The 71,604-nt window shown below is 43.5% G+C and overlaps 5 protein-coding genes and 1 long non-coding RNA gene across 7 annotated transcripts; 4 read left to right on the forward strand and 2 right to left on the reverse strand.

Annotated features, from left to right (window-relative positions):
• Positions 1–4,182: 4,182 nt before the first annotated feature.
• Positions 4,183–5,648, reverse strand: LOC134186148 (uncharacterized). Its single transcript, XR_009970910.1, has 3 exons — positions 5,502–5,648; positions 4,797–5,435; positions 4,183–4,731 (listed from the first exon to the last, which is right to left on the reverse strand). It is a non-coding gene; the product is annotated as an uncharacterized LOC134186148 (long non-coding RNA).
• A 1,052-nt stretch (positions 5,649–6,700) lies between these two features.
• On the forward strand, positions 6,701–8,139 carry LOC134186170 (uncharacterized). The gene is made up of 3 exons (XM_062654089.1): positions 6,701–6,808; positions 7,604–7,946; positions 8,019–8,139. Exons 2-3 carry the CDS (start codon positions 7,613–7,615, stop codon positions 8,090–8,092), a joined length of 408 nt encoding a protein of 135 aa, XP_062510073.1. The 5' UTR covers positions 6,701–6,808; positions 7,604–7,612; the 3' UTR covers positions 8,093–8,139.
• A 15,806-nt stretch (positions 8,140–23,945) lies between these two features.
• LOC134185667 (uncharacterized) lies at positions 23,946–28,009 on the forward strand. The gene is made up of 3 exons (XM_062653509.1): positions 23,946–26,213; positions 26,277–26,552; positions 27,375–28,009. The coding sequence occupies exons 1-3, from the start codon at positions 24,125–24,127 to the stop codon at positions 27,740–27,742; spliced, it is 2,733 nt and encodes a 910-aa protein (XP_062509493.1). The 5' UTR covers positions 23,946–24,124; the 3' UTR covers positions 27,743–28,009.
• A 5,202-nt stretch (positions 28,010–33,211) lies between these two features.
• Positions 33,212–42,620, forward strand: LOC134186136 (uncharacterized). The gene is made up of 4 exons (XM_062654054.1): positions 33,212–33,250; positions 34,029–34,155; positions 34,224–34,283; positions 41,996–42,620. The coding sequence occupies exons 2-4, from the start codon at positions 34,047–34,049 to the stop codon at positions 42,322–42,324; spliced, it is 498 nt and encodes a 165-aa protein (XP_062510038.1). The 5' UTR covers positions 33,212–33,250; positions 34,029–34,046; the 3' UTR covers positions 42,325–42,620.
• A 10,436-nt stretch (positions 42,621–53,056) lies between these two features.
• On the forward strand, positions 53,057–54,815 carry LOC134185946 (uncharacterized). 2 transcript variants are annotated; one of them, XM_062653836.1, is made up of 3 exons: positions 53,057–54,003; positions 54,071–54,545; positions 54,614–54,815. In XM_062653836.1, the coding sequence occupies exons 2-3, from the start codon at positions 54,230–54,232 to the stop codon at positions 54,706–54,708; spliced, it is 411 nt and encodes a 136-aa protein (XP_062509820.1). In that variant the 5' UTR covers positions 53,057–54,003; positions 54,071–54,229; the 3' UTR covers positions 54,709–54,815. The 2 variants fall into 2 exon arrangements, with proteins under 2 accessions (XP_062509820.1, XP_062509822.1); XM_062653838.1 differs by having other exon boundaries at positions 53,057–53,997.
• Positions 54,816–63,199: 8,384 nt separating this feature from the next.
• LOC134186226 (uncharacterized) lies at positions 63,200–63,690 on the reverse strand. Its single transcript, XM_062654141.1, has one exon. The coding sequence runs from the start codon at positions 63,680–63,682 to the stop codon at positions 63,200–63,202; it is 483 nt and encodes a 160-aa protein (XP_062510125.1). The 5' UTR covers positions 63,683–63,690.
• Between the last annotated feature and the right edge of the window lie 7,914 nt (positions 63,691–71,604).

A 71,604-nucleotide genomic window follows, 5' to 3' on the forward strand; every position in this document is an offset into this window, starting at 1 on the left:
GTAACAGCGTAAATATTGCCGTACAATTCAATCGAGGCAACGTGCATAGCTATATGCACCCAAAAAAGACTTTACAAATAATAAAAAATGTTTAATCGCAATTCATAGTAATTTAGAAATCACTTTACCTGCCGTCCAATCTATTTGAAGTCGATTTGTACAGAGGAAACAACGTTCAGCAGACGATGTTCAAAACTGGGCCCCCCTTTGAATAAACGGTGCAGGGTACTGTTCGAGAGATGCAAAAAAACGCAGCACTTCGTTTATGTCAAAATCACGGTTGTAACATGTCCATTGACTACCAAGAATCAAAGGTCGCGCCGCAAGCCTCGTACTACCAGCGCACTGTTCGTTCCAGCCGCTAAGTCGAAAGGGTGTCCAAAAAAAAATTCGCACGGCCCGGATTAACCACCGCACAAGCATGGTGAAGACTGGCGATCAGACACAAGATTTCCCTCTTGGTCCTTTCCCGACAATTCAGCCAAATCAACAGTACGTCCTGCAAGGGCGCCAGCTACTCTGATACGAGACGAAGCTGCATGTGCACGGTATCAATTTCAATGCCTAAGACCATCAATACTGTACTCGAGCCCTGACGCTTATGTTCTGCTACGGGCACACCCAGCTCCCGACACGTTGTGAGGGCAGATGCCAGGTTTTGTGCGCACTTCCCGGAACCGGCTGCCCCGCAAAAGAGAAAATTGTCCAGACAATGTACATGTATGGCGGACGACACGCCCCTACGGAACATAACCCACAGAAGTACATCTGCCACCGTTGAGAAAATCTTGGGAACCGACCGAAGCCAGAGTTGGAGGGCTGCATCTAGGCTCGCCGACTCCCGCCAGCGCATCCCAAGCAGATGGTAGTTGTCCGTGTGTATATGAATTAGCCGGTAGCGCTCTGGACGTTCACCTTTGCCAGTAGTGTTCCTGGCCCCAACGTTAAGATTGGCGTCGCCGCATCGTCGACCCGTGAGTACGGCAACGAACAGAGACGTGGATCTATACCGTCGTTGACACTGTGATCGTAAGGAGAAGAAAGGTCCAAGATTAGTCTTATTTACCTGGTAGAGTGGTTTGGGAATCACCCCAAACGGACTAAGGTGAGCTCTCCTTCCGCTAAAGAGTGGATCAATTACATGGTGCTGCGCGCTCTCCTCTTGCAAGTAGTTAGTCACGGCATCAGTCTGATCTCTGCCTCACCTCATGTTCTTACTCGCAGCGCGGCATGGGTGTGCTTCGTATTCGAAAACAATTCGAAACCCGTCTTCAACCCCCGAAGGAGCCAGGTCACAAACTCATGGTACGGGTGGGCCCTCAGGCCTACTTCTCATCTTGCGACTGCTCGAGAGAGAGGGGAGTGTGTTGCCTCGCTCGCAACAGATGCCGGCGCCGTAAACGGGGAGGATGCCGCCACTCCAATGAGAATAGGTCAGCCACGTATCTGTACTTGCCCGCGCAGATGTTGCATGCCGCTAGTGCTTCGTCAAAGAGTTCAACGTTACCTAAAATCATTACTTATTTTGCATCTACCTTACTCGCATTACTGTGCTAATCCATGCCGCTGTGCTGTCGCCAACGGGTGGTTCACACCACTTCAGACCACATTACTGAACAATGGTTGCTAGTTACTGCGCGCGCCAACCGATCGCCACCTATCTAGCCAACAAAGACCATGGGAACAGAATTATCTAACACGATGGATCATTAGCAAAGCAGACCAAGCAGTACAACGCCCGGTCGAAAAACTTTAGAACAAGTATAACCGACTAACAATCGAGCACCGACTGAAACAACAACAACAACGATAAAAGATGCACTATACATCAGTTGTCTAAACAATAACAACAAAGAAAACATGCCTTACGTCTCAGTGAAAAAATAAGAAAAATAAACGCTAAATCCTACAGCAAACGCAACAGACGCCTAACGGTCCGTTCCTTTTTATGTCATATGTTTAGAGCGTGTCTCTACTCCCGCCTAGCAGAAAGCCGGTAAGCGTGTGCCGATTCCTTCTTGACCACTGACGCAGGCGTGTCTCGACACTCGCATACTGTAAGGCTGCGGAGGCCACAGAGCAAGCGCACCGGTACAAACATGACGGGTAGCCCTTACAGCCACCTGGGCTTAAATTCCACTTCTTGCAAGTTGGGCGGTCTGCAAAATCGAGACCAACAGCGCGACCTGTACCTTCCGCCGATGACTGCTGAGGTGTGTGGTAAGGCTCGCTTTAATGAAAACCAGCTCTTTTGGGGAGTAATGCCGTGACAGGTGCCAGTGCGCACTCGTTTGACGTGTGGTCACCTTCGACGCAGTTCTCGCACGATGCCGCTGCTGATGCCAGCGCTGCCAGAAACGATGCGGCGTATAGCAACGGTAATGGCTGCCCCACCGTATTGCGGAGTTGGCTGCCGCTATCTTCCGGAAGAGCACGTCGTAGCTCCTTCAGCCGTCGCCTCGATGCCGCTGCGCCTCTCGCACGATCATGCGTAGGTAGGCCATCAAGTCGTGTATGCGATAAGAGTGAGCCTAGCCCACAATGGCGGTGTACGTTACGAAGCACTGCACCCATGTCATAAGGCTAGCGACCCGCCGAGGTTGCCATTGTCCACTGTCGTGATTAGACTCCCCGTCTGCAAGTCGCTCCAGCTCCATATTGTCAGGCAACAGCTCCGCCAGGTCGACGTAGTCCAGCGACTGGATGCGCCGGACAAAATTCCGGCATGGGCGAGAAGGCTTCACCGAATGAGAACCAGCAGGACGGCAATGCACCACAACCCGTTGAGACATCCAAGATAGGAGAGGAGAGTGAGGCTCCCGAATCTGCTGCCGTACGTACCCCTGCATCCATCAGTGCCACGTGCTTCAGTGCGTTGGGATCTGGCATGTCTCTTAGACCTAACACAGGGCTACTCCGTTGTCACCCGTATTCTGTATGCCAACAGCAGTGTCCATGTGTCCTAGACAACTGTAACGTGCGCTAAGTGTCGGTCGGCCTGTTGCCGCTCGAAACAACAAAGTGGCGTACTGCCTCTGTGCCCAACCGAAAAAATGGCCCGCTGCCGCTCCGATGAACAAGGTGGCTGGCTTGCTGCCTCGGTTTCGTTCCCCGCTTCTTGCGACTCCCGCGCCGTGGCTGCCCCGACCAACCAGTCACATAATACTACGAGACCCTATACGCAACGACGCGCACCACCAATTATGCCAACCACTTATCCTGCTTTGCATCATGACTTCCTCTCTCTCCAACCCTGTACTACATTGCTGTGTACACCAGTAGAAAGACGCAGGCCTGCTCTCTGGTCACGTTCCGCCTTGCTGTTTCTTTTTGCTGCCAACTGGCGGTGGCTCGCTGCCCCGATGCTCGCCAATACCTTCGCAGCCGTTCGTGCACAACGCCCGCGCTTTACAAAAACTCATGCCGCCCACACATTGGAGTAGGCCAACATCTTCCGCATTGTCGCACCTCTATTAGTTTTTGAGGACGCGGACAAAATTACCACTACCGGTGGCGAGCATGCAGATTTGTTGCGTGATACCTGCGCCCGTCAGCGTACGTACGCACGACGGCCACGGAAGTTATCTCATACCGCCTAGCTGCGCTATTGCCGAAAACATGCAAGTGTTCGAGCCTGTGCGAGTTCCAATGTACAGCCGGGACGCACGGAAACTGCTTGTAAGAACGTATCGATAGCGGGAAGAGTGCTCTCACCTGCTGAAGCAGAACCAGTAAGAGAGGCCGTTTCACCTACTCGAGTAGTGAGCGCGCTCACCACTTGTGCCGCCGCTTCCAGCATCGACTGCAAGCGTTCTTCGGTTAGCACGATGGCAGTGTCCTGGTCCACTGATTTGCTCGTTGTTCGTCATAAGCTCTACAATCTTGACCAAAAGAAGAACGTCCACGCCCGCGAACTGCAAAACGTGCTATGCTACGCATGACTCGCGGGAAGAAACCTCGCGCCACTACCGTCTACGCATGACACGCGGCAACACAAGACTTGTCCACCTTGGACTCCTGCGGCCGTTAACTCATCGCGCGCTGTCAAGGCAGAATCAACTATGTGTAACTTCGTTAAACATCGTCTATTGTGCTGTTTCATGCACATTACCATGGCTCTGGCTGGGAGATCACATGTAACTGGCACAATTCTGGCCTGGCATTGTTTGGTTCCTTCTGCAGTTTGAATTACAATGCCTAATACATGCACATAGAAATCATGCCACATTTGCATGTTGATGTTCATTCTTAATAATTAAAAACTAAGTAATTAAGCTGCAGTTTCATGCAAAGTTCATGTCTCATCAATGATCATGATTATTAACAGATTAACCTTCTCAGTTGTTAAACAGTTGAGCTGTTCCAAAACTGGTCCCAAAAAGCCTTGAACTGGCGGCTTCTGGGCTGGAACCAAAGACCACAAACAAGTGTATAATTGAGTGAGTATCTAATGCATCCATATAAAAATTAATTATTTATTGTTTGTACAAGTCTAAATTTATCGATATTTTGGAGGAAGTTCATTGATGGTGAGATACACTGGCCACAGTGAACCAGTCTGAGATGTCTTCAATACCCATACGCCGTCGGTATTCATAGTCATTGTCGCATTCCACGGTGAGTGGCAGTACCCTGACCTGAGAATTATCTGGTACATAGAACCACTACTAATGTCAGATACTTCACTTCTAGTTTCCAGAGATTTCAATAATAGGGCACAAAATGTAGGATCTAAAGTACAAATCAATCATCTACAAAATGCTACACAATGCATCAATACACAACATTAAATGAACCTTTAAGATGTTTGCCAAGAGCAGATACTATATTCAAACTAGAAGTTCAAATGATAATGCCTTAGCATTAACACAAACAGAGTTGGGTCATGATACAGCAGATTGGTCCAAAAGAGTTTCGCAGTTTGAGCAGACATAATATTTTGTGTACTGGTGTTGATGGTTTCCAGTAGGATTTGAGACGATAAAGTGATGTCATAGCAGAATGGCCTTCAGGAAAATGTGCACACATTAGCTCTATCAAATTTCCAGCAGCCTTCATTGACAGTTTGTGACGAGCTTAGTAAGCAAAGCTGTACTTTCATCCAGCGGTACAGGACAAACAGGAAAGTGTTCATCAGAAGCATCATTTTTCATACAATTTGACGTCTCAGTATTGTCACAGTCAGGCACATCGTCTCTTCCAGCCTCACTGCTAGAAATGAACTCAAAACAACTACTGGAGTCTTCCAAATCCTCACATAAATCATCTATTTCATTATTAAAAGTCGTTCTTTCAGAAACTTCAGTGTGGGATAGATCAGCCTCAGTTCAATCACTAAGTGGTTCATCAAAGTGGACATCGTCAAATGGGTCTGCTTCCTGCAAACCTTCAGAACCTGAATCAATGTGGCAAATCATCTTCACGAGAACTGTATGCTAACAAGCATCACTCATATCATATGATTTCAACACGCATATACAGTATGCTAACGTCAATCTTACCATCGTTTCGTTGCCCTTGGCCAGTTTGCCTAGATTTGCGTAGCGGTACCGGTGAAGTCAATTTTTCATTTATGAGAGTCTCAATCAACTCTAATCTGACACGTCTTGGCATACTATCTGTATTGCGAAGGTACTCCTTGTACAGACCTCTCTTCTTGCTTCCAGAACAGTGTAGTCGGCCATTGTGCCGAGTCATTTAAGGTCCAGTACTCTACATTCCCGTATATTTTAATTCCTTTCGTTGTAATCCTCTAGCAGATGGCATACCGTTAGCTATGCTATGACTTGTCACATTCTTTCAGGGCATGTGCTGGACCTTAGAGCTATCACCACGTGTGCATGCAGCAAGTTGACATGGCTGGAAAGAGAGCTAAGAAGCCGGCTTCGATTCTGGACGGATACGATTTAGATCCATGTCTCTACGAAAGTAAGTTCGCACAAATACACCCATTTTGGTCACTCGACATCTAGAATACGCGTCTGCGCGGACATGTCTATCTTTAGGTATTGAATCCAAAGTGTTTCCTAGTCTATAAGTTACAACATTTGACCTGCACATATCTTATTATATACTATTAGAGTCTACGTTGTGGTCAAGTGCCCTTTTTGATCGACAATGAGTGTTGGACAGGATCCTGCCATGCGTTGTCAAGAGATCAACCAACTGCACTTTCTACTGTACACGTCTGGTGCAGCCTAAGCACGCGCGCGCGCGTGTGTGCGTGCGTGCGTCCGTGTGTGTGTGTGTGTGTGTGTGTGTGTGTGTGTGTGTGTGTGTGTGTGTGTGTGTGTGTTTGTGTGTGTGTGTGTTTGTGTGTGTGTGTGTGTGTGTGTGTGTGTGTGTGTGTGTGTGTGTGTGTTTGTGTGTGTGTGTGTGTGTGTGTGTGTGTGTGTGTGTGTGTGTGTGTGTGTGTGTGTGTTTGTGTGGTGATCTCAAGAAATACAAGAAACAAAGAAATTCGCGGACTATTTTGAGAGAGCATATGCGAGTTGAAAGAATCAATCAGCCCTATAGCTGTGTTAGAGAACGGGTAGTGGTATAAATACAAACATGCATGTGGAAGAATTCCATCTTGTTCTAAAATATGTGCACCTCTATGAACGTGACTTGCAACAGTCCTCAAGCAGCAAGCTTCGTTTTTACACTCAATCTTCGCTATCACCGATGAGAGAGTCAGCACTCTACTGCCGATCAAGCGAAAACTAACGTCACGTGCGCTGTGTCAATAACTCTGCTAGCGTGCGCTAGGAAAATCGTTCTCTGTCGCTATAACAAGTTTTGACGAGAGCATCTGGGAAACAGACTGGTAAGGTTTTCTGTCTTAATAAATAATTGGTGTACGAAGATTGTTGCAGTATATATCTATTAGACCGCAAACTCACGCCGTTACGTGGGTTGGGTGGGTCGGACGGTAGTATTGAGTACAGGCAAATATTTGTGAGATCGTAATGCGGTAAAGCTATTGCTACTGCTTTTGTGCAAGTCTAGGTAGAACAAAAACATATCTGAAGTCTATAGGGATCGGTTACTCCCAGCTAGAGAGCGGCCATACGCGCGCGTAGCTCGATCCAGTTTTCAATTTGTCTATTCTACGGTTGCGAGCTGTGGCTTTTCGAAGTTTTCCGATTGCTGACTGGCGGCTTGTGGAGAACAACGTAGTTGGTGGGTCAGAGTCGTGGGTTCATGGGTCATGTTTCAGTTTCGGCCCCAGTGGGCGTGTCATGGTATCTAAAGAATGTACAGTATTGTCTTGTTGCACTACTGCCAGAGGCCCGGATATCCGAGCTAAGGGTAGTAGTCGTCCGACCTGCGACCGTATTTTTATAAATGGTTTGAGTTTGATCGCTCAAACTAGCAGCTAGATTGCTGATTTTTTACAGTTCATTTTATGGTGGTTTTTCTTTCACTTTCATGTACACGTGCTCTCATGAACGCGGGTCTAGATTGATTTATTGATTTTAGACTGGCTAAAACTTCGAGTGTTAAAAATTATTTAGCGGTTTTAATTTGCTCGGCTCAAGTATGGGAGAAATACGTTACTTTAGTTAATAACCTACGCAGAAATTTGTAATGGTTAATTGATTTTTTCTTGCTCAAGTAGATTTGCGCAATGGTCGATGAACAAGTGACACCTCAAGACATCAGTGACGTGTCTAACATAAACATAATACAAGCGAAGTGGCCACAACTGGCAGATACTCTTGACAATGTTACGTTTGATACGGGGAAAATAGCTGTTATTACTACAGACTCTTCTATGCCGTTCATGCAATTAAAGTCAATGTTTGAGATCTGGCTAAGCAAACATGCAAGTGAAGCTACTCGACGAATACTGATCAAAGCTCTGATTAAATGCGGCTGGACTCGTGAGGCTCGAAGTATATTTGGCGATATGGTGACACTCGCAGATAAACCGCCTGATCACGTGACATCAGAAGATTCTGGTAGGCATAGCTACAGCTTGATGAATTTACATAATAGAGATCGTTTAATTTGATGTTTTATTTTATATCCAGTTCCCGCTAGTAGTACCAGTGATCAGAAAACTATGGTGGCAGCTAAACCCATTTCGCCTACAGGTGAGCATTGATTTCATTGCCACTGCACTGCATGGCTATTGCACGCCTCCTTGAAAACAAAGTATAGTGTCAAACGTGCGAATTTGAGGCCAATATTTTGCAGTGTACATTTTCTAATTTGTGTGTGTGTGTGTGTGTGTGTGGTGTGTGTGTGTGTGTGTGTGTGTGTGTGTGTGTGTGTGTGTGTGTGTGTGTGTGTGTGTGTGTGTGTGTGTGTGTGTGTGTGTGTGTGTGTGTGTGTGTGTGTGTGTGTGTGTGTGTGTGTGTGTGTGTGTAGAAATTGTAGACCACAATGCTGCTTTCTAGCTCGAGGCACGAATGCGCTAGGGTAACACGCAAGCAGTAATACCTCTGGATGGAGGAACTGACCTCAGCCTCCCAGACCCGTGTAGCGCCGATTCAAAATCGCCCTCCACGGGTCTGGGATGGTACCGCTTCTTCTCAATATATTTCCGGTGGTCTATGAGTATTCAGTTTCATAAATACATACCTTTCCAATTACGGCTGTAATCAACGAAGACATCTCATGGTAGTGATGTGCAAAGAGTGCTGTACGCAAACGACGACTTGTAGTGCGCTCTTCACTCAAAATCACGTCCCTATACACGTTGTGGTTTGTATTGTGCGCCTGTCAACGGCAGTAACGACACCTTCTTAAAACCTAGCAGCAGAGCCTAATTTACGAACTATCCAGCTGCATGCTCAACTACTTCATGATCACATCTACTAGACAAAACCCCGGTTCACAGTACGACGCTGGCACAGCGTCCTGCGAGCATCCTGGACGCTGACAAGGATGCTCACACGAGCATCAGCGAAGACGCTGGCGCTGTACCATTCACAATATTGTGTCTGACGAGCGTCCATCGCACAAAGAACACATTGTGACAGTGGTCTGGCGCTGCAAAGTAACCACGTGTGTACAATGTACTCGCAACAGACATGAACGACGACGTTTTGCTTTTGTTGCGCTGCTGCGCCGTACAGTAGTCTCGATCAAGCGTTTTCTTTCATCCTTATGTCCTTTGACTGAACATGCCAAACGCAGGGAAAACCACGCACACTCAATGAAAACTTCCATCGACGAGTCAATGATCGATGCCATGGGAACGAATAGAATAACCCGGATAAGTCCAGTGACTGACTTGCGATTGGTTGAAACGGGGCAGGCGATGTCATCGGACGCTGGGTCACTTCCTGCTAGGACGCTCGATTAGAACTTTTCTCTATTCCAGCGTCGTGGACGCTCGCCTAGCATCGTGCGAGCGTCGTACCGCGGACGCTGACATGTTCACAGTGTGACGCTGACGCTCGCTCATCGTCAACGTCCAGGTCGCTCGCAGGACGCTCATGCCAGTGTCATACTGTGAACCGGGCTAAAGTCTCGCTGTGAATTTACGGCGAACGCTGCAAGTCATGTCGAATCCGCGACGAGTCACAGCTGATGCGCGCATTGCGAATTTTTATCACGAATTTGTGGCTACCCGCGGCGACTACCAGCGACTCGCAACGGGTTCGCGGTGATCAGACACATGCCGATCGCGTTTGCGGTTCCATTAGTAAATATAGTGTTTCATATCGTACGGTACATATTATAGTTTAAATAAGCACGTTTTGTGACATCTCTATCAAGAGTGCTACGCCCTAGCTGTTAGAGAAATGAATTCTACAGTATATAGAACGATGGATGCGTCGATCAAGCGATTCAATAATCTTCTAGCTAATGGGTTGATAACTCCAGAGCTGCATGATAAGAGTATCGCTGCAACTGAGTCATTTAAATGACACAAAGATGTGAGAGTCAAGATGGTTTACCAACTCGACGTACTAGTCCATGTCTGAAGCTACTCCAGATCAACCAGTGATTTGTAGCCACTCCATATATGAAGCCCAATCCAGCTCCACGTGTGAAACCTATATAGCTACCCTTGTTCCAGGAAGCCACAGATCACCATCAGGAGAGCCTTTCAGGTGGCCATCGCAGTTTATCAACTGCCCAAACTGCTAATTATTAAATTATGCTTGAGTTCTGCTATGACTTTCTCGACAAGTACGTCGACCGTCGCGACTTTGAGTTGATTCAGGTGAACATCGACGATATGTACATGGCTCTGGCCACAAAGACCTTAGACGAAGCGTTACGTCCAGAGATGATGGAGGACTTCCAGACCCATCGTCAAGAATGGTTGTCCTGGAACAGATGGAGCAACCATACACCCGGTCTCTTCAAACTAGAATTCGAAGGGTCACGAGCCATTGCCCTATGCAGCAAATGCTACTACGTAGATGATGGAGCCGCGCAGGGAAGTAAAACCTCTGCCAAGGGAATGAGCAAGAAGCACACCGACATCACCTGGTGGAGCTATGTCTCGACTCTCCAAGCTCGAACCAACCGTGCTTAAACTAGAGGCTTTCAAATGGTGGCCAGCTGCACAAAGACTTACCTGCAAGACAAACTAGGTCTCAGCGCATACTATGACAACAGCCGAGTTCAGCCCAATGCCATTCACACAGAACCCACATACTAACCAGTCAACCAATATTAAGCCAAAGATACTTGATATTCCCGACTAGCCAGCCTCTACGCACCCATTTTATAAGATGGTGTTGGAGTTGAGGTAAAGCAGTATGTAATACCTCCTCGATATCAGGAACGTCCAGGACGACCATGAGTCTGTGCGATAGCGACAGATGGATTAACATATCATCGACCGCCCGGAACTGCAGTTTGACGCATCGCTCAACTCTAGCAATTCTTTGGAGAGTTTATCGTGTATCTTTGAATACACAGACTCTAGAATCATCTCTAAATCATTACTATCTTCTGAAATTGCCATCTGCCCATAGCAAAGATATAGCCCTCCATTACCCACGCGGCGGGTCTGCAAAGCAACGGGTGCACATCCTCGCATATGGGAACCGATGCGTTAGCCATGACTGGTATACGGTATACTATGTATACTGTTATATTTAGGTGTAACACACGACCCCAATGACAGCGCGATAGCTCAGAGGGCAGCCTGCTTTTCACATCCGAACAAGGTCCCTGAAAATCGACTTTGAACCTTTTTATAGTACTTTCTTCATAACTTGTTCAGAATGGGAGGACACATATCGGTGACGAGGTCGTCCAGTTTGAGTTCAAAGAGCAGAATATCCTCATTAAACTCTTTTCCTCGAAGACACCATGTCAATTTTTTTCAACTCTTTTGATAGTTGCTGTAGGCAAATCGACAGGCCTCCACCTTCTTGGGATAATTCTTTCTCCTGGTCAGTGCGTGCAGAGTTACACCCAATCTGCTTACAGCAAGTGCAATGGAATTCACACAGACACTCACCCACGGCACCCACAACCCCAGCCCAGACGCGGTCATATGAAGCGCCAAGTCTTTGTGTTTGAAGGATCTAAACGATTTTCTCTAACACCAACATCTGTTGTGGTAGGTGAGGTACAGGTGGGTGAGCATGCGGATGTCATTCTCTGACAGATTGCCGTCGACGTTGTATATCGACTCTGTAACTTAAAACAACTAGGACCTACACCGATCTACAATAAATCCTACCAAAAAGATCCAAACCATAGTTGACTCTTCTCTATGGCTTGAGGTTGTATAGCTGTACTAGAGGATAATGATAAGAGAACCGACGATGGGGCCTCCATACCCTCACCTGTGATCAGACCTATGGACTTTGGCGTTGCACCCAATGATGTGCTATATGCAATTATGGAAGCTAGCGCTAGTGGTACTCGTCGACGTAAGTATCTAGAACCTTGTTTTTTAGATGGAAAGGAGGTAACACAAGATAGCTCGAGAAGACCCTAGATACTGTTTGATCAAAAATGATCGTAGAGTAGGATATATACCTTGGAAAGCAATGGCAGTGCACTATTGAACAATAGAACGCAAACAAAAATTTTTTATAAGGTAATAGACAAAAGATAGAGGAACTATGGAGGACGGTGCATACGATGCAATCCTTTGATAATCCGCGTAGGACCTTGCATGATATGTGTTGCAGAGTTCCCGAAAGACGTACGCAGCACCTTACCAGAGAGGACGCGTAGACTGCCCAACGCTCGACCGTGCGGTATATTGTAAACGCAATCTTAATCAACTTCCACTCGCGACCGCTACCCAGTCAAATCTATCTCAATCAGAATCAATACCGCTTCTTATACTACCCTAGCTCAGTCAAACACAATACCGGTCCAATGCCGGATCACAAACACCGACGTATATGTCACATGTCTCTACATCACACAACTCCCTCCTGTAGACAAGATTTGCTTTCAGCACGTCTTTGTACTTACGTAGTAGACATCGACGTCATCCCATGCGGCTGAGAAAATCAGCCTTATTCTCCATCCCCTTTACCATTTCTATCTTCATGTGGTAATTCTGTAAATATGGCGCCCAACGCATCACTCGATTGTTCAGAAATCTTGCTTGCTTGATGTATGTTAGAGGCTGGTGGTCTGTTTGAAGGACAAATTCTCTTCCATACAAAACTTTTCTTAATTTCTTCACACTCCAGACGATCGCCAAACATTCTCAATCGTTGAGAAGCGTTTCTCCCTTTCAGTTAGCTTGTTGCTGATGTAGGTGACTGGAAACAGCTTGCCCCCATGTTGCTGTATGAGCACAGCCCCGATGCCTATCTCAGAAGCGTCTGTCTGCAAGAAGAATGGCTTGCTATGATCCGGAAGGTGAAGAATTGGGTGACTTGTTCTCACGGCCTTCATTGTCGTGTAGGCCTTCTCCTGAGCATCACCCCAGATTACTTGGTTGGGTTGTCCCTTCCTAGTAGCATCAGTGAACGGTACAGCTATAGCTGCGTAATTTGGGACAAATTTACGGTAGTACCCGGTCAGGCCAAGAAATGACCGCACATCTTTCTTAGTCAATGGCCTACTGGCATTTCTCACCTTTCGAAGGTTCTCTTCAAGTGGTGCACTTGTTCCGCAACCGACTTGATGACCCACAAAAGTTGTTTCTGCCCCAATAACAGTCTTTAGACGGTCTGACTGTAAATTTGGCCTTAGCCAGTCGTCTCCACAGCTCTCGGAGCGTCGCCACATGACAATCCCACGTAGTTGTATGAACTAAATTGTCATTGACATAATTCTCTACGCTTTCCATTCCTCTCAACAATTTCCTGATAGCTGTGGTCAACGTTACCCCTGAGTTCACCATGCCGAATGGCATACGAAGAAACTCACACACCCCATCTGGTGTGGAAAAAGCCGTTTTATGGATTTCGCCACGTGGCACAGGTACTTGCCAGTAACCCATACTGAGATCAATCTTTGTGAAGAAACGGTCATTCCTGAGATTTTGGATGAGGTCCACAATCGGAGTCATGGGCTCCACGTCCCACGCTGTCACCTTATTCTATTTTCAATAGTCAACACAGATTCGTTTAGTACCATCTTTCTTCCTCACGACAACGACAGGCGATGAAAATGGGAAATGAAATTTCTGTATTATCTTCAGTTGTAGCATTTTGCTGATGTCTCCCTTGAGTGACTCTCTAATGCTATATGGCACTGCATATGGCTTGGTCCTGATTGGTTCAGTAGTAGTCAGACTTATCCGATGCTGGATAACGTCAGTTTCCCCTGGTCTGTCGGTAAAGACCTGCTGGAACTTTGTCAAAATGTCTCGGACCTGACCCCTTTGCTCTTTGGTTAAGTTCTCCCCAATGATGACATCCTCCCATGATTCATCAGCCTGGCAAGCACCGAGATCTAGTAGCTCGCTGTCGTCAATCGCATCGTCGGAACCACATGACTCGTCATCCTCAATGATGGCTGAACAGACCCTCTCCAAAACAGCACCACCTACCATCATCGGGTTTCTGTTGACAGCCTCAACCACCTCTCCATCCTTGGCTCTCTCCTGATACTTTTTGAGCAAATTAGTGTGATAGTTTTGCTCTTCCATCTGACGTTGATTCGATAATCGTTGACACAACGCTTCGCCTCGACTTGGTATGGGCCCTTTCACTGCTTGATCAGCTTGTTTCTGTCCGTAGGGCATACCAGTAGCACCTTGTTCTCTACCTCAAGACTCCTTTCCTTGGCCTTGCGGTTATAGTAACGCTTCTGTCTAACTTGAACCTGACCTAGCTCTTCTCAGGAAACCGATTCTTCCCGTATTGTTCTTTGAAAAATGTCACAAGACTGACAAAATGTCGACACATCAGTGTGTATGGCTGGCCAATAAAAGTTGTTGAGTATCCTGTCAACTGTCCTCCGGATGCTCAAGTGTCCCCCCATTATTGAGTCGTGCGCAAGCTCCATCACCTGCTTTCGTAATTGCTCCGGTACCACCACCTGCCGAACTGGCTTGCCATTGTTGACATGGGGATGTATGAACACTCGACACAGAACTCGATCTTTGACTTGGAACTTAACTTCTTATAGACCCTTCTTCTTGATCTCGGTCTTCTTGTAATACTTCTGTAACGAGACATCCTCACCTTGCATTTCCACAATCTTGTTTCGGTCGATCTCGAGCCAATTTTCCACTGGTCGTACGTTGAGAGGTGTCGCATCACCTGCTCTCTTCGCGCTGGATCTTGTCGTCACGACGTTGGCCATATGCCACTCAGCATCCGGGTCGTCTGCTGCCCTTGCGCCTGGGACGTTACCAACTATCACATCATACACAGCATCAGGTGGGCATAGTGCCGAGACATCTCCCGTCAAGTACGGTCATTCGATGTGAACAGTGGCCATTGGTACTCTACGAATAGTATTGTCCACCATTTGCATCAATCCATAGCGCCCGGTATATTGGGTATCAAGAATAAACTTCTGCTTCACTATCACCCCACTGCACCCGGTATCTCTCCAAACACGCACCCCTGAGGTACCAATCCTCCCTTCTGACACTGGCATACACTGACCATTCACTGACAATTCCTCACTCACAGCACTGCTTATCAGCGGAACCTTCTTACCATTTGCTAGAAGTAGGCATCCATCATCATTTGATTCTTCCAGGTCAACCGTTGACACACCATGGGCTTCGGTAGCAGAGTACAGGCGATCATTGTTTTGCACTACGCAGTTGGACTTTACCGTAGTATTTCCAGGCCTGGGATTGCTCCGGCAGTTCGTTGCCTCATGGCCTGCCTTACCACACCTGAAACAGTTCCATTTGGTTTTGTATCTGCAGTCAATGGCTTTATGACCATATCTGCCACAAACAAAGCACTGGATACCTGGTGGCTTAACTGATTTTACCTCGCCTTTACGATGCGTAGCTGATCCACTGTCTAGACTGACTTCTCCAGTTGCGCGAAGTTGAGTCACGTGAAGTTGTCTGTTGCGCGCCGTTAGAAATCGGTCCGCGACTTCGGTCACCTCCTCCAAGCTCTTGAGTGGCTTCTCTCGCATAAATGCAGCTAAGTCTTGAGGGCAAGCTTCAAGGAACTGCTCTCTCACGAACAAGTCATACACCTGTGCCGGCAGCGTGTCGTCGACTTCAGCCAGACTCATCCACTTCTTCACGTAGTTCAGCAAACGCACGATGAACTGCGGCGGACTCTCGTCCCTTACCGGTCTCTCCTGCCGAAATTTCAGTCTGTAGCCTTCATCAGTCAAATTGTGCCTTTTAAGCAACGCCTGCTTCAGTTGCTTGTAATCGTTGGCGGCGCTATTCGGCGATCTCGAATAAACATCAAGCGCTCTGCCCGTCAACAGTGCGCTCAAGTAGAACGCCCATTCTTTTCCTTCCATCCACTATTGGTAGCAAACCTCTCAAACCGTCGTAAATAGTTATCTAACTCGTCCGTACCATCTGCGAATACAGGAAGCTTCTGTACCTTGGGATTTGGTCCTTGGGCGCTGCCCTCGCTTATTCTAACTGCATGCGCGCTCGCCCCTCTAATTCGAGTTGCTTCATCTCGATCTCGTGTCTTCCCGTGCTTCTTCTCTATACTCGTCTTCTTCGTGCTTCCTTCTTGACGCTGGAGTTCATCGCAGTCACGTCGCCGCTCCTCGCGTTTGAGTTAGCGTTGTTCGCGTTCAATCGCCTGTTTCACAAACTTCGCTAAGTTCTTACCTTTCAGGCCAAGCTTCTCGCTGGCGTCAATAAGAGGATCCATTCGACCACCCACTCACGGCTACTCGCGGCTACGATCCTCTGGAATGACCTCGCAGTCTCTTCTGTTCCTCCTCGATTTGCTGGTGGCTCTTCTTGCTGGGACTCACTCTCCCCGACCGGCCCCCAAATGTTGCAGAGTTCCCGAAATACGGACGCAGCACCTTACGAGAGAGGACGCGTAGACTGCCCAACGGTCGACCCTGCTGTATATTGTAAACGCAATCTTAATCAACTTCCACTCGCTACCGCTACCCAGTCGAATCTAACTCAATCAGAATCAATACCACTTCTTATACTACCCTAGGTCAATCAAACACAATACCGGTCCAATAACCAATCACAATCACCGATGTATATGTCACATGTCTGTAGGTCACAATATGTATGAACCACCTGTTGGGTTCGATGAGATATTTCCACCATCAGGTGGGTATACACGCGAAGGTCTATATAGGGATAAGGTATAGAACGTTGGACCAACATGTGCCCTAACCGCCCCGTTGTTTTAACAATGAAAATCTTGCTAGCGCAAGAGATAATGTAACGCAAAAAGTCTCTGTCCTCTGGCCAGACACTTACCCGTTGTACCCGAAACCGACAATTCATATTGTATAGTGAAATATGGCGTCAATACTGGATACGGTGATTTCTCAGGCCATCCTTCCTGCACATATTTTACTACATCTTGCAATCCTTCGCCTTCCTCAGATTCTCTCTCTAATTCCACTTGTGAAACTGTTTTGTCACTCACTGTAACTAGCATCTGAATCATTTCGCTGTTCTCGAACTGATCGACTGCCGGCTTCCTGGATGTAGAATGATCTTCTGGTAGCTTGACTCGAGATAAGAAATCCGCCACCTGATTGTATCTTCCTGGTCGATATTCAACAGCAAAGTCATATCTATACAGCTTATCTGTCCACTCATATAGCCGTAATGGTCGATGACCAGAGCCATTAGCTGACAAAAGCGTAGTTAGTGTTTGATGATCTGTACACAATATAAAGTTTCGACCATATAAGTAGATGTGCCACCGTTCACATGCCCACATACACGCTAAGGCTTCGCGTTCTTCCACACCATATTTTTTCTCTGCTTCACTCAACGCCCGAGAGGTGAATGCCACAGGTCGTTCCATACTGTCTTGAATTGGCGACAATACCGCTCCTAAGGCGTTACCTGATGCATCACATGTCACATAGATAGGCATATCAATGTCAAAATGTGCTAATGTCGGTGCAGATGTAACCAACTCTTTTAGCTTCTCAAATGCTGCTTGGCATTCTTTCGACCAATTCCACTCACCTTGCTTGAGTAACTTTCTCAATGGAGTGGTCACCTCCGCATAGCTTGGAATGAAACGTAAATAGTAGTGTGTTGCTCCAAGAAATGATGCTAGTTCTGTCACATTACTAGGCTGTGTAACTTGTTGTATTGCCTCTACATTTGACTTCAACGGTGTTATGCCTTGAGCCGATACGCTATATCCCAGGAATTCGACTTCCCTTGCTGCTATGACACACTTCTCTTCATTCGATGTTAAGTTACGCTCTGATAAGCGTTGCAAGACCTTGTCTAGATAACAATCATGAGCTTCGATCGTACACCATGGACCAAAATACGTCTATAAACACAGCAAGAACCGTTTAACCCTGATTGGGAGGGGGAGGGGGAGGGGGAGGGGAGAGGGAGGGGGAGAGGGAGGGGGAGAGGGAGGGGGAGGGGGAGGGGGAGGGGGAGAGGGAGGGGGAGGGGGAGAGGGAGGGGGAGAGGGAGAGGGAGGGGGAGGGGGAGAGGGAGGGGGAGAGGGAGAGGGAGAGGGAGAGGGAGAGAGAGAGAGAGAGAGAGAGAGAGAGAGAGAGAGAGAGAGAGAGGGAGAGAGATGAATGGATCTTCTTGGGTAATCAGTGGGATGCTGCCACTATTTACATTTCGTTCCTCTGGCTGCTTGGGAAGAGATTCATTTTATTGCATGGAATAAGATTTATTCACAGAGCGAACTCGATCTTGAGTTTGATTCACGTTATCTGAAGCTGTAAGGTCCAATGTGAATCGATCAGCAGTCTAGGTAGCTTAGACTAGGGATGCACTAGGCGCTGCTCTATTACTGTGCTAGGCTACGAGAGCACTACGATCGGGAAGGTCGTGTACGATTCGGGAACATTTGGGCCTGGCATCGAGTACACGGTGTTGACTATATATAACTTTCGCTCTCTTAGAGTCTCTTAGAGAGCTCGAGGAAGTCCTCTTTCCCAGAGAGGTTGGCAAATACGTAGAGCTTGCGTTGGGACAGGATAACCAGCATTGAAAGGAAACAAGTAGAGTACGAATGGAAGGTCAAGTCGGTTGCAAGACATTCCGTGTGACACATGAGAATAACTATTAGACTAATCGTATTAGTAGCCTGAGGGTTGGTGACATACGAGCTAATTTGATCATTTAATAGCATAAACGGTAGGCGGGATGATCCCAGACTCTGTCCGGCGTTGTCCTGTTATACGAGAACCGGGCACGACGGTGCGAGAGGGTCTGGTACGAGGCTAGCGATCGGCAAGGGAAGGGAGTTAGTGACTAAGGGTAAAGATTTGGCGATCGACAAGGGAAAAGAGTTGACAAAGAAAGCTGTCGACAAGGCAATCACCAAGGCTACATCAGCCGCCCACAATGTCTTGCAACCCACCAGCGAGAAGTGGAGCATACTGCCCCTAGTCCCATCTGTCGAACAGTATGAAAATATGAAATTGCCGACATTCAATGTACAGTTCAAGAAAGTCTTGCACGAGCGCGCCTAGCAACTCGTCGACGACCAATCTCGTGCTATCTTGAGCAACGTTATTGTGGGTATAGTGGCAAGAGGCGGAAGACCGTGATTGGTAATTGTGTCAAACGATTGATGGGAATTTTTATGTAATCTATAATATATGTGATGGAAACGACCAAGATTGTATCACCTTACTTTCAAGTGTTTGAGAGTCCCATCGCGGACTGCTCGATCACCGAGTTTGAATACATCTTCACAACAGGGCCAGTAATATGCATGGACAAGGACGGAGAGCACAAAATGGTCTCGAGATCTGGGCGAATATTTTGTTCTTCGTAAAGTGCAGCTCGAAGTCAGAAGCAAGCTTGTCAAAAGGACGGACGGAAGCACTTTACCCAGCCAATATTGTCATCACACACTTGTCAACAATGGTTGGTTGCTCTTTCGATCGATCCAATACCAAATCGACGGTCACATCGTCGAACACATGAATCAGTACTTACCACAAGCCAGCACGATCACAAACTTGGTACAATTCTCGGACGAATACGGTAGAAGCACGCGATCAACATGTTCTGGTATCGCGACGCTGCCACCGGAGGTGTCGAGGTTAAAGAGTTCGATGTGACAGAAGCCGCGTTACCAGCGACAGGCAATGTGGATGATGCCACAGCAGTAAATGGAGCTAACATTTGAGCTCTAGACTTTGAAATAAACTCCGAAATTTCAAATACAATTTGAAATTCCCAAGTACAATTTGGGATTCCGTAGCCGCCAGTTGATCACCACCGGCAACAAAATGGTCACCATGTTACTACCCTTGAATACCGTTTTGGGATCTCATCGCGATATCGACACGGTGATGTTGGGAGTGAAACACGCCTACGACGATAGAAAGAAATTCATCCGCAAATTACCTCCATGGTTTTGCCAATGTCGCCGACGGTAAATTCAAGATCGAACATTTGACCATTTGAATGCCCAAGGATCGACCGGCATTGCGCGTGCAAGCAAAATTGGAAGCTTTGTTCGTATCAGGTGCGTGACGTAGTCTCTACTTTGAACAGATGAGAGTCTATAGAAGTCAGTTCGGAGCCGCCGAATTGAGTCCTACATGGAGAGTCACAAGCGTTCCCAGCGAGCAACTCCCTCGACACGTTTTTGTAGCATTCCCAGCTCCCGAACGGGATGGGAAACAGGATAAGAACAACCAAGGCTAGTCTTTGACCATCGTAAACTGACAAGGTTTTGAGTGTACGAGTCGATCAAAAGCAGACAGTACCCGGAAAGAGACCCAGGCGGAATTCACCACCGCCTCAAGAAATTGCTTCAGAGCGTTCATATGCTATTTTAAGAAGCGCTCCATAACTTAAATTAAGATGGCTGTTGCTAAGAGACTATGATAAGTTAATGGGCGATGTGAGAAATGTAGTTTTGAAGGACTTTCAAGGTGAATCAGATTTTATAAAGTCAGCGCCCTTATTTATTGACAAAGTCTTGCAACCCACCAGCGAGAAAGTGGAGCAAATTGCCCATAGCCCCCTCTCTTGAACAGTATGAAAATATGAAATTGTCGACCTTCAATCCACAGGTCAAGAAAGTCTTGCACGAGCGCGCCAAGCAACTCGTCGACGACCAATCTCGTGCTATCTTGAGCAACGTTATTGCGCGTATTGGCAAGAGGCAGAAAACCGTGGTGGGTATTTGTGTCAAACGATTGAGGCGAATTTTTATGTAATCTATAGTAAAGTGATGGAAACGACCAAGATCGCATCACCTTACTTTCAAGTGTTTGAGAGTTCCATCGAGGACGACTCGATCACCAAGTTTGAATACATCTTCACAGCGATGCCAGTAATATGCATGGACAAGGACGGAGAACACAAAATAGAATCTCGAGATCTGGACGAACATGGAACATACGGGACCTTGCAGAGTTGCAAGTGTAAGTCACAGTGATGGCGAGCTATGGCATAATTTCCTTGGGCAAGAAATTAGACACAATGGGTTCTCTTGACTCACAATTATAAATGAGTACCCTGTCTTTGACTTGGGTGGCAATGGCCACCGACTGCGACAAAGTCCGTCAACCACTGGGGTCCTAGTGGGACTTCAGGTGCCCAAACCACAGTTGGTGTCGCAGTCGGTGCTCCTGCAAGTACCTGGCCAGGCTCCAGGAGATTGCTTAGCATGGCTCATAGCTCCTGCTTAGTGCACGGGGAACCCAGTAATCTAATTGGGGGCATCACTGTGTAACGGCAGCTCCTTATCAATTTGCCATTTGTGTGTGTGTGTGTGTGTGTGTGTGTGTGTGTGTGTGTGTGTGTGTGTGTGTGTGTGTGTGTGTGTGTGTGTGTGTGTGTGTGTGTGTGTGTGTGTGTGTGTGTGTGTGTGTGTGTGGTGTGTGTGTGTGTGTGTGTGTGTGTGTGTGTGTGTGTGTGTGTGTGTGTGTGTGTGTGTGTGTGTGTGTGTGTGTGTGTGTGTGTGTGTGTGTGTGTGTGTGTGTGTGTGTGTGTGTGTGTGTGTGTGTGTGTGTGTGTGTGTGTGTGTGTGTGTGTGTGTGTGTGTGTGTGTGTGTGTGTGTGTGTGTGTGTGTGTGTGTGTGTGTGTGTGTGTGTGTGTGTGTGTGTGTGTGTGTGTGTGTGTGTGTGTGTGTGTGTGTGTGTGTGTGTGTGTGTGTGTGTGTGTGTGTGTGTGTGTGTGTGTGTGTGTGTGTGTGTGTGTGTGTGTGTGTGTGTGTGTGTGTGTGTGTGTGTGTGTGTGTGTGTGTGTGTGTGTGTGTGTGTGTGTGTGTGTGTGTGTGTGTGTGTGTGTGTGTGTGTGTGTGTGTGTGTGTGTGTGTGTGTGTGTGTGTGTGTGTGTGTGTGTGTGTGTGTGTGTGTGTGTGTGTGTGTGTGTGTGTGTGTGTGTGTGTGTGTGTGTGTGTGTGTGTGTGTGTGTGTGTGTGTGTGTGTGTGTGTGTGTGTGTGTGTGTGTGTGTGTGTGTGTGTGTGTGTGTGTGTGTGTGTGTGTGTGTGTGTGTGTGTGTGTGTGTGTGTGTGTGTGTGTGTGTGTGTGTGTGTGTGTGTGTGTGTGTGTGTGTGTGTGTGTGTGTGTGTGTGTGTGTGTGTGTGTGTGTGTGTGTGTGTGTGTGTGTGTGTGTGTGTGTGTGTGTGTGTGTGTGTGTGTGTGTGTGTGTGTGTGTGTGTGTGTGTGTGTGTGTGTGTGTGTGTGTGTGTGTGTGTGTGTGTGTGTGTGTGTGTGTGTGTGTGTGTGTGTGTGTGTGTGTGTGTGTGTGTGTGTGTGTGTGTGTGTGTGTGTGTGTGTGTGTGTGTGTGTGTGTGTGTGTGTGTGTGTGTGTGTGTGTGTGTGTGTGTGTGTGTGTGTGTGTGTGTGTGTGTGTGTGTGTGTGTGTGTGTGTGTGTGTGTGTGTGTGTGTGTGTGTGTGTGTGTGTGTGTGTGTGTGTGTGTGTGTGTGTGTGTGTGTGTGTGTGTGTGTGTGTGTGTGTGTGTGTGTGTGTGTGTGTGTGTGTGTGTGTGTGTGTGTGTGTGTGTGTGTGTGTGTGTGTGTGTGTGTGTGTGTGTGTGTGTGTGTGTGTGTGTGTGTGTGTGTGTGTGTGTGTGTGTGTGTGTGTGTGTGTGTGTGTGTGTGTGTGTGTGTGTGTGTGTGTGTGTGTGTGTGTGTGTGTGTGTGTGTGTGTGTGTGTGTGTGTGTGTGTGTGTGTGTGTGTGTGTGTGTGTGTGTGTGTGTGTGTGTGTGTGTGTGTGTGTGTGTGTGTGTGTGTGTGTGTGTGTGTGTGTGTGTGTGTGTGTGTGTGTGTGTGTGTGTGTGTGTGTGTGTGTGTGTGTGTGTGTGTGTGTGTGTGTGTGTGTGTGTGTGTGTGTGTGTGTGTGTGTGTGTGTGTGTGTGTGTGTGTGTGTGTGTGTGTGTGTGTGTGTGTGTGTGTGTGTGTGTGTGTGTGTGTGTGTGTGTGTGTGTGTGTGTGTGTGTGTGTGTGTGTGTGTGTGTGTGTGTGTGTGTGTGTGTGTGTGTGTGTGTGTGTGTGTGTGTGTGTGTGTGTGTGTGTGTGTGTGTGTGTGTGTGTGTGTGTGTGTGTGTGTGTGTGTGTGTGTGTGTGTGTGTGTGTGTGTGTGTGTGTGTGTGTGTGTGTGTGTGTGTGTGTGTGTGTGTGTGTGTGTGTGTGTGTGTGTGTGTGTGTGTGTGTGTGTGTGTGTGTGTGTGTGTGTGTGTGTGTGTGTGTGTGTGTGTGTGTGTGTGTGTGTGTGTGTGTGTGTGTGTGTGTGTGTGTGTGTGTGTGTGTGTGTGTGTGTGTGTGTGTGTGTGTGTGTGTGTGTGTGTGTGTGTGTGTGTGTGTGTGTGTGTGTGTGTGTGTGTGTGTGTGTGTGTGTGTGTGTGTGTGTGTGTGTGTGTGTGTGTGTGTGTGTGTGTGTGTGTGTGTGTGTGTGTGTGTGTGTGTGTGTGTGTGTGTGTGTGTGTGTGTGTGTGTGTGTGTGTGTGTGTGTGTGTGTGTGTGTGTGTGTGTGTGTGTGTGTGTGTGTGTGTGTGTGTGTGTGTGTGTGTGTGTGTGTGTGTGTGTGTGTGTGTGTGTGTGTGTGTGTGTGTGTGTGTGTGTGTGTGTGTGTGTGTGTGTGTGTGTGTGTGTGTGTGTGTGTGTGTGTGTGTGTGTGTGTGTGTGTGTGTGTGTGTGTGTGTGTGTGTGTGTGTGTGTGTGTGTGTGTGTGTGTGTGTGTGTGTGTGTGTGTGTGTGTGTGTGTGTGTGTGTGTGTGTGTGTGTGTGTGTGTGTGTGTGTGTGTGTGTGTGTGTGTGTGTGTGTGTGTGTGTGTGTGTGTGTGTGTGTGTGTGTGTGTGTGTGTGTGTGTGTGTGTGTGTGTGTGTGTGTGTGTGTGTGTGTGTGTGTGTGTGTGTGTGTGTGTGTGTGTGTGTGTGTGTGTGTGTGTGTATTTCCAGATAACTGTCATCAATAAAAGTAGACAATTGGAGTTTGGCATTGCAAGCGTGTGTTCTACTATCTCATTGTTCAATAATTATTTTCTTGTTAATTTCAACAATCTGCTCGTTAAACGTAACGATATTGTTGTAGCTTCAAATTCTTCTGTTGTTGACCGTTTGGATCCTGAAGGAAAAGCTTTTTTTGATCAAGCATGCAAAAAAGGCAAAGTGCCAGGCAACAAGGTGTTAATTGACATCATGGGGGAGGAAGATGCGGGCAAGTCATGCCTTGAAGCTTCAATGACAGACAAACCATTTGTTGAAGGTCAGGAGAGCACAGAGGGAGTAAAGGTGAAGATGATGATCTCACAAGCAGTTGGACACGGCACCGACTGGAAGGAATTGAAAAGTGAAGAGGAAAGACAAGCGCATCTCAGCAAGCTGTTTGCAAGAGAATTTGTTGTTCATATAACAAAGCCAGGCGAGCAAGAGCAGAGCCCACAAGCTAGTTCTACAGAATCTGATTTGAAGGCAAATGTGAATGCGAAAGCTAGCGGTTTGAAGTCAATGTATGCTGAATCCGAGAGTCATCTACTAGGACACGAGGATTTCAAACTTGCTAAAGAAATGGATCGAGATGTAAGTGCGGCCATTGATCTCATGGAGAAGAATAAGGAGGAGATGCGCAAATGTGAAGAAATGCTCAGTGTGACGATAATGGACAGAGGAGGTCAAGATCAATTCCTCTCCACACACGCTGCACTTATGGCTGATAACGAGTTTCAATCTACAGCTTGTTTTGTTGTTATCGATGGTTCCAAGCCACTGGATGAGAAGGTGACCACATCCAAGTTTCGTCGTGCAGATGGAACTTTTATTGAGAAACCACGAGATGTTGTTACCACAAGAGCCGACGTCATACGCCACTGCTTTACTGTCCTCTCTGCTGCCTTTCCTGCTGGCAGAAGACGCAATAGATTTTTTGGCAAGGGGCGTGTCAAAAGGGCACCAGCAACATTCATGTTTGCTTCTAGAAAGGATGAAGCAAAAAGTAAAAGTTTCATGGCCAGACAAGAGCAAATACTGCAAGAAATCATCGCTGAAGAGAAGTTTGGTGATCACATTGTGCCCTTTAGTAAAGATCCTTATCAGGTGTTGTTCCATGTTGACAACAAAATGTCAGGAACAAGCAATCCTGATTCAACGATTGTCCTCATCAAGAAAATGATCGTTGAAATGGCTCATGCATACTGGAATGAAGAAAAGAAGATTCCATTACCATGGGCCATGCTGGATAAGGGTCTAGGTTTGTTGAGAATGAGAAAGCACAAAGTTCTTGATCTGTACGACGTCTGCCAATTAGCTGCCAGGGTGTGTGATATCTCATCAGATGAGGAATGCAGGCAAGCACTGCGATATCTTTGCAGCCATGGAAGCATTGGATTCTATCACAATGTTGTCGGGCTCAATAAGAAGGTGCTTCCCAACATTCAGTGGGTTGCTGATGTGTTGGCCATCTTTGTCACAGTTCTGGATCGCTCAAGAATTCCTCTTGAGTTGTGGAATGATCTCAAGAAGCTTCATCAAGAAGGAATCATGTCATGGAGTCTTGCCAGATATCTGATGGAGAAGGCAGGAGTAGAAGAAGCAAACTATGCTGTGATCCTTACTCTTCTGCAGCTGTTTAATATCATTTCAGGGGCGTACTTGGCTGCTCGTTCAATTGCTCCAGATGTCAAAGTTCAACAAGGTCAGGACTTTTTTGTTCCCTCAATGGTCATCAAAGAAGTCGTCAAGACGCCTTTTGCCTACCAATCAGCATTCTGCTCTTCTACATCTCCTCCATCATTGTTCTTTATTCCCAGAGGTTTCAATGCTTTTATCAAGCCTTTATTTTACCGTCTTGTGGCCAGCATGGTCAGCAAGTACAGAGACGGCCCACAGCTCAGTAGAAACCAGGTGATACTTCATCTTCACAAGGATGTGGATCTGGAATTGGTCTACACTGTAAAGGCTGTCATTGTTACCGTCTACTGTCCATCGAGATTGAGTCACAGGAAACTACCTGCAGATGAAGTGCTCCGTCCACTGTGTGATGGTGTGCGAGTGACTCTAATAGAACAACTCACACAAGCGAAGGCACGAGGAATGGTTGGCTTTCAGTTTGAGGTCTGCATTCATGCTGCAGTTGATGAAGCTCCACTGGAATATGATCCAAACCAACTGGCTTCATTGGATGAATATCCAGTAAATGATATTCTGCTGGACAAAGAGCGTGAAAGCATTGATCCTCCTGCTAAACTTGATTTGTGGTTTGATAATACGTTTACTAGTCATACTGTTGAAGGTACCACATATAGCAGTCTAATCAGTTTGGTAGATTGACTTGTTTTTATTGTCTTTTTCACAGTTGTTGCTGACAGTGCTTATGACCCAGATGTGATTCTGTCTGCTGTATTACAGCAGGGTCATGATCGTTGGCTCTCTGTTGGTTTGAAGTTGGGATTTACAATGTGCAAAGTCAATGAGAATACAAATACTTTCTCTCGTGGTGCTGACAAGTTGAAGGCCTTATTTGAAGCGAAAGCACAAGAAGTAGGACCAGATGAAGCAGCCAAACAACTTCTAGCAGCATGTCATTGTATTCCGCAGCCAATTATTACAGCAGTAAAGGATCAACTGGCAGGTGAGCGCCTAAGTTATATTGATAAGCCTTTTATGAAGTGAGTTTGCTTAATTAAGAGTCTGCACATGTACTGTAGTATTGTAATGAAATGAAATAAGACCTTGATCAGTCTAAATACCGTATTCTCTTGACAATTATTCTAGGTATTTTTAATCAGGAAATTAAATGGAAAGAGGGGGTTATTGGAGAAAGATTGAATTATTATTAGGGGAATTAATTTTAGAGATATTGATAGTCTTGTTTTATGACAGCTTTAAGTGACTAAATTAATCATGCTATGTTGCTTTGTAAAATCGGTAGCGGCAGGTTGAGTCTTTATATCGTACAATTTGTATCATCTTTACCAAGTCCTGATTAGGAACAGTCTTGTGGTTACAGTGATAACATATTTTTAGTATAATTTGAACATGAGACCTATGGCCTGCGGAGATGTATTAGAATAAGGAAATTATCTTGGAGAGGGAATTCAGGCCAAGTACTATTTTGGGGAAATGCGTTATTTAAACTTACTTGAAATACTTAAATGGAAACCAGAATGCTACTGTGCATGAAAGACTTATAAATATCTAGTAAGTATCTGAGGTGAATATCCTGTATATATAGCACTAAGGGAACGAAAAAGACATCTTTCACACATTATTCATGATTAAAGGTTCTTTTTATATTTACTGAATATATTAGTAATATTATCTTGAACGTCTGAGGATGCATCTTGTTTGCAAATGTTAATATAAATGATGTAAGAGATCAACACAGTTTTATATAGATGATATAGTTTAATTGAATAGAAATTTGTTTAGTAATTTCCATCGATTTCTGTAGTTTCAGGTGTTACAGTAGCAAGTCATCCTCAATCTGTTTCTGCAGAAATACAGCAGAGGGCTGACTGCAAATTGAGTGGAAGGCGTCTGGTTGATGTAGCACATGAAATTTCTAGTTATTGGGTGGAATTTGCAGCATTTCTTGCTCCAAACAAGTTTAAATCATCAACAGTCAGTGTAATACAACAGCAAAACAGATTATTGTTTTCGCAAGCTCATCGAATGCTGGATGATTGGACCGATGATCTGGACAGAGGAGCTTCATGTCGTTTAATTATTGAAACATTCCTGAGAATGGACAAGAAAGCTCAAGCGATTTTGTTATTTGATGCAGACTTGATAGAGTACGTTAGAACGGTCATTCAGTAGACAACGTGTGCCTGCAAGACATCAGAGTGTTTTTGGATTTGACGCTTGTAGCTACAGAAGTTTGTACAGTATAGTTACTGCATGGATGCACGTCTTGAATAAAGATATCAAACTCGTAATTTAGTTGTGATGACAGTAACTCAAATGTGATCATGACGGAGCATCAAGAAAGACAGAGTTACTTATAAATTTTACGTGAATATTTCACTTACAGAGCAGTGGAGTAAACACAGCTAACCTTCTGTAGTTCAACAAAATTGCGTTTGATTGGCCTTCTATTTCCTGCCCTAATAGCCGTGACTACGATCTTGTCTACTTGTGATTTGTACAAAACACAGCTGGATGGTCTTAAAATTTTAGATACACTCAGTATTATGATTGTCTATGCCTTCCACATACCTTTCCCATCTCCATCCTATTAAAGTTCAAGACTAGATTCCGAGTTGCAAGAACATGAGTGAGTGAAAACAAGCAGACATGCAACAAGTAGAAGTAATAAGAAACACATGGTTGATTATTAGTGGTACCAACAGAGCGAAACCCACAAGTCATGTTTGCAATTAAAAGTGTCATTTATTTCTATAATAATGAATAGAGAAGCACTACAGTGCTAAACCCTCGGTTGGTGTACATGGACACCACATGCTAAGACATGTGTACAGTGTACGCAAGGCAGCTGAGCAACAGGAAGCACGAAGGCTCATGAATTTGATATCATTGAAAATCTCCTCACGTGATGGTCACGCCTACTTACACTACCGTATTTACACAGCTATTACCGTCTAACAGCAATCATTTAATTACGCTCACCCCCTAGGCAGAGTTTGTCGTAATGAAGTCACTCCAGAGCCACAAGAGCCAAAACAAGCATTAGTGTGGGAAAACATCCGCGGGCAAATGTAGATTAGTCTTCTCTGTTTGCTCTGATTTTGGATACCGTAACAATCATTAGCCACGCACACCGAAAATTCAATCTGTCAGACTGCAGAACCACTATCTATGCAGAAACACTGTGGAATAAGCCAAATGTTACAGGCCATCTTTGCCTTACGTGCTGGAGTAACGCGCGCGTTCACTAGACACCTGCTTGTTGGTGGGAAACCATGCATGTTACAAATGTAGATTAGGCGTTGTTTCTCTTTACTACGCCCCTATTATTTAGAGCAAAGGACTAGACACCACGTACAGGAAGGACGTCCGATGGCTGAATTCTCGTAGAACAGCTACCAAACAAAGAGAGGTGGAGCCTTAGAATTATGATAACACCAAGTCTCGTCTATTGGGTTGGAATAGCTTCATTTGCATCTGCACTAATCGAGTATAACTACAGTCTTACGGTTGCACGTCGGACGACTACTATACCCTTAGCTCGGATATCCGGGCCTCGGGTAATAAAATATAATGTTGCTGTGACGTCATCATCAGTGTAAGATGCTAGGTGTTTAACAACAGAAATGCTGCCACAAATTACGCTACTGTTGATATGCATTATGTTCTGTGTGGGCAGATAGAAGAGCAGAAACGACAAACTGATAGTTTAGTAAACAGATGAAAGACAAAGAAACACAACATGAGATTAAGAAGATGTAGGCAGACGAATGGTAACTTGCAGTTAAGCATAAAATGGCAGTCAATGTAGAGTGAGTAATCTATACATAAATATAACATGACAGACATGAGGACAAAGAGGCAAAGGCTATAAAGGCAGTTAAACAGTCACAAACACAGACCGACAGGGAGAAGGATTGACACACTCACACACACACACACACACACACACACACACACACACACACACACACACACACACACACACACACACACACACAGGGCACGTTCAATGTACATTTCTCGAACTGGAACTGTGTGTGTTTTGTCTTGGAACTATTAAAACTGACAGAACTAGAGGCTAAATCAAATGCTAATTCTGTTTTCAGAATCGTGCTATGAACGAGCATCCCCTATTTCAACGTAATGGCAGCAACCTTTGACAAAGTGGTTATCGTTGCAGAAGTTCAGTTCGATCTCTGGTCCAGTAAAAAGTTTTTTTTCTTGTTCATAACATCTGACGCCGCAGGACTACTAAAATTATAACGTCTTCGCTAGGTTTCGGTGACGTCGACTGCTCAATTGGGATGCTAGAAACTGCTGATGGTCTCAAATCCTGACTTAGAATCTCACTTAAAGCCAGGAACAGGTCGACGGTACGTATACCATATGGCAAATGTGCCCAAGAGTGGGAATACCGGTAAAATGTTATAGTAAATATTAATAGTAAAATAGTACCTGATCCAGTTCCTTACTATGTATGAAGAAGCTATTCTGGATCTGTAATGTCAACCTTCTGAAGTCCATTCCATTCCGTTTGCTAAGATCAATTGTTTACTAATACGAGAAATGGTTCTGAAATGCAGTAGAGCCGAAGGACCATCAGGACTTGATGCTCTGATTGGAGGAGGCTAAGTGCTGGGTTTTAGAACAAATTATTGAACTTTTGTAACACTTTGGCTTGAGAGGATCGCAGAATCGCTACTGATTTTATTGTCCCTAGTGAGATTGCTCCCTTGGTTGCTTGTCGAGTAATTGCCCTTGACAATAATCCTAGGGTCAGGCCAATAGGTGTCTTTGAAACAACAAGAAGAATCATTGGCAAGACTAAACTTAGTGTCGCAAAGAATAACATCTTGACAATGGCTGGAGCACTACTTTGTGCATGTCAAGATGCTGGTTGTGAGGCTGCTGTTCACTCCATGCATGCCATATTTGATCATCCCAAAACGTAAGCTGTCCTGCCTGTTGAAGCAACGAATTTATTTAACAACATTAATCGTCATGCGGAATTGAGAAACATATCCATGAATTGCCCTGCAATTTTCCCAACGCTTGCCAACACATAGAGACTGCCTGCCAAATTGTTCGTTGAGAAGAAGTTTTGCTATCCATGGAAGCAACAACACAATTAGATCCTCTAGCGATGCCCATGCATGCTTTATCTACCAGGCCTGGCCACTTTCACAAAAGTACGAACGAGGGATGCAAAGCAAGTTTGATATGCTGATGATGCTGCTGAAGGAGGTCCACTCAAATCATTGAGGCATTGGTGGAACAAACTTACTAACTTTGGCTTCATATTTGGATACTTTCCCAACTCAAATAAATCATGGCTAATCCTGGATTCTGGGCACAGCAAAACATTACTTTGATAATACAAACACAGTGGCGTAACTACCGTTATTTTTCTGGCGCTCGGAAATCACCCCAACCTTTATGTGAGCGGCTTATATGTGTAGTTGAGGCGAAGTTTTACATGAGCAGTTACAAATGTGATGCGGCGCATCTGAATCAGATTTATCACAATGTAGAGTAGTAGCACGAAGAATAGAGGAAGAAGACTGCATGTGGAAAGAACCCAAAGGGTAAATATAGGGCCTGCTCTTCCCAAACAACTATTACACAATTTGGTCCTTAGCAGAGAGTGGGGTCGAGGGTATCTGCCTGGTACCTCATGTGCTCCATTGTAATGTTTGCAAAGCTCAAGAGTCTATACATGAATTGACGCGAGTGAACCTACAGTGCACATGGAGAAGCTCAGGCTGTCATCTCTCCAGGAGCTGCTCGTAATTAAAACTGGCTGAATTATCTCTCTGCATGTCCCACAATTGCAGCATTGCTACAAATGGTTTCCACATAACCAGTAACTAGTTGTGAGTTTAAGCGCTCAATTTGGCCCTATGGGCAGGATAAAGTCAGCAATGCCGTTTACGATGGGTCAGAAGAGTTTCTCTAGCATAGAGCCTTTTTACGTTTACTATTCAACCTCTCGGTCTGAACCATGGATAAGATCATCTAGCGATTTATCAGCAGTCAGACACAAAACATAACTGGTGTTTGTGACTTTGTTAATACCTGTTGTTTGTTTGGTGAGAAACTATGTCTAAAAATAGAAACTGTAGATTAGTATTGCTGTAATGTACATGTACAATTGCCATTTTGGCATTATTGTCATCTATGTTATATTACTCTGTTCTGTAGCTAGTCAAGCCTTACTAAATAGCGCTAGATATGTTTTAAGCCGGTTGATGTCTATGATTTTATACGCATGCTGCTCCACTTGTCTAGCTGTTGTATACAGTGGTGTGTAGCTGATGCGTCGCTTATATACCATTGCAAGGGAGTTACTTCCTGTATGATGTCATTCACAATGATGTCATTCCGTATATTTCACATAACAACGGTTGACCATACTTGGAAATAACAACCAATCAACAAGCTTTCTGCATTGGCACGGAGCAATCAAGCAAACAACGGGAAAACTTGGTTTGAGATGAGAGCGACACGTCTAATTCACGGTTAGAATTTTGTTTGCTGGCTTTGCAAGTGCGTTTAGAATCTCAACAAAATTAACAAAGTCAATCAGCCCACAATGGTACGCTTTCAAATAGCTAATGTAAAAATTTACTGTCCTACAGACAGATGAGATCAAAGTCTGGGGTTGCTCAGCAACATCGCTTTGCTAATGGTAACATGTTGTCTAGAAGAGTGGGCACGTCATAGGGCGGTACTAGCTGCTACTAGTAATCGCCTTATGTATTTCATGGGCTGGCTATAGCTAGAAGCTAATTTACAATGACATCTTTTTGTCTTCAACATCCATACTTATAGGTCTATTTGAGAACGGAGGACATTACCGTCGGCATTGTGGGTTTGTGTGATAAGGAATAGAGAGGAGGAGTGACTCGTGAGTGTGATGTTAAGCTAAACTGGTTTAAGAATTGACCTGTTTCCACCTGCACCAAACCAGTTATAGGTTAAACCTAACCCGCTTTGTTAGACCTACTTTGAAGTAGGTTTAGCAAAGTGGTTTAGGTTTAACTGTCACGTGACAGTAGCGCGCTTGTTTAGATGGATTCTGCCAGCGCTGTTTTGGTGATATTGACTAGTTTGTCGGGATACATTGCCCTAGAAGATATAAGAGTCGTTATAGCTAGGGGAAAAAAATCAGCAGCCACGGAGAGAGAGAGAGAAGACGGTGTCCTTGGTCATTCTCATGCAAATTCCCACTAGCAGATGCTGAATCAGTAACAACCAACAGTTGCCCTGACTCGGTGACAGACCAGTCCAATACTTCAAACTAAGGCGTTCCTAGACAGTTTGCTTAGCACATCCCGGATGTGCAAATTCCTAGTGGAAACAGTCGCTTTCTTAAACTGGTTTAGTTTTAAACGCATTTAAGCTAAACTACTTTAAGGTGCAGCTAGTGGAAACACGGCCCAAGCCTACTATTGAAAATGGTGTGCCCACAGATTGATATCAATTATTGCCGGCTTATGACGGAGGCATGTAGCCTCGGTTCCAGACGCTCTCCCGTACGTACTACTGCACGTGACTGGAATATGGGGTCAAATGTAGGAGGAGCGGGCTTTGAACCCCACATACCTGTCACGTGCAGTAGGACGTACGGGAAAGCGTCTGGAACGTTCTTTGTCCATGCGACTGCGAAACAGACTGGTAAAGTTCTCTATCTTAATTAATTGGTGTAGGAAGATTGTTGCATTGTATATCTAGACCACAAACTCAAGCCTCTAAGTGGGTTGGGTGGGTCGGATGGTAGTATTGAGTACAGCCAAATGTTTGTGAGGTCGTAATGCGGTAAGGCTATAGCTACCGATTTTGTGCAAGTCTAAGTAGAACAAAAACATATCCGAAGTCTGTAGGGATCGGTTGCTCCTAGAGAGCGGCCATGTACGCGCGTAGCTCGATCCAGTTTCCAATTTGTCTATTCTACGGTTGCGAGCTGTTGCTTTTCGAAGTTTTACTGTTGCGGACTGACGGCTTGGAGAACAACGTAGTTGGCGGGCCAGAATTGTAGGTTCATGGGTCGTGTTTCAGTTTCGGCCCCATTGGGCGTGTCGTGGTATTTAAAGAATGTGTTGTCTTTGTTGCAGTACTACCCAAGGCCCGGATATCCGTGCTAAGAGTATAGTCGTCCGACGTGCGACCGTATTTTTATAAATGATTTGAGTTTGATCGTTCAAACTAGTAGCTAGACCGCTGATGTTTTTACAGTTCAGTTCATGGTGTTTTTGCTTTCAGTGTCATCTACACGTGCTCTCTTAATTAAACGCCGGTATATATTGATTTATTGATTTTAGACTGGCTAAAACTTCGAGTGTTAAAAATTATTTAGCGGTTTTAGCTTGCTCGGTTCAAGTATGGGAGAAATACGTTACTTTAGTTAATTAATAACCTATGTAGAAATTTGTAATGTTTAATTGATTTTTTCTAGCTCAAGTAGATTTGCACAATGGCTGATGAAAAAGTGACATCTCAAGACTCTACTGATGAGGCTCGAAGTATATTTGGCGACGCTATGGTTACAGAACTTAGACCGCCTGATCACGTGACATCAGAAGGCATAGCTACAACTTGATGAATTTACATAATAGAGATAATTTAATTTGATTTTTTATTTTATATTCAGTTGCTGCTAGTAGCACTAGTGAGAAAACTGTGGTTGCAGCTAAACCCATTTTGCCTACAGGTGAGCATTGATTTCATCGCCACTGCACTGCATGGCTATTGCACGTCTCCTTGAAAACAAAGTATAGTGTGGATAAGTACGAATTTGAGGCCAATATTTTGCAGTGTACATTTCCTAATTTATATATATATATATATATATATATATATATATATATATATATATATATATATATATATATGTGTGTGTGTATATTCTTAGATTAGTATAGACCTGGCTTGCAAGAAAACTTTGTAAAGACGTGTAGAAATTGTAATTCACAATGCAACTTGCTAGCCCAAGGCACGAATGCGCTAGGGTTACACGCATGCAGTAATGCCTCTGTATGGAGCAACTAGCCTCGGCCTCCCAGACCCGTGTAGCGCGGATTTGAATCGTCCTCCAAGAGTCTGGGATGGTACCGCGTTTTCTCAATATATTTCAGTTGATCTAAGGACCAGCATGAGTGTTCAGTTTTATAAATGCATACCTTTCCAATTACGGCTGAAATCAACGAAGACATCTCATGGTAGTGATCTGCAATTAAAGAGTACTGTACACAAACGACGACTTGTAGTGCGCTCTTCACTCAAAAAACCTGTCGACGGCAGTAACGACACCTTAGAATCTAGCAGCAGAGCCTATCTTGCGAACCGATGCTTCGACGTCTACACTATCCAGCTGCATGCTCAACGACTTCATAATCACGTCTACTAGACCAAGTCTCGCTGTGAATTCACGGCGAACGCGGCAAGTCACATCGAGTCCGCGACGAGTCACAGCGGATGCGCGCATTGCGAATTTTCATCGCGAATTCGTGACTACGCGTGGCGACTCCAGAACTGCATGATAAGAGTATCGCTGCAACTGAGTCATTTAAATGCCACAACGATCTGAGAGTCGAGGCCGTTTACCAACTCAACGTACTAGTCCGTGTCTGAAGCTACTCCAGATCAACCAGTGAATTGTAACCACTCCACGTGTGAAGCCGAATCCAGCTCCACGTGTGAAACCTTCCCCTGCTCTACGTGTGAAGATTAGTTCCACATGTGAAACCCACAACTGCTAAAAGCATGAACACACCTAACATGCATTTGGAAACACATGCGTCAAGCTGTAGGTAATTTTCTCTGAGGTTAGCAGATGCATGTGCCAGGAGATCAACATGCCCCTCAAGTCTTTCTGGCAAATGCGCATTCACTTACCCATCACAAGCGCGTCGAGGAGATTCTATCACTGAACGGTGTGAAATTCCAGCTAGTTCTAGATGTTCGCTTTACAAACAGACGTCCGAAGAACTCGAAAAGTGGAATGAAGCAATACCCAGTAGCAAAAGGTAACTCTTCTTACAGCTAACGAGATCCCAGGAAGCGGATGGGCAGCAAATGGAATCACACGATTTCAACTCCACATTGCACGTACGATGCCAACCAATCCACGGCGGCTCTTAATTATGTCCCACTCCCAAAACAAGTGCAAAACAAGAAGGCAGCCTATCGTCAATGTCAACACGACTGCATGTCTGCGATGGGCTCTGTGTTAGCAACTCTTTCCAGCCAAACGCGACCCCCAACGACCCACTAGATACCCGACAGCTAGACGATGGAGTATGTTGGGATGGTATTCAAGAACCAGCTCCCGTGAAACAGATCGATATCGTTGAGAAGCAAACCCCAGACTCACCGTAAACGTCTGGTACAAAGGTCATCCACTTAGATTATCCATGTCTGAGTCGATCATGCACCCATGAGAATCAACCTCCTCATTGGCAAAGGACTCAAGCAACACGTACTACCTTCAACAGCCTACTCAACAATCAATTAAAGCAGGGATACTCATCGTATGTTCTGCGAATGGTACCTACACGGAAACACGCGACAAGACCTCGAAAAACACAAATCTGGCGGCCGAGGTATTGGATATTGAGCTATCCGAGTAGAGATATACCTGAGGAAGGTAAAAACAAACTTACCTTTCAGAATTACAAGAACCAAGTCTAGGCAGACTTCAATTAATTGAGTCTGTCATCAACAAGATCGAAGGACGTACATGTGATCCCAGCAAAAGCAATACCCAGAAGACAGCACATCACGAAGCTTAATTGTGATTTCTCTTACATCGTCGTACGGTGACGGACAATCTCAGCAGCCCGTCGTCTCCCGAGGACCCAATGATACTCAACACTTCCCAGAGTGTCGCGGCAAAAATTAAGAAGCCAAGATCAAAGATCAAACAAAAACCCATCGGGATGACGACACAAAAAGATTGGCTAGATCACATGAATGCAAAAGACTGGCACATCTGTGATTAAACCTCTGGTCTTAGACATCTATATAGAGATGCCATTAATTGTTTCGAATCGAACACGGGCAAACAAAAAGGAGCTGCACACAAGAAATTCTACTTCCAATCTCACATTCAATCGCAAACCCAAAAGTGAGGACACGGACATCTGCTACATCTGCAACAAGTCCCTCATCATGAAGGACTATCGGGATTGCGTCCGCGACTATTGTCACATAGCGAGACGATATCGAGGTGCAGCACAAAATGCTTGCAATCTCCAGCTCCGATTGTCGGCAACCATCCCAGTGGTCTTCCACAATCTTTGTGGACACGACAGTCATCTATTGATGCAAGCCACTAAGCTGCAAGGCAACATGTGTCAGCTGCATTCCCAACAACACGGAGAGGATATCCCATTCTCAGCTGCAATTCATCGACAGCGTTCAGTTCCTGTTAGGCTTGCTCGACAGATTGGTCAAAGTAGAGGATCTTACCACCACATGCACATAACCAAAGAATACGAACCAGACGACGCAAAGCGCAATCTACTCCTGAGAAAGAGTGTTTATCCGTAGGAGCACAGGGACGATTGTGCAATATAATATTCCACGAACCCAAAATACCATCTCGAGATGCTTTCTAAAGAAAATTGAACGATGAAGATATCACCGATGGAGGTTACGACCACGCTCAGAAGGTATGATCGACCTTTGGATGCACCGATATGAAGGCAACTTACGAACCTTTCTTAGTCATGCTTCTCGACACGACGAGTAAACATATACCAGAGATGTATCGTTGTGGCATTGAGACGTTTCATCTACCTCATTAACTAGTTATTGTCACTACAATAACTAGTTACGGTCACTATGTAACTCTATAATATAGTATGGCATTCGCACAAGTCAAAAGCGTGCAAGATCGTAAAGCGTTCATCGAGAAATTTCTCAAGAATAAGGAGATTCTCGAGAAGCGCATCATTGCCGAAAAAATCGGCAAAAGTGTTTTCAGGAAGATGTGGCTTAACCCTTGCAACGAACCAGCAAAGCAGAGTTGGACAGACAGCAAGACAAATTGATAAAATAAATTGCAAGAGGGTCAAAGGCTCTGCCAACAGCGCAGCCGGCGTCGTCAATGCTATCGCAAATCTACAACCTCTCGCAGCCATCGCGGGTGCTCCAGCGTTACCAGAGACCTTGCCAGAAGCATTGGAAGCGCAAGAGGCAGGCGCTATGTCATCGCTCGATATAGATGCAGGACTAGAACCATGCAGAGGTGTTGGAAAACTATAGACTTCCATTACCCTCCGACACAGCTGAAAGTGGACCTATCCCAAATTGATGCGTTACAGCAGTATGTATGCTAGCGGAAAATTACAATCACTTGGTCCTAGTAAGAGGTAAAACGACAGAAAGAGAAGCCTGTATTGAAAGGACTTTTAAGACCTTACAAACTTACAACAGAACTTTAAAGGGTATAAAGACCATTCTTCTAAAATAGTCCCCACTCTCACCAAGAGGAAAGGGAAGAAAGCCACCGATACAGCCAAAGGGGTAAAGGACACACCAAAGCAACCCTTCAAACTCACATCCGAATCCACCTATGGTGATCTGTACATCGATGGCATGCAACTGACAAATATAACACTCGAAGCCTACGAAGATGGCAAGAAAGGTATGTCGAGAATGCTAGACACAGACCTGTTGGAGTTGTTGACCAAACGATTCAAAACAAACAAGAAGTACAGTGGTAGAGCCCTAAAATCCTGGAACAAACTCGTCGAACTGTCTGAACTTCCCGTCAACAAACGATCCAAGAAGTATCAGGTACCCAAAATGAAATATTACAAGTCTCTAAACGAACTCTGTCGTCACTTGAAAGTTCTCATGACCAGCAAAGATACCGGTAACGAGAGCACTGCTCTGGACAATGAGATCGTCGAGATCATAGATAGGTTATTGAAAGATGGCCTTATCACCGAGGAAGACTACAGGAAGATTCACGATTATGTAGAGTAGTAGTATAGACATGGGTCATAAGCACAATCGAAACGAGGTATAGGAGAACCTGTCAGCTCTATGATGAGCTTGAAATACATATGGATGCTTATGGAATTAACATTTGTTTAGAAAGAGTGTACACAAGCTGAGTACTTGGATATATGTAAGCATATTCACAAACGAGATAAATTGTTATCTCCATGGGTGAAAAGGTTCTAGCATAAATTAGACTGCGATCGTGCGAGAGGTTAGAGTTCTGATTTTACCGTAATAAACATACACCTCTTCACCTCGACAAAGGCGTCGATTATAAATTGGCGTTGATCTTCAGCGATATGTGGTACTTGTGGTATAATATCACGACAGACAACAATTTGGCTGAGATATTACAACGGTACAAAGTGGGTTGGCGTTTCTGCACCACCGACGTGAACTTAGAAATTGAACGGTTACTAAGAAAGAACGATGAACGATGACGATGAAGACGGTATTACCATACAACCCAATTACAGTACCTTGAAGTTGTGAAGAATCCTTGCTGATGACTACAAAATGGATTTCACAGTCAAGAACGGGTTGAGAGGTACTTGGGTGGGATTCGATAAATAGCGCTTGGGAGATGGGAAAGTGTGCGATAGCGCAAGACAAGTCAACATCACCAATATCCACTCGGTATTGATACGATGCGTTCTCATATCCTCTAGCTACTTGAACGTTAGCAAGAGTGATGTCATCTAAAGCTTCTCTCCCGACGAACCACGAGGATCACTACTCTCTATCAAACCAAATGAATTGACCTATATTCGCATGTGCAAAACACAGGAAATCTCCAGCATCACCATGCCTGTCACAGATTAGGATGAAAGACCCATCGATATATATATATATATATATATATATATATATATATATATATATATATATATATATATATATATATGTATATACGATGCTGTACAAGCGCAATCAATTGTATCGTTAGAAGATCATTGGTGAATCTTTCTTGGGTAATCTGTGGGATGCTGCCAAAGGTCTCGTGAAAAACGATTTAGATAGTCGTGGACAATGACAAATCTTTACTCATCTCGGGGCCAAAAAGGTTGTGATCGCAGGCAAAGATCTAGTGTCCAAGGGTAAAGACTTGGCGATCGGCAAGGGAGGGAGTTAGTGACTAAGGGTAAAGACTTGGCGATCAGCAAAGGAAAGGAGTTGGCGATCGGCAAGGGAAAGGAGTTGACAGAGAGCTGTCGACAAGGCAATCACCAAGGCTACATCAGCCGCTGAAAAAGTCTTGTAACCCACCAGCGAGAAAGTGGAGCAAATTGCCCGTAGCCCCGTCTCTGGAACAGTATGAAAATGTGAAATTGTTGACCTTCAATCTACAGGTCAAGAAAGTCTTGCACGAGCGCGCCAAGCAACTGGTTGACGACCAGTCTCGTGCTATCTTGAGCAACGTTATTGCGCGTATTGGCAAGAGGCGGAAGACCGTGGTGGGTAATTGTGTCAAACGATTGAGGCGAATTTTTATGTAATCTATAGTAAAGTGATGGAAACGACCAAGATCGTATCACCTTACTTTCAAGTGTTTGAGAGTTCCATCGAGGACGAATAGATCACCAAGTTTGAATGCATCTTCACAGCGATGCCAGTAATATGCATGGACAAGGATGGAGAACACAAAATAGAGCCTCGAGATCTGGACGAATATTTGGCTCCTCGTAAAGCGCTGCTCGAAGTCAGAGGCAAAAAGCCTGTCAATAAGACGAACGGAAGCTCTTAACCAGCCAATAATGTCATCACAGACTCGTCAACAACGGTTGGTCGCTCTTTCGATTTATCCAATACCAAATCGACAGTCACATCGTCGAACACATCAATCAGTACTTACCACAAGCCAGCACGATCACGAACTTGGTACAATTCTCGGACGGATACGGTAGAAGCACGGCGACCAACATGTTGTGGTATCGCGGCACTGCTACCGGAGGCGTCGAGGTTAAAGAGCTCGGTGTGACAGGAGCCGCTGTACTAGCGACAGGCACCGTGGATGATGCCACAGCAGTAAATGTAGCTAACATTCGAGCTCTAGACTTTGGAAATATACTCAAATTTCAAGTACAATTTGAAATTCGCAGCCGCCAGTTGATCACGACCGGCAACGAAACTGTCACCATGTTACTACCCTTGAATACCGTCTTGGGATCTCATCGCGAAAACGACACGGTGATGTTGGGAGTGAAACACACTTACGACGATAGAAGAAATTCAACCGCAAATTACCTCCATAGTTCTACCAATGTCGCCGACGATAAATTCAAGATCGAACATTTGACCGTTTGAATGCCCAAGGTTTGACCGTCATTGCGCGTGCAAGCGGAATTGAAAGCTTTGCTCGTATCAGGTGCGCGACGTAGTCTCTACTTGAACAGATAAAAGTCTATAAAAATCAGTTCGAAGCCGCCGAATTGAGTTCTATGTGGAGAGTCACCAGCGTTCCCAGCGAGCAACTCCCTCCGCACATTTTTGTAGCATTCGTAGCTCCCAAACGGGATGGGAAACAGGATAAGAACAATCAAGTCTAGTCTTCGACTATACCTCTCAGCCATGTTTCATATATATATATATATATATATATATATATATATATATATATATATATATATTATACGCAGTGCATATATTTTTAAAAACTAACCCAAAACCAACCCAAACTCTCCACTCTACAAAAAGTCTAGAACGTCATCAGAGCAATCTACAGACAATCTCTCTAGAATTATCTTTGCATTATATAACCAGAGTTTAATTAATAGAAAGCCGTTGGTGGAAATAAGACGTGGCCTGTCTCATTGTGAGATGACTGTGGAATGTTGTTCTTCTGCAGATTGATTTTAAAATCTGGAGACTAGACGGCGACCACAAGCACACACACACACACACACACACACACACACACACACACACACACACACACACACACACATATATATATATATATGTATATATATATATATATATATGATGTGCTTTTAAGGTGTATAAAGGGCAAAAAGCATTATTTTGCCGGTATTTGAGAACTACTGACTATACTACGGTGGCGCCGGAATCGCAGCCGAAAACTGCGTTCTGGTTCATCACGCAGTTCCCGCTGTTCGAGTTTAATTAACGTTAATTTGTCGCGGTCTCTTTTCACGTTTGCGACAAATATAAGTAAGAGCACCAATGTCACACGTCGTTAAATATAATCACACAGTCGCAGTCTTGAGAAAAGTTCTTGTGCGTCTTCAATGGCGTACAGTTCAGGCAAGCCCGCCATCAACCTTTTTATCCGGACCTCTATTGAAATACCCGTCTTGAATTCCGGAAAATTCCATAGCAGAACAGCATAAAATAATTTCTGAATTTGTTGTGTCGATGGTTTTTGTTGCATTCGTTCTATTGACATTGCAGCACGTCTGTTGCCGCCAGACATTTTCAACACGTCACTATCCGGAAATGAGAGACCAATAGATGTAGCAAATGAGTATGTAACAACCGACGCTGCTGTGGCTGCTGCCGATAGTTCCAACTGTCGTACTGAAACAGTAGGTGACTCGCTTGTAGCAGGCGAACCAGTCCGCCATCCAAGAGCAGAACCAGCGTATGCAACTCCCTCATCAGGACCAGTTGCGACGAACATTGATGGGCGAGGAGCAATAAACATTACTGGCGGAATTGTCAACATTCAAGGAAACGTCAACGTTGGTGTTAGCACCACAAATTCAAGTAAACATTCTTAATTTTCCCATGGCTCGATCCATAGCCGCCATTTCATTTTGTTTTTATTTTAATAATTATTAATTTTTAAATTCTTATTTGTCTGAATGTGTGTGTGTGCGTGCGTGCGCGCGCGTGTGTGTTTAGCGTCGGACAGGAATGTAATGGTTTGGCTGTGCCCTAACAGGTAGTTTTGTAGTAGTGTCAACTGCTAAGAATGTACTATGGGATAACAATTTATCTCTCAAATAACGCTGAATATTTCAGATAACTGGTCGATGTTAACTCTCCTGGTGTGCAAACAGGTGCCCCTGGGCATCCGAAGCTGCTCATGCACACTCATAGTGAGTCATACATGTACACTGAACAACAATTTCACATACCCGCAACTTTAACTGCACTCTATAAGGTAATAATAAGAAAGCTGATTTACCGTATAAGGTTACTAACTTAACATTACACCTTGTTGCTCATGCGCATGATTGTTTACAGTGCATACTTGTTCACGAGGGCATCCGAGGCACGCCGGGTTTGGCTAACAGACGCATTTGGATAACTGGCATTCAGATAACTGACATGCGACAGTACTGAGATACCAAGACAGCAGTTTTCAGTGTTCACCAACACACAAACAAGCACTGTATGTGCGTTGATTCAGTCAACACTATCTCTAAGTAAGGGCAATGGCATTTTTCCACGCTAAACCAAAATGAATCGCGATTGTGGTGATTGTAATCCAATCGAGATAGCGAGCGACCACACTGCACTTTAAAAATGATACCTCCACCTCTGTTTTGCTAGCACGTGACTAATGACTGATGTGTACGTGTGGTGTGGGTTCTTTGTTTGTGGAAAGCGTTAATACAGCAATGAAAAGTGAGTGAGAACAGACATGTTTGAGGAGAGTTAGATGTTCCGACTACACTAGCGTAGCATATGTGAAAGTAGCGCCCACTATTTAATTTTAATTGGATTCAACCAATCGTAATCCGATGTGGATTGAATACACCTCTCGATGTGAATTGGATTTATCGCGATCGGATCGCAATCCAGTGGCCAGTGTGGACAGGGTTTTAAGACTAAATTTTGATAATTTCTGGAAAATTTATACTCAATAAAAAATGGTGTAGCGATACTAATAAATGCAAGTAAATCCATGTCCATCGTTAGTCTCGCGCAGCTAGCTCCTCCTCCTTTTTATCTTCTAAGTCAAAAAGGGGGAGAGGCTGGCTGCACGAGACTAGTCCAATCGTTGAGCTCAATCGGCTGATCAGTGCAGTGTACTTTTTATATAATCTGAATGAATCATTCTACTGATAATGTACTGGTCAAGTTGATTGGCTGTCAGATAGAACAAAGCTGTGCATACATTGCGTATTTCTCTTGATATCAAGGAGGCATTTGAGATATGGTTTTGTTAGTATGCCACGTGGTAGTAGGTCTTTCTTAATACGTGGATGTCATTGCTGCAGCATAGATTATTAGCATGATGACCACTTGCGGTTCAGGGACTTGTGCTGAGGCTCCTGCTCATTCCATTACAACAAAGAAAGGACTCACCAGGTGTCATCATGCACATGTGGGTTCAGTTGATGTTGTACTGATGATACAAGCCTTCGTACCTCTGCATTAGGAGAACTCTCTAATTAAAAATATCAAACTATTTCATCTCTTATAATGATATGAACTATCCTAAACAAAGGTTATGGTCACTCGAAGTGTGTGAATTGGTTTATGATCAGTGATGGCCCATGAAATTGTAATGGTCAAATACCTGTCAGTTGTCATTAAGTTGTCAGAAACCTCCAGCTCAAGCATTAGTCAGCAATTTACCATCATGGGTCTGATCACGAGGCATGTATTCATTCTTTAATTAGGCAACTGTGACAACTCAATAATCTTGTTAACTCAAAAAACTCAGTCAATCAACTACCGGCAAAACCACATGGCAAAATCACATGTCCCGTATAACCCAACTCCACAACATCCTCCACGAACAAATTAAAGAAAATTGTGCCAAAACAGTGCAATTTCAAAACTCGTTAGCTGATATTCAATTTTATGTCGAGGAAGGAGTGGGACCAATCTACTTTGGATGGATTGGATAAGGAAAGTTGGACTTGCAACAACATGTATTGGATTTCCTAAAAGCTTGGGAGGCCCAACTGTGTTATCAGTAGAAGTAATAGCACCAATCGCTTTGAATAACCTGTTGTATGAATTTTCTGACATATTCCAGGACGAGTTGGGACGTTTCAGTGAGAAGGCAAGCATCCAAGTTTGTCCAGACGCAGATCTAAAAATCATTCCGTTTAGAAGACCTCCTATATGCATCTGAGAAAACAAGTAGAAGTAGAATTAGAAGACTGGTTGAAAGAGAGGTTTTGGAGCTAGTGAATAATGCATTATGCGCTTTTCCAACTGCCTATGTTGTTAAGCAATCAGGATCTGTACGAATATGTGGAGACTTTAAGCCTCTCAACAAATTCATGGTGGTAGACCAGCACCTGATTCCACACCTGTCTGATCTTTTCAATGTCCTCGTGGGAGGGCAAAAATTCTCTAAGTTAGACTTATCAGATGCGTATAATAAATAGGAACTGGATTCGGAAAGTCAGAAATATTTGGTGATAAATACGCACAAAAAGGCTTGTTCAAATTTCTTCGATTAACATTTGGAGTGAGCTCTGCACCTGGTATATTTCAAAGAGTAATGAATAAGGTGTTAAAGAATCTCAAGAAAACCACTAATTTCTTTTATGACATTTTGGTGACAGGCTCCGATGATAAACATTTAAAAAACTTGTCTGAAGTGTTGAAGTGTATCAGCGGTCATAGCCTTCGTTTGAAGGAAGATAAATGTTCATTCTTTCGGTCATCGGTACAATATCTTGGTCATGTCATCGACAAGGATGATATTCGGCCTTCGGGTGAGAAGATAAAAGCCATTCCAAACATGGCGATTCCTACAAATCAAGATAAATTACGTTCATTCTTAGAAATGGTTACCTATTTTTCTCACATTTTTCCTAGGCTATCTGATCATACAGTTCCACTCAATTATCTGTTGAGAAAAGATGTGCCTTGGGTTTGGTTCAGTGAAGTTGCAGGCTCTTATAGCACAATTCGGAAGAAGCTTACCTCACTACCAGTTCTAGCAATGTACAATCAGGGTCAACCGTTGTTCCTAGCATGTGATGCTAGTGAAAAAGGACTATGAGTTTGTATATCTCAGCATAACGCTGATGGACAAGAGCAAGTAATCGAGTATGCCTCCTAGTCTTTAACGAGAGTTGAAGCAAACTATTTTCAGATAGTTAAGGAATCTTTGTCAATTATTTATGGCATTCAAAAATTTCGACATTATCTTCTGGAACGTCATTTTACCTCAAGAACAGATCATAGACCACTGGTCACAATTTTTGACGCTACTAGAATATCAGTTCCTACTAGAACCAGCAGTCGTTTGACTAGGCGGGCTCTTCAGCTATCGCAGTACAAGTACGATATCGAATATCGAAGTTCATCCAGTCGCCATGATTGTACGTCTCATGAAAGGAAACCCTTTCAATTAGAAGAAGCTGTTTTTGTTAGACAGCCAGAAAGTAAAGAAAAAGGTTTTTGGAAACCAACAACAATTCTCAAAGTTCTAGCTAGGACAAAGATACTACATGGTCAGGTTTCTCACAGGCGCTACTAGAAAAGTACACATGAACCATTCGTCGAGCAGAATCTTGTCTTCGAAAACATGTCATTCCTCGCCAGCTGATAATGCGATTGCGACCGATTCTGATTCGGATGATTTCATCGAGACAGAGAAGTTGCCTAGACATAGCCAGAGAAGAACTAAAGGACAATCACCTGAGCGTTTAGGAGAGTGGGTATAGAGCTTTACAAACAAGACTGTTTGATTAGTTTAGATGTCATAACTTCTCCCGATGCATTTCGAAGTCTTCCTTGAGCATCCGATAATCTAGGACTCCCAAGACACTCCCAAGACTGAGCATTTAGCAAAGATACGGCTGCTCCCGTGTCTATACGAAATTGAATTGTTTTACCATCTATTGATACATGCACCAATATTTTATTGCTTTCCGAGCAAACTTCATCTATCTTGCAAACGTCCTTGCAGATCGTCTCTATACTTGGATCAGCATTGCTTGAATCTGAAGCACTATCATCACACAGCTTGGCCGAAGCAATATGCCTTGCTTTTTGTTCTTGTCTGTTTCCATCTACTTGCCGATCTGGAGCTTTCAATCTGCAAGCACGTTCCACATAATCACCTTTTTAACAGTTTGCAAATAATAATAAATCTCGGTGTTTTCTCAAAGGACATGCTAGTTGGTAATGCTTTCTGTCTCCACAAATGTAGCATGCACCCACACGTCGTTGCTTATCATTCTCATAAGTATCTCAACATAAACTCGATCTTCCTTTGCTTGCCTTGTTTTCCTGATATTTTGGATGGTCTCCAAATTCAATGACGTAGACGTATCTCGTGTTGCTGCAGCACTATCCATGGCACTCTCCAACGTTCTAGCAAAAGCCAGTACCTGTTCTAGAGATGTCGTCAAAAGATTATCCCTTTCATAGAACTTTTGCAACATTTCATCATTGCGCAAACCAGCAACAAAAATATCTCTAAGTCTACTATGATATTCCGCCGGAGCAAAACAACAATTTGCAGCTATTCTTTTCAATGCATCTAGGTATAGATGGACAGTCTTACCAGCCTGTTGAAGACGTCTGTGAAGACGTACCCGCTCTATGATTGGATTGTATTTCTGCCTAAAGAAGCTGCGTGTGTCCTGCACAAGCTCAGGTAACCTCATATCTTTAATCTGTTTCCGTAACAAGGAATTCTCAAGCCGCAGACGTAAATCTTCGTCTATGCATTTGATGAATATATTCCGTTCTACTTCTTCTGTAATGCGGTGGTCAGTCTTCGCTAAATCTCCAAAAGAATTGGAAAGGGTTTGTCCACCAGCTGTCAAATCTACTACGTGAGAATCTTCACCGTCTTGGTCCCTGAATAATCCAAGGGGCTTTTGTAGCCTGCCAAAAGTCTTGTGGCCTAGTGGAGTTTTAGCTTCGTGAGCCATCTGTTTGCAGCGCCAATCTGTTACAACTCAATGATCTTTTTAACTAAAACAACTCAGTCAATCAACTACCGGTAAAACCGCATGTCCCATATAATACGGTGCGACATGAAAGATATCATTCATTCATTCATATCCAACTCCACAGCGTGAACACACCAAACGTGCATATAGAAACACATGCCTCGCACTGTAGGTAATTTCTTCTGAGGTTGGCAGATGCATGTGCCAGAGGATCAACACGACCCTTAAGCCTTTCTGGCAAATGCGCGTTCACCAACCCATCACAAGCGCGTCAAGGAGATCGTATCACTGAACGGTGTGAAATTCCAACTAGTTCTAGATGTAACTGGACAAATGGAATAAAGCCACAATCAGAAGCAAAGGAATCTCTTCTCACAGCTGACGAGAACCCATGAAGCGGCTGGACAGCAAATGGCATCACACTATTTCAACTCCACATTGCACGTACGATACCAACCAATCCACGGCGGCTCTTAATTGTATCTCACTCCCAAAACAAGTGCAAAACAAGAAGACAGTCGATCGTCAATGTCAACACAGCCATATGTCTGCGATGGGCTCTGCGTTAGCAACTCTTTCCAGCCAAACGCGAGCCCCAACGACCTTATTAAATACCCGACAGCTAGACGATGGAGTATGTTGGGATGATATTGAAGAGCCAACTCCCATGAAGCAGATGGATCTCGTTGAGAAGCAAACCCAAGACTCACCGTGAACGTCTGGTACAAAGGTGTCTATCCAGTTAGATTATCCATGTCTGAGTCGATCATGCAAGCAAGAGGATCAACCTCCTTCTCATTGGCAAAGGACTCAAGCAACACGTACTACACCTAGATCACTACCTTCAACAGTCTACTCAACAATCAATTAAAGTAGGGATACTCATCGTATGTTCTGCGAATGGTGCCTACACGGAAACATGCGACAAGACTTTCTCGAACAACACAAATCCGACGGCCGAGGAATTGGATGTTGAGCTATTTTGTAGAGATACCTGAGAAAGGTAAAAACAAACTTACCTTTCGGAATTACAAGAACCAAGTCTAGGCAGACTTTAATTAAATTAAGTCTCTCATCAACAAGGTTGAAAGTTCTACATGTGATCTCAGCAAAAGCAATACCCAGAAGACAGCACATCAAGAAGCTTAATTGTGATTTCTCTTACATCGTCGTACAGTGTGACGGACAATCTTAGCAGCATGTCGTCTCCCGAGGACCCAGTGATGCCCAACACTTCCCAGAATGTCCGCAAAAGTTAAGAAGCCAAGATCTAAGATATCAAACAAAAAACCGATCGGGATGACGTCACAAGATTGGATAGATCACATGAATGCAAAAGAGAGGCACATCTGTGATTAAACCTCTGGTCTTAGACATGTATAGAGACGCCATCGATGGTTTCGAATCGAACACGGGCAAACACAAAAGAGCTGCACACAAGAAATGCTGCTTCCAGTCTCCCACCATTATCGAACCCATACAAGGCAAAACGCAAATCCAAAAGTGAGGATACGGACACCTGTTACATCTGCAACAAGTCTCTCATCATGAAGAACATCGGGATTGCGTACGCTATCATTGTCACATCATGGGACGATATCCAGGTGCAGCACAAAATGCTTGCAATCTCCAGCTGCGACTGTCTACAACCGTCTCAGTGGTCTTCCACAATCTTCGTGGATACGAGAGTCATCCATTGATGCAAGCCATTTCTAAGCTGCAAGGCAACATACGTCAGCTGCATTCCCAACAACACGCAGAAGTATATCCCGTTCTCAGCTGCGATTCATCGACAGCGTTCAGTTCCTGTAAGCCTCGCTCGACAGATTGGTCGAAGCACAGGATCTTACCACCACATGCACATAGCCAAAGCATACGAGCCAGACGACGCAAAGTGCAATCTACTTCTGAGAAACAGCGTCTATCCGTACGAGCACATGGACGAATGGGCAATATTAATATTCCACGAACCCACAATACCATCTCGAGATGCTTTCTAAAGCAAATTGAACGATGAAGGTATCACCGATGAAGGCATCACCGATGAATGTTACGACCACGCCCAGAAGGGCTGATCGGCTTTTGGTTCGTACAGCGTTTATCGAGAAATTTCTCAAGAATATGCAGATGCTCAAGAAGCTCATCATCGACGAAAAAATCGCTAAAAGTGTTTTCAGGAAGATGTGGCTCAACCCTTGTAACGAACCAGCAAAGCAGAGTTGGACAGACAGCAAGACGAATCGATAAAATAAATTGCAAGAGGGTCAAAGGCTCTGCCAACAGCTCAGCCGGCATCGTCAATGCTATCGCAAATCTACAACCACTCGCAGTCATTGCGGGTGCTTCAGCGTTACCACAGACTTTGCCAGAAGCTTTGGAAGCGCCAGAGGCAGCCGCTATGCCATCGCTCGATATAGACGCAGGACTGCAATCATGCAGAGGTGTTGGAGGACTACAGACTTCCATTGTCCTCCGAGACAGCTGAGAGTGAAGGGTGACCTATCCCAAATTGATCCGTTACAACAGCATGTATGCTAACAGAGAATTACAATCGCTTGGTGCTAGTAAGAGATAAAACGCCAGAAAGAGAAGCATTTATTGAAAGGACTTGGAATGCCTTAAAAACTTACAATAAAACTTTCAAGGGTATACAAGACCATTCTTCTCAAATAGTCCCCACTCTCACCAAGAGGAAAGGGAAGAAAGCCACTGATACAGCCAAAAGGTGTAAAGGACACACACCAAAGCAACCCTTCAAACTCACATCCGAATCCACCTATGGTGATCTGTACATCGAAGCCATGCAACTGACAAACATAACACTCGAAGTCTACGAAGACGGCAAGAAAGGTATATCGAGAAAGATAGATACAGACCGGTTGGAGTTGTTGACCAAAAGATTCAAAACAAACTAGACGTACAGTGGCAGAGCTCTTAAAACCTGGAACAAACTCATCGAACTGTCTGACCTTCCCATCAACAAACGATCCAAGAAGTATCAGTTACCCAAATGAAATATTACAAGTCTCCAAACGAACTCTGTCGTCACTTGAAAGTTCTCTATCACCGGCAAAGGTACCGGTAACGAGAGTACTGCTATTGACACTGAGATCGTCGAGATCATATATTGGTTATTGAAAGATGGCATTATCACCGGAGAAGACTACAGTAAGATTTACGATTACGTAGATTAGTATTATAGATAAGGGTGAAAGCACAATCGAGACGAGGTATAGGAGAACCGGTCAGCTCTATGATGAGCTTGAAATACATACGGATGCGTATGGAATTTACACTTGTCTCGAAAGAGAGTACACAAGCTGAGTACTCGGATTTATGTAAGCATATTCACGAACGAGAGAAGATGTTATCGCCATGGGTGAAAAGGTTCTAGCATTAATTAGACAGCGATCGTGTGAGAGGTTCGAGTTCTGATTTTACCGTAGAAATACACCCACCTCTTCACCTCGACAAATGCGTCGATTATAAATTGGCGTTGATCTTCAGCGAAATGTGTTACTCATTGTATAATATCACGACAGACAAAAATTTGGCTGAGATACTACAACGGTACAAAGTGTCTTGGCGTTTCTGTACCACCAACTTGAACTTAGAAATCAAACTGTTGCTAAGAAAGAACGATGACGATGAAGACGGCATTACCATACTACCCAATTACAGTAACTTGAAATTGCGAATAATCCTGGTTGATCCCTTGTTGATGACTACAAAATGGATTTCCCAGTCAAGAAAGGATTGAGAGGTATATTGAATGGGATTCGATAAAAAGCGCTTGGGAGATGGTAAAGTGTAAGACAACTCAACATCACCAATATCCACTTGGTATTGATACGATGCTCTCTCATATCCTCTAGCTACTTGAACGTTAGCAAGAGCGATGTCATTTAAAGCTTCTCTCCCGACAAACCACGAGGATCACTACTCTCTATCAAACCGAATCAATTGACCTATATTGGCATGAGCAAAACAGAGGAAATCTCAAGCATCACCATGCGTGTCATGGATCAGGATGTAAGACCAATCGATATATATATATATATATATATATATATATATATATATATATATATATATATATTTACAGACATACGCGTGTGTGAAACATCAACATATACTAGAGGCAAGCTGGTCAGTAAGACGGACGAAAGCACTTACCCAGCCAATAATGTCGTCACACTCTCGTCAACAACGGTTTGTCGCTCTTTCGATCTATCCAATATCAAATCGACGGTCACATCGTCGAACACATCAATCAGTACTTACCACAAGCCAGCCCGATCAAGAACTTGGTACAATTCTTGGACGAATACGGTAGAAGCACGGTGACCAACATGTTGTGGTATCGCGACACTGCCACTGGAGATGTCGAGGTTAAAGAGTTTGGTGTGACAGGAGCCGCTCTACTAGCGACAGGTATAGTGGATGATGCCACAGCAGTAAATGGAGCTAACATTCGAGCTCTAGACTTTGGAAGTATACTCAGAAATTCCAAGTACAATTTAAAACTCGCAGCCGCCAGTTGATCAAGACCGGCAACAAAACGGTCACCATGTTACTACCCTTGATTACCGTCTTGGGATTTCATCGCGATATCGACACGGTGATGTTGGGAGCAAAACACATCTACGACGATAGAATGAAATTCACCCTCAAATTACCGCCATAGTTCTACCAATGTGGCCGACGGAAAATTCAAGATCGAACATTTGGCCATTTGGATACCTAAGGTTCGACCAGCATTGCGCGTGCAAGCGGAATTGGAAGCTTTGCTCGTATCAGGTGCGCGACGTAGTCTCTACTTTGAACAGATGAGAGTCTTGGGAAATCACTTCGAAGCCGCCGAATTGAGTCCTACGTGGAGAGTCACCAGCGTTCCCAGCGAGCAACTCCCTCGACACGTTTTGTAGCATTCGCAGCTCCCGAACGGGATGGGAAACAGGATAAGAACAATCAGGTCTAGCCTTCGACCATCGTAAACTGACGAGGTTTTGAGTGTACGAGTCAAGAGCAGACAGTACCCGGAAAGGGATCGAGGCGGACTTCACCACCGCCTGAAGTGTACATATGTTATTCCAAGAAGCGCGCCATAACTAAAATTAGAATGACTGTTGCTAAGAGACTATAATAAGTCAACGGGCGATGTGAGAAATGTAGTTTTGAAGGACTTTCAAGGTAAATCAGATTCTGTAAAAGTCAGCGCCCTCATATTATTGAAGAATGGAATCAGTTGAAGAAGGAAGACGCAACTGCAAGGGCATTAGTTGATATCTGCTGCAGCGAATCAACTGGACAAGATGTGGTGATCGGCGGTACATCGAACATACACTCATGTTTTCTAGTGGCTCGGATTGCGTTTTCTGTTTTAAGCATATTGCCGCTTTGGTAGCCGTTAATTGCTTCGATCGACTCTGCAGTAAAATCGAATGTTGAATGGCATTTTAAGTCAATGTGACTTTGTGTAATGACCCTAGAAACAAATTCCAACTGACTCGGCCTTGTCTGCGCTAATAAGTCGTAGATACGTATGTTCATTTTACTGAAGAATCTCGACTGTAGGAAAGTTTGCTGTTTATCCCGCGTTTCATCATTTGCAATTGTCGGCTTTCGGAAAAGATGCGATGTTTGCATGGTCATTGAAAATATAGTATTATGTACAACTAAACCGGATGTAGACTCTAATTACTAAGTGGTTGATGTGCTCTTTCTGAAGAATGGTTATGCCGTATAGCTAAACTTGCCGGATAGGGTTACTCGCTTGCTTATTGGCGCGTGTTCTGTAAACGCGCACGCGCACGCGCGTATTCAATACAGTATACATACAAATATTGATACAAGTCATTTGACTTCAGTCGAATATGTTAATTCCTTATGTGTCATGGTCAATCAGATCAGTTTGGTAGTTCATAGTCGCTACTGTAAACACTCCCTTAAAAGTGCTTTTAACTGTCATGTCGATCTATGTTGACAGGGGACATGACATAGCCTTGTTGATCTATCTTGATCAACAAGCCACTGTGGGTTTAATTGTTGCAGATTCTAAATGTCCTCAATTTAATCAATGTGTATGCTGCTTTTCCTATGCAATACCTCATGGATTGTGCCCAGAACTTCCAAAACCGTTGTAGTTTCCTGCAATGCCACTGGTGACTTTAAGTTAACCTTTTTAATTTTATAGTCGCTATGTTTTTAGGTGATATATTAATTAATATTGTTGTTAGCGAATGGCTGTTATAGGTTTAATAGTTAAGTTATCGTTTCATGAAAGATTGCCTATTTAGAAACACAGGTCTTACAGTAGGTAGACATCAAATTTTGGTCATTACTACGAAAACGGTTACATTTTATTTATTGTGTGTGTGTGTGTGTGTGTGTGTGTGTGTGTGTGTGTGTGTGTGTGTACGTGCGTGCGTGCGTGGTGTGCACGCGTACATTCATGCTGGGTACTGTTCATAAACGTGTTGACTATCAGGTGTATCTTCTGATCAGGCCGGATCATCTGGCGTCAATTCGACGGCAGTAGTGACAGATACCACAGACGGCAATAGTAAAGTAACGGTCTATACTTTGTGAATAGTGTGAATTGTTACTATTATACTTAAATATCTTTTTTTGTGATTTCTAGCCTCTTCGTCCCATTCTAGCTTCTCAAGGCTGGAAGTACGATGTGTTTTTATGTCATGCAGGCGAAGAAAAAGAAGACTTTGTCCGTCCATTAAACAATAAGCTCGAGGAGTATGGAATTGTTTCGTTTTTTGATACTGTATCTTTGCAAGTGGGAGGCATGGCACAGACAGACATTGCGGAAGCCATAATACGGTCTCCTCTATTTGTCGTTATCCTCAGTCACGAGTTCAAGAAAAAACCCTATCCAAAAGCAGAAGTTAACGCAGCATTTGAATTCGGCTCACGTTACAAGAAAATCATACCAGTATTTTACAAGATTACAGCCGACGGTTGCAGCGAATCTAAAGTCGCAATCCTAGACAAGTTGGCTAAAATTACTGGCATTGAGAAGAAAACGGATGAAAATGTTGATATTTTCGTGACTCGCGTTGCGAGCGAAATACGAGAACGTGTTACAGTCCAGCTTGATAAGGGTAATTATTTCATAAGCTGACATGCAGCTGTCTGTTCTACAGTATATATGTTTTTAAAATGTATTTAGGTGGGATACAAGAACTACCGGAACTTTCACCTGTTCGCGGAGACATAAAGAATATCTTCGACAAACTTGACGGAAGGACGTACGAGAACAAATAGATTTTGTTTGGTATATGGGCAAACTGCATGTCTTTTATTCTTTTTTTTTTAACTAGCACAAACAATATGATACTAGGTTACATGGATGAATTTGATGTGCTGCTTTGTATAGCGACGTTCATTCGATTCAGAACATTTATAGCCCGCAGTTCACAGTACGACGCTAGCACTGCGAGCGTCCTGGACGCTGACGATGAGCGAGCGTCAGCGTCACACTGTGAACGTCCGTCGCGCTAGGCGAGCGTCCACGACGCTGGAATAGAGAAAAGTTCTAATTCCGAGCGTCCTAGCCGGATGTGACCCATTGTCGATGACATCGCGTGCTTATTTTCAACCAATCGAAAGTCAGTCAGAGCAACTGGGCGTTCCGGGATAGTCTATTCGTATGCATGGCATCGATCATTGATTCGTCGATAAAATTTTTCATTGAGCTTGTGCGTGCATGGGTTTCCATGCATTTGGCAAATTCAGTCAAAGGACTACAAGGACCTGTTCATCTTTTTACTAGGATTCTTTCGTTCGAATGGGACTGGAAAGAATCTTTCGTCCCAATGGGATTTTCATGTTTTTCGTCTTAGGTTGAGACGTTGAACGTTCTGAATGCAATACATACACATTTCGCTCTCTTTTACACAGTCTGCAAAGTCTAGTCGTTTTCAGAAACAACGTAGAACGCCTATGAACCCAAGACAAATTTGCCTTGGTAAAAGTTTGATGTTAGGCGTTATCTACTAAACCTAAAAATTGTCTGCGTTGTTATGGAAACCACCTAAAATGCTTTTGAGAGTCAGGAAAGCAAATCAAAGTTTGACGACCCTGTCAACCAGACCGCACTCGCGCCTTCTGACGACTCATTCGCTGTTTCATGTTCACGTCTTACGTCTGCCGATGCTGAAAATGCAATGGCACTACTTTTCACAATAGAAGCTACTCACTCAGTACCTTGAAACAGCTCTGGATCGGTCGGAAATGTCGAAATCCCATACAGACGAATTCTTTCGAACGGGATTTTGCTATCTAGCGTGACCTTTTGCGCGCAAAACACGACAAAACGTTAGACGCTAAACGTATAAAATCACGAAATTGCTGTCACGATGGTCATTGAAAGTTGTGGACGTCAGGAAAAATCAAAGCGAGTTTTCCCTGTCCTTGTCGAACAGACCGTACTCGCGCCCTATGTCGACCATTCAGTATCAGGGAGACTGAGTACTCAGCGGTATACTACGTACGAAGAATAAAGACACACTTAACCTACATAGCTAAAGAGCGAATGAAACAAGTATAAAAACACTTTGAGAAAATGATCGGTTTCTAGGGATGAGCGTGTACTTTTAATTAGTTAACTTATAGATTGTTTATTGCTCATTTCTTACGTCACAATCTTTTTACGCTTTCGTCACTTGCAGCAGTTGTGTGCATCTCGACTTTTATTGGCGAGCGAAGCGAGCCTCTCTCTTGTCATATCAATTGAGCTCAAGATATATTATATTTATATATTTATATATTTATGTATTTACTAGTATACATGGCCCGTCCTTCGTACGGGCAAGATACTGTAGTGTAAAGATAGGTCTGTGGACACGTCACGTGCAATCTTTGTTGCGAAGTCCCGGATGTGCTGAATGAATTCTGATCTTGTTCTTCGCGCTTGTTTCGATAGAAATCGACACACTCCCGGTGTAGCGCATGCTGCAGAAAACGTGTAGGTTGGATTTGGTGCAAATGCAATCAGAATTTGGAGACAAATGAAAGCGCTAGAAGAGTAAGTTTCGTCAGCAAGAGATATTGGATTGCTCGAAGCTTTGCGAAGGACGACGGTGCATACAGTCTACACAGGACTGGTGTGGACGTGTGTTCGAACGAACTGGAATGTGTAGCGTTTGCGTCGTCGAGAAATTTTACGCTGGGGTCGACCCCTCGAGAGGGGACCCGGTGCATAATTTTTTTAATTTTGTTACGTAAACTTTCCTCTGTGCGTGCCGAGTGTGCTTGCTGATTCCGGTTGCAAACGGACAAAAGACGTGGCCGCCAAACGCGAACACACACACGCACACACACACACACACACACACACACACACACACACACACACACACACACACACACACATAGACACACACACAGAGACAATTTGAGCTTTATATGTAAGATATATTTATATATTTATATGCGTGCGTCAGCACTTGTCATATGGATTTAAGGCAAAACGGAAAGACGGATCAACAAAACGACGATGCCAGATGAATGAAATTTTGACTCCGTAACATATGCGCTAGAATTGAAGCAAGGGACCCTTTTCGAGGGGTCGACATAATTGTAATTTCTTGACGAGGAGAGTCAAACGACTCTCGATTTTGCTCACTTACGCGACTAAAGAGAAAAGGAGACTGATTTGTGACAAACGGAATTAAAAAGAAAAGCTAAACGAAGAGAAAAGTCTGTTTTTTGAGTTTCCGCGCGTTACTTTAATAGAAATTATTGCTACGCAACATTGTCACGTGACTATGCGATCATTGTTACGCGACTATCTCAGTAAACGAGTGAGACGATTGAAGCGTGAACGAAGAATTGAAGACAACTATAGTATTTTGCGTTCAATTATCAGAACTCGGCGTTCAGTTACCCGATTCAGGCAAGCAATTATCCGAATTGGGCGTTCAGTTATCCCATTCGGGCATTCGATTATCTGACATACAGTTATCCGATGTTCTGTCCTAATTAGAAGTACCAAATATGTAAATAATTATTTTAGTCGCACATTTCTTTCATGACGTCTTTCTAGGATGCTCACTCACGTTTCAGCTGAACAATAAATGATTGATTCAAGAAAGGTGGGAAGGCGAAGTGGTGAAATTCGAGCTCTTGATTAGCTAAAAACCCGCGACAACGCATGATAGACTGTTGCATGGTATCACTCAAGACGCCCGATTTACAAAGTATGCGGATTGCACCATGATTGACGGAGCAAGGCGTTGTTGTAGGCTTCCTAGATATGTAGATTTAGATTGCTCACAACAGCTTAGTTAGACCTCCGTGGAAACGTGGGACACCAAGATTAGTGCAAAAGAAATTATTCTACAACACACGCTCAAATTCATGCTAAAGTCAAGATTAATTACAAATTATTGCGTCTATACAGCTGATGAATGATGATATTTGAGCAGCTGCCCAACTGCAGACCATGGAAGTTATTTAGTTGCACAACAGCCGTAAGCAACGGATAATTGAACGCCTGAATCGAATAATTGAACGCAAAATTCTATAGAAGAGCAACTGAGAGTCTGTTTCCTGAGGTCCCGCGTTTGATTGACAGAAACTATTGCTAAGTAACGCAGCCATTGTTACGCGAATAGGCAAAGACACAACACAATCGCTCGCCAAACACAATGCTAACCGAGCATTGACTAGTATTTATTGGCGAGCGAAGCGAGCCTCTCTCTTGTCATGTCAATTGAGCTCGAGATATATTATATATATACGTGCGTCAGCACTTGTCATGCGGATTTACGGCAAAACAGAAAGACAAATCGACAAAACGACGATGCCAGATGAATGCAATTTTGACTCCGTAACATGCGCTAAAAATTGAAGCATGGGACCTCTTTCAAGGGGTCGACTCAATTGTAATTTCTTGACGAGGAGAGTCAAACGACTCTCGATTTAGCTCACTTACGCGACTAAAGAGAAAAGGAGACTGATTTGTGACAAACGGAATTAAAAAGAAAAGCTAAACGAAGAGAAAAGTCTGTTTTTTGAGTTTCCGCGCGTTACTTTAATAGAAATTATTGCTACGCAACATTGTCACGTGACTATGCGATCATTGTTACGCGACTATCTCAGTAAACGAGTGAGACGATTGAAGCGTGAACGAAGAATTGAAGACAACTATAGCATTTTGCGTTCAATTATCCGAACTTGGCGTTCAGTTACACGATTCAGGCAAGCAATTATCCGAATTGAGCGTTCAGTTATCCGATTCGGGCATTCGATTATCCGATGTTCTGTCCTAATTAGAAGTACCAAATATAGAAATAATTATTTTAGTCGCACATTTCTTTCATGACGTCTTTCTATGATGCTCACTCACGTTTCAGCTGAACAATAAATGATTGATTCAAGAAAGGTGGGAAGGTGAAGTAGTGAAATTCGAGCTCTTGATTAGCTAAAAACCAGCTGCGACGCATGATGGACTGTTGCATGGTATCACGCAAGACGCGCGATTTACAAAGTATGCGGATTACACCACGATTGACGGAGCAAGGCGTTGTTGTAGGCTTTTTAAATATGTAGATTTAGATTGCTCACAACAGCTTAGTTAGACCTCCGCGGAAACGCGGGACACCAAGATTAGTGCAAAGGAAATTATCCTACAACACACGCTAAAAATTCACGCTAAAGTCAAGATTAATTACAAATTATTGCGTCTATACAGCTGATGAATGATGATATTTGAGCAGCTGCCCAACCGCAGACTATATAAGTTATTCAGTTTTACATGATATTGCAGAACAGCCCTAACTAAGCAACGGATAATTGAACTCCTGAACGGGATAATTGAACGCAAAATACTTTAGAAGAGCAACTGAAAGTCTGTTTCCTGAGGTCCCGCGTTTGATTGACAGAAACTATTGCTAAGTAACGCAACCATTGTTACGCGAATATGCAAAGACACAACACCATCGCTCGCCAAACACAATGCTAACCGAGCATTTACTAGTTGGCGAGCGAAGCGAGCCTCTCTCTTGTCATGTCAATTGAGCTCGAGATATATTTTATTTATATATTTATATATTTATATATTTATATATTTATATGCGTACGTCAGCACTTGTCATATAGATTTACGGCAAAACGGAAAGACGGATCAACAAAACGACGATGCCAGATGAATGCAATTTTGACTCCGTAACATATGCGCGAAAATTGAAGTAAGGGCCTTTTCGAGGGGTCGACTTAATTGTAATTTCTTGGCGAGAAGAGTAAAACGACTCTCGATTTTACACCCTTACGCGACTAAAGAGCAAAGGAGACTGATACGTGACAAACGGGATGGAAAGGAAAAGCTAAAAGAAGAGAAAAGTCTGTGTTTTGAGTTTCCGCGCGTTACTTTGACAGAAATTATTGTGACGCAACCATTATCACGTGACTACGCGACCATTGTTACGCGCCTATTTCAGCTAATAAACGAGTGAGACAAGTGAAGAGTGAACGAAAAATTAAAGACAACTAGTGTATTTTGCGTTCAATTATCCCATTCAGGCATTCAATTATCCGACTCAGGTATTCAATTATCCGATGTTCTGTCTTAGAAGTACTAAATTTATAGAAATAATTGTTTCAGACTGATACGTAAAGTCAAAACCGCGCACATTTCTTTCATGACGTCTTTCTATGATGCTCACTCACGTTTCAGCTGACCAATAAATGATTGATTCAAGAAAGGTGAGAAGGCGAAGTAGTGAAATTCGAGATGTTGATTAGCTAAAAACCTGCTAAGACGCATGATGGACTGTTGCATGGTATCACGCAGGACGCGCGGTTTACAAAATATGCGAATTACACCACGATTGAAGGGATAAAACCGTTGTTGTAGGCTTCCTAGATATGTACATTTAGTTTGCTCACAACAGTTTAGTTAGACCTCCGCGGAAACGTGGGACACCAAGATTAGTGCAAAAATATTTCGTACAACACAAGCTAAAAATTCACGCTAAAGTCAAAATTAATTACAAATTATTGCGTCTATACAGCTGATGAATGATGATATTTGAGCAGCTGCCCAACCGCAGACTATGTAAGTTATTCAGTTTTCCATGATATTGCACAACAGCCGTAAGGAACGGATAATTGAACGCCTGAATCGGATAATTGAACGCCAAATACTATAGAAGAGCAACTGAAAGTCTGTTTCCTTAGTTCCCGCGTTTGTTTGACAGAAACTATTGCCACGTAACGCAACCATTGTTACACGAATTATCACTCAATAGGTAAAGATAGAACACCATCGCTCGCCAAACACAATGCTAACCGAGCATTTACTAGTATATTTATATATTTATATATTTATATATTTATATATTTATATATTTATATATTTATATATTTATTGGCGAGCGAAGCGAGCCTCTCTCTTGTCATGTCAATTGAGCTCGAGATATATTATATTTATATATTTATATATTTATATATTTATATATTTATATATATACGTACGTCAGCACATGGATTTACGGCAAAACAGAAAGACAAATCGACAAAACGACGATGCCAGATGAATGCAATTTTGGCTCCGTAACATATGCACTAAAAATTGAAGCATGGGACCTCTTTTGAGGGGTCGACTCAATTGTAATTTCTTGGCGAGGAGAGTCAAACGACTCTCGATTTTGCTCCCTTACGCGACTAAAGAGAAAAGGAGACTGATTTGTGACAAACGGAATGAAAACGAAAAGCTAAAAGAAGAGAAAAGTCTGTTTTTTTGAGTTTCCGCGCGTTACTTTGATAGAAATTATTGCTACGCAACCATTGTCACGTGACTATGCGATCATTGTTACGCGACTATCTCAGTAAACGAGTGAGACGACTGAAGCGCGAACGAAGAATTGAAGACAACTATAGTGTTTTGCGTTCAATTATCTGAACTCAGCGTTCAGTTACCCGATTCAGGTAAGCAATTATTCGAATTGGCCGTTCAGTTATCCGATTCGGGCATTCAATTATCCGATGTTCTGTCCTAATTAGAAGTACCAAATATAGAAATAATTATTTTAGTCGCACATTTCTTTCATGACGTCTTTCTAGGATGCTCACTCACGTTTCAGCTGAATAATAAATGATTGATTCAAGAAAGGTGAGAAGGCGAAGTAGTGAAATTCGAACTCTTGATTAGCTAAAAACCTGCTAAGACGCATGATGGACTGTTGCATGGTATCACGCTGGACGAGCGGTTTACAAAGTATGCAGATTACACTACGATTGACGGAGCATGGCGTTGTTGTAGGCTTCCTAGATATGTAGATTTAGTTCGCTCACAACAGCTTAGCTAGACCTCCGCGGAAACGTGGGACACCAAGAAGATTAGTGCAAAGGAAATTATAGTACAACACACACTAAAAATTCACGCTAAAGTCAAGATTAATTACAAATTATTACGTCTATACAGCTGATGAATGATGATATTTGAGCAGCTGCCCAACCGCAGACTATGTAAGTTATTCAGTTTCCATGATATTGCACAACAGCCGTAAGCAACGGATAATTGAACGCCTAAATCGGATAATTGAACACCAAATACTATAGAAGAGTAACTGAAAGTCTGTTTCCTGAGTTCCCGCGTTTGTTTGACAGAAACTATTGCTACGTAACGCAACCATTGTTACGCGAATAGGTAAAGACAGAACACCATCGCTCGCCAAACACAATGCTAACCGAGCATTTACTAGTATATTTATATATTTATATATTTATATATTTACATATTTATATGCGTACGTCAGCACTTTTCATATCGATTTACGGCAAAACGGAAAGACGGATCGAGAAAACGGCGATGCCAGATGAATGCAATTTTGACTCCGTTACATATGCGTTAAAAATTGAAGTAAGGGACTCCTTTCGAGAGGTCGACTCAATTGTAATTTCTTGGCGAAAAGAGTGAGACGACTCTCGATTTTGCTCCTTTATGCGACTAAAGAGCAAAGGAGACGGATGCGTGACAAACGGAATGGAAAGAAAAAAGCTAAAAGAAGAGAAAAGTCTGTTTTTTGAGTTTCCGCGCGTTACTTTGACAGAAATTATTGCTACGCAACCATTATCATGTGACTACACGACCATTGTTACGCGACTATCTCAGTAAACGAGTGAGATGATTGAAGCGTGATCGAATATTTGAAGACAACTATAGTATTTTGCGTTCAATTATCCGATTCCGGCAATCAATTATCCGAATTGGGCGTTCAGTTATCCGATTCAGGCATTCAATTATCCAATGTTGTCTTAGAAGTACCAAATTTATAGAAATAATTATTTCAGTCTGATACGTAAAGTCAAAACCTCCACATTTCTTTCATGACGTCTTTCCCGTTTCAGCTGAACAATAAATGATTGATTCAAGAAAGGTGGGAAGGCGAAGTAGTGAAATTCGAGCTCTTGATTAGCTAAAATCCAGCTACGACGCATGATGGGGACTGTGATGGTATCACGCTAGACACGCGGTTTACAAAGTATGCGGATTACACTACGATTGGCACAGCAAGACGTTGTTGTAGTCTTCCTAAATACGTAGATTTAGTTCGCTCACAACAGCTTAGCTAGACCTCCGCGGAAAATGTGGTATACTTGAAGTATAGCAATAGAACACAACACGTAAACAAGCGTAACAACTAGAAATACAACACGACGTCTGCCTTCCTGCAGCCGGTATAAGTCTAACCCCCGGATATATCCCAGTCAAACCATTTACCAAGCCCCGTATATTACATCTCCCCTTGTTTCAAACATAGTCCTTCCTCCACTGTGGGGTTTTCACTAATCGTCCATATCGTGTTCGTGTTTCTATATGTTCTTCAGACCTGACCGGGGTTTGCTGTGCAGCTTCTTCCAGTGCCTGTTGATGGTTACTATTAGTCTCTTGATGATCTCTCTGCCCTTCCACCATTTCAGGGTTTAGTCGAAGATCATGACGATTGCGTCTTAGAGTACCCCCTGATTCAGTCACTACACGGTATGATCTTGGCTGTATCTCTCTATCCACTGTCGCAGGTACATTCCACTCTCCACCTATTTGGTCATGAACCAACACCCGAGTTCCTGGTTCCAAGTCTGGTAAGGATCGCACTCCATGTCTTCTGTTATATTCTGCTGCCTGCTTTGCTTTGCTACCCCTGTCTTTCTCTCTCACTGAAGACTTATCCACCAACTGTGGAATCAATTGACTAGCAATAGTTGGCATGGTTGTCCGCAACTTCCTCCCCATTAACAATTGACCAGGAGACACTCCAGTGGCTTCATGTTCTGTAGCTCTATATGCTAACAGTCCCAAGTGTGGATCTTCCCCTGCGTGCCAAGCCTTCTTAATCAGGGCTTTGACAGTCCCCACAGTCTTTTCGGCTAGTCCATTTCCTTGTGGATGTCTAGGAGATGACGTTACATGCATAAACTGATAAGTCCTGCTAAAGTTCTTAAAGTCCTCACTCACAAACTGTGGTCCATTATCTGTGACCAGTACATTGGGAATCCCAAATCGTGAGAAAATACCCTTCAGTGCTAGTACCATATCCGTTGATTTTGTTCCTGTGAGCTGTTTAACTTCCGGATACCTCGAGTAATAGTCAACAACCACTAGAAAATGCATCTTTTCTACTTCAAATAGATCCGCACCCAATTTTTCCCAAGGTCTTCCTGGCATTGCAGTACTACAGAGTGGCTCTTTCCTCTGCTCACTTGCATATCTTGCACACGTTGTACAGTTGGAAACTATTAACTCCAACTGACTATTCATTTGCGGCCACCATACTGACTGTCTTGCTCGTTTCTTGGTCTTTACTATTCCCAAATGTCCATCATGTGCCAGCTTAAGCATCTCCTTTCTCATAGACTTGGGAATAACTATCTGATGTCCCCTCAACAGTAACCCGTCAACCACAGTCAATAAATCCTTATGGCTCCAAAACGGGCGAATAGCAGCAACAATCTGAGTAACCCGATTCGGCCATCCTGCATTGACAACCCTGATCAACTCTTGCATATCTGAATCTTGACGAGTTGCCTCCTTGATCCTCAATAGACCATCTTTTGATGCTGGTAATGCATCTCTAATTCCCTCAACGTGTTCTTCAACCGCCTTTATCAACTCATCCACCATGCTATCTACATTAGCAGGACTTTGTGGTCGTCTAGACAACGCATCAGCTACTTGCAACTCTCTCCCAGGAACATAGACAACTTGAAAGTTAAATTTCATCATACGCATCTTAAAACGTTGAATCCGCGGAGGACTTTGATCTAAGTCTTGCTTGTTCAAAATAGTGACTAGAGGTTTATGGTCTGTTTCAATGGTAAATGGCTCATCTCGACCCAACAGAAATGATTCAAATCGGTCACATCCCCAAACCAAAGCCAATGCTTCTTTTTCAATTTGTGAAAAAGGTTTTTCTTGATCTGTCAACGTTCTTGATGCATACATAACCGGTGCTTTTCTTCCATCTGATTGAATTTGCAGCAATGCAGCACCCAGACCATACGAAGAGGCATCGGCCGAGACAGCTGTTTTAGCTTCAGCACTATAAAATGCTAAAACTGGTGCTTGAACAATCATTTGCTTCAAATCTGACAAACAATTTTGATGCTCAGCTGTCCAGATCCAATCTGTATCCTCACGAAGCAGGTTTCTCAGTGGACCTGCTTTGTGAGAAAATTCAGGCAAAAACTTGGCCAAATAACTAAACATCCCCAAAATAGTGCGTAATTGATCTTTATTTGTTGGACTCTCTAGTGAAGTTACTGCACTAATCTTGTCCGGATCAGCCTTCAAACCTTCGTTAGACAAAACATGACCAAAAAATTTGACTTCCTGTTTCCGGAGCTGGCATTTGCTCATATTCAGCTTCAATCCACTGGCCTTACATTTCTCTAAAACCCGCCTCAATCGTTGATCGTGCTCTTCTTCATTCACACCCCATACCACGATGTCATCAATAAAACAATCACAGCCATCTATCCCTGCCAAAATCTGCCTCATCACTCTCTGAAAAATTTCAGGACCAGAGGTAATGCCAAATGGCAATCTCAGACATCGGAAACGTCCAAATGGTGTAATAAACGTTGTTAGTAACGAGCTGCTTTCATTTAAAGGAATCTGACAAAATCCTGATTCAGCATCCAGAGTTGTAAAACACTTAGAACCTTGCATCTTAGCAAAAATCTCCTCAGCCACAAGAATTTGGAATCGTTCACGTCTTATAGACTTGTTGAGCTCACTGAAGTCAATACACACTCTTATTTGACCATTCTTCTTAAGAACTGGCACCATAGGTGCAATTCAATCTGTCGGTTCAACCACTTCTTGAATAATCCCCATCTTCTGCATTCTCTCTAATTCATTTCTCAATTTTGGCAGCAACGGAAGCTTCACACGTCTAGGAGCAAAAACTGAATATGGAACAGCACCTTCTTTCAATCGAATTTGATAGCCATGATCCCTTAGAAGTCCTGGAGTACCAAACACAGTAGAATAATCTTTCAAAACTACGTCCTTTACAATCTGATTGTCATTTCTATCTACTTCAGCAATTCGTTTGACCAGTCCTAGTTTTTGACATGCATTTAGTCCCAATATTGGTGAAGCTGTTGCCGGCACAACATAAAACTGCAAATGGTGAGTTGTTCCATGCTCCACCTGACACAAGCATTGTCCATCTACTGGCAGTGGTCTAGATAACCCATATGGCATTAATCTAATTTTAGCCGGTTCCAGTACTGGTTTAGATGTCAGTCTACAATAAACACTCCGAGGTAGGACATTAACTTGAGCTCCTGTGTCTAGTTTAAAGTTTACCATAATGCCGTTAGTTCTCAGAGACGTAGACCACACATCTGACTTTGAGCCACCTAGAGCACTAATAAACATTTCAGCAGGCTGTTCTTCTTGCATCATCATTTCCTGCACTTGTGCTTCATTAGCCTTGCACTTACTTGCAAAATGTCCGCGTAGTCCACACTTTAAACAATTTCTTGTGACGGCAGGGCATCTCCTCTCTGGATGATTCCTTCCACACTTAGGACAAAATCGTATGAATTGCCAGTCTCCTGTCCTTTTACTTTCTTTCCTAACAGCATCTAGGTCGCCTGCCGTACTGGTGGATCCACTTTCCAACTCTTTCAACTGAAACTGGGACAGTTCTGATGCCTTGCATATCGCCACTGCTTTCTCTAACGTCAAGTCCATCTCTCTCAACAACCTCTCTCTCAATCTTGACTCCAGAACTCCACAAACTAACCTGTCTTTAACCAATGACTCACTGATCACTCCAAATTCACACGTCTTCTCTAATGTACGTAACTCAGTAACATACTGGTCTATTGTTTCTCCCTGCAACTGATTTCTCATGAAGAAGCAATGTCTTTCATACGTCAAGTTTCGTTTTGGAATGAAGTGTTCTTCAAACTTTTTCGTCACGTCTTCCAGCTTGTCCTTGCTTTCTTCAGTGCCGAAAACGAAGGTGTTGTAAACATCAAGAGCCTCGGGCCCGATTGAATGTAAAAACACCGACGTTTGCACCGGATCCCCTTGAGATGTCAACCCTGAAGCTACTCGATAAATTTCAAATCGCTGCCTCCATTTCTTCCATGCCATGGCCAAGTTTCTTCCCGTCAACGATAGATGTTCTGGAGGATTCAGACGCTCCATCTCCTGGTACCATGTGGTATACTTGAAGTATAGCAATAGAACACAACACGTAAACAAGCGTACCAACTAGAAATACAACACGACGTCTGCCTGCAGCAGGTATAAGTCTCACCCCCGGATGTATCCCAGTCAAACCATTTACCAAGCCCCGTATATTAACGTGGGACACCAAGATTAGTGCAAAGAAATTATCGTACAACACACGCTAAAAATTCACGCTAAAGTCAAGATCAATTACAAATTATTGCGTCTAGACAGCTGATGAATGATGATATTTGAGCAGCTGCCTAACCGCACACTATGTAAGAAAGTTATTTAGTTTCCATGATATTGCACAACAGCCGTAAGCAACGGATAATTGAACGCCGAATTCAGATAATTGAACACCGGATTCGGATAATTGAAAGAAAAATACTATAGAAGAGCAACTGAAAGTCTGTTTCCTGAGTCCCCGCGTTTGTTTGACAGAAACTATTGCTTCATAACACAACCATTGTTACGCGAATAGGTAAAGACAGAACACCATGGCTCGCCAAACACAATGCTAACCGAGCATTTACTAGTATTTATATATTTGTATATTTATATATTTATATATTTATATATTTATATATTTATATATTTCTATATTTATATATTTATATATTTATATATTTCTATATTTATATATTTCTATATTTATATATTTATATATTTATATATTTGTATATTTATATATTTATATATTTATATATTTATATATTTATATATTTATATATTTATATATTTATATATTTATATATTTGTATATTTATATACGTACGTCAGCACTTGTCATATGGGTTTATGTCAAAACAGAAAGACAAATCAACAAAACGACGATGCCAGATAAATGCAATTTTGACTCCGTATCATATGCGTTAAAAATTGAAGCAAGGGACCCCTTGCGAGGGGTCGACTCAATTGTAATTTGTTGGCTAGAAGAGTCAAACGACTCTCGATTTTGCTCCCTTACGCAACTAAAGAGCAAAGGAGACTGATTCGTGACAAACGGAATGGAAAGGAAAAGCTAAAAGAAGAGAAAAGTCTGTTTTTTGAGTTTCCGCGCGTTACTTTGACAGAAATTATTGTGACGCAACCATTATCACGTGACTACGTGAATATTGTTACGCGACTATCTTAGTAAACGAGTGAGACAATTGAAGCGTGAACGAAAAATTGAAGACGATTATAGTATTTTGCGTTCAATTATCCGATTCAGGCAATCAATTATCCGATTTGGGCGTTCAGTTATCCGATTCGGGCATTCAATTATCCGACTCAGGTATTAAATTATCCGATGTTCTGTCTTAGAAGTACTAAATTTATAGAAATAATTGTTTCAGACTGATACGTAAAGTCAAAACGGCTCATATTTCCTTCATGACGTCTTTCTATGATGCTCACTCACGTTTCAGCTGACCAATAAATGATTGATTCAAGAAAGGCGAGAAGGCGAAGTAGTGAAATTCGAGCTCTTGATTAGCTAAAAACCTGCTAAGACGCATGATGGACTGTTGCATGCTATCACGCAGGACGCGCGGTTTACAAAATATGCGAATTACACCACGATTGAAGGGATAAAACCGTTGTTGTAGGCGTCCTAGATATGTACATTTAGTTCGCTCACAACAGTTTAATTAGACCTCCGCGGAAACGTGGGACACCAAGATTAGTGCAAAGGAAATTATCGTACAACACAAGCTAAAAATTCACGCTAAAGTCAAGATTAATTACAAATTATTGCGTCTAGACAGCTGATGAATGATGATATTTGAGCAGCTGCCCAACCGCAGACTATGTAAGTTATTCAGTTTTCCATGATATTGCACAGCAGCCGTAAGAAACGGATAATTGAACGCCTGAATCGAATAATTGAACGCCCAATTCGGATAATTGAACGCCAAATACTATAGAAGAGCAACTGAAAGTCTGTTTCCTTAGTTCCCGCGTTTGTTTGACAGAAACTATTGCCACGTAACGCAACCATTGTTACACGAATTATCACTCAATAGGTAAAGATAGAACACCATCGCTCGCCAAACACAATGCTAATCGAGCATTTACTAGTATATTTATATATTTATATATTTATATATTTATATATTTATATATTTATATATTTATATATTTATTGGCGAGCGAAGCGAGCCTCTCTCTTGTCATGTCAATTGAGCTCGAGATATATTTTATTTATATGCGTACGTCAGCACTTGTCATATGGATTTACGGCAAAACGGAAAGGCGGATCGACAAAACGACGATGCCAGATGAATGCAATTTTGACTTCGTAACATATGCGCTAAAATTGAAGCAAGGGACCCTTTTCGAGGGGTCGACTCAATTGTAATTCATTAGCGAGAAGAGTGAAACGACTCTCGATTTTGCTCCCTTACGCGACTAAAGAGCATAGAAGACTGATTCGTGACAAACGGAATAAAAAGGAAAAGCTAAAAGAAGAGAAAAGTCTGTTTTTTGAGTTTCCGCGCGTTACTTTCACAGAAATTATTGCTACGCAACCATTATCACGTGACTACGCGACCATTGTTACGCGACTATCTCAGTAAACGAGTGGGACGATTGAAGCGTGAACGAAGAATTGAAGACAACTATAGTATTTTGCGTTCAATTATCCGATTCAGGCAATCAGTTATCCGAATTGGGCGTTCAGTTATCCGATTCGGGCATTCAATTGTCCGACTCAGGCAAGCAATTATCCGATGTTCTGTCCTAATTAGAAGTAACAAATATAGAAATAATTATTTTAGTTGCACATTTCTTTCATGACGTCTTTCTAGGATGCTCACACACGTTTCAGCTGAGCAATAAATGATTGATTCAAGAAAGGTGGGAAGGTGAAGTAGTGAAATTCGAGCTCTTGATTAGCTAAATACCCGCTGCGACGTATGATGGACTGTTGCATGGTATCACGCAAGACGCGCGGTTTACAAAGTATGCGGATTACACCACGATTGACGGAGCAAGGCGTTGTTGTAGGCTTCCTAGATATGTAGATTTAGTTCGCTCACAACAGCTTAGTTAGACCTCCGCGAAAACGTGGGACACCAAGATTAGTGCAAAGGAAATTATCCTACAACACACGCTCAAATTCACGCTAAAGTCAAGATTAATTACAAATTATTGCGTCTATACAGCTGATGAATGATGATATTTGAGCAGCTGCCCAACCGCAGACTATGTAAGTTATTTAGTTGCACAACAGCCGTAAGCAACGGATAATTGAACGCCTGAATCGGATAATTGAACGCAAAATACTATAGAAGAGCAACTGAAAGTCTGTTTTCTGAGTTCCCGCGTTTGTTTGACAGAAACTATGGCTAAGTAACGCAACCATTGTTACGCGAATTGGTAAAGACAGAACACCATCGCTCGCCAAACACAATGCTAACCGAGCATTTACTAGTATATTTATATATTTATTGGCGAGCGAAGCGAGCCTCTCTCTTGTCATGTCAATTGAGCTCGAGATATATTTATTGGCGAGCGAAGCGAGCCTCTCTCTTGTCATGTCAATTGAGCTCGAGATATATTTTATTTATATATTTATATATTTATATATTTATATATTTATATATTTATATGCGTACGTCAGCACTTGTCATATGGATTTACGGCAAAATAGAAAGACAAATCGACAAAACGACGATGCCAGATGAATGCAATTTTGACTCCGTAACATATGCGCTAAAAATTGAAGCAAGAGACCCCTTTCGAGGGGTCGACTCAATTGTAATTTGTTGGCGAGAAGAGTCAAACGACTCTCGATTTTGCTCCCCTACGCGACTAAAGAGCAAAGGAGACTGATTCGTGACAAACGAAATGAAAAAGAAAAGCTAAAAGAAGAGAAAAGTCTGTTTTTTGAGTTTCCGCGCGTTACTTTGATAGAAATTATTGCTACGCAACCATTGTCACGTGACTATGCGATCATTGTTACGTAACTATCTCAGCTAATAAACGAGTGAGACGATTGAAGTGTGAACGAAGAATTGAAGACAACTATAGTATTTTGCGTTCAAATATTCGAACTCGGCGTTTAGTTACCCGATTCAGGCAAGCAATTATCCGAATTGAGCGTTCAGTTATTCGATTTGGGCATTCAGTTATCCGGTGTTCTGTCCTGATTAGAAGTAAGAAATATAGAAATAATTATTTTAGTCACACATTTCTTTCATGACGTCTTTTGATGCTCACACACGTTTCAGCTGAACAATAAATGATTGATTCAAGAAAGGTGGAAAGGCAAAGTAGTGAAATTCGAGCTCTTGATTAGCTAAATACCCGCTGCGACGCATGATGGACTGTTGCATGCATGGTATCACGCAAGACGCGCGATTTACAAAGTATGCGGATTACACCACGATTGTCGGAGCAAGGCGTTGTTGTAGGCTTCCTAGATATGCAGATTTAGTTCGCTCACAGCAGCTCAGCTGGACCTTCCTGGAAACGTGAGA

Source organism: Corticium candelabrum, chromosome 10 (genome assembly GCF_963422355.1).
Source record: "Corticium candelabrum chromosome 10, ooCorCand1.1, whole genome shotgun sequence".
NCBI lineage: Eukaryota > Metazoa > Porifera > Homoscleromorpha > Homosclerophorida > Plakinidae > Corticium > Corticium candelabrum.

What these genes read in the sequence shown, in the direction of transcription:
- LOC134186170 (XM_062654089.1), top strand. Translation starts at nt 7,613, where the DNA reads ATGGTCGATGAACAAGTGACACCTCAAGACATCAGTGACGTGTCTAAC. An exon ending in CGTGACATCAGAAGATTCTG is followed by an intron (nt 7,947 to 8,018) that starts GTAGGCATAGCT and finishes TTTTATATCCAG; the next exon opens with TTCCCGCTAGTAGTACCAGT.
- LOC134185667 (XM_062653509.1), top strand. Translation starts at nt 24,125, where the DNA reads ATGGGGGAGGAAGATGCGGGCAAGTCATGCCTTGAAGCTTCAATGACA. An exon ending in TACTAGTCATACTGTTGAAG is followed by an intron (nt 26,214 to 26,276) that starts GTACCACATATA and finishes TCTTTTTCACAG; the next exon opens with TTGTTGCTGACAGTGCTTAT. An exon ending in AGTAAAGGATCAACTGGCAG is followed by an intron (nt 26,553 to 27,374) that starts GTGAGCGCCTAA and finishes CGATTTCTGTAG; the next exon opens with TTTCAGGTGTTACAGTAGCA.
- LOC134186136 (XM_062654054.1), top strand. Translation starts at nt 34,047, where the DNA reads ATGGCTGATGAAAAAGTGACATCTCAAGACTCTACTGATGAGGCTCGA. An exon ending in TGATCACGTGACATCAGAAG is followed by an intron (nt 34,156 to 34,223) that starts GCATAGCTACAA and finishes TTTTATATTCAG; the next exon opens with TTGCTGCTAGTAGCACTAGT. An exon ending in TAAACCCATTTTGCCTACAG is followed by an intron (nt 34,284 to 41,995) that starts GTGAGCATTGAT and finishes TTGACATTGCAG; the next exon opens with CACGTCTGTTGCCGCCAGAC.
- LOC134185946 (XM_062653836.1), top strand. Translation starts at nt 54,230, where the DNA reads ATGGCACAGACAGACATTGCGGAAGCCATAATACGGTCTCCTCTATTT. An exon ending in TACAGTCCAGCTTGATAAGG is followed by an intron (nt 54,546 to 54,613) that starts GTAATTATTTCA and finishes AAATGTATTTAG; the next exon opens with GTGGGATACAAGAACTACCG.
- LOC134186226 (XM_062654141.1), bottom strand. Translation starts at nt 63,682, where the DNA reads ATGGGGAGGAAGTTGCGGACAACCATGCCAACTATTGCTAGTCAATTG.